Here is a 66,908-nt window from a genome sequence, read left to right as displayed (position 1 = left end):
CCTCTTACTTTTAATGACAAAGTATATATAAAAACCCAACACAGTTAACATAAAATTAAGGTTATACTGTTAGTCACTGAAAGGAGAAAAAGTAAGTATTAAGTCAAAAATACAAGTCTAATGCTATTCCTTTCAGTTTGTATATTGTAAACTGTTCAAAACACTCTTTGACATTAAAAAAAAATTTAAACATTTTAAGGTATTAATAAACAAATTGGTCTAGTGGAAGGTACCCATGCCTATGGCAGGGGGGTTGGAACTAGATGATCTTTAAGTTCCCTTCCAACCCAAACCATTCTATGATTCTGTGAAACCTGCAGTGCTTCTTAGAAGTGGCATCATCATCAAAGGAGTGACAAATGCATTCAGTTTCTCCCAGCATACATTATCTCTAAATTACAGCTGTGCTTCTTAATGTTGTCTGACATTTTTTGTATTATTATGCAAATGTTTATTGTGACTTGGTGGCTGCTGTTGCCATTTTTTATCTATTAATTTGTAGCATATAAGAGCATGGACAAGGAACCCACTACACCAGGCAATTGCTCCTGGCCTGAGGGGGAGGTTGTGCACACAGTCATGAGATGTCAGTGAGACAGCAATACCTGCACAGAAGGAGACCTAACCCTGGTCACCAGCTGATGGGTGATGTCAGAGCTGACTCTGTTACACACGAGGGGCTGTGCATGAGACAGACAGATTTAGGTTGGACTACGGAAGGTCTTGAAAGTGAGGACAAGCATCTCTCATCTGATGTGACAGGGAGCTAAGGGAGAAATGCAAATATAGGCATGGCAGCACAGGAGGACCAGCTAGACCCATATCCTTTGCCAAGATACTTAAAGTGATTATGTGCAGGACAGGGCTGCATTTATTAAGGGCAGGACAAATGCTTTGGCAGTAAGCACAGTTCAAAGTGGCAATTCAGTGTGGATGAGATCCTTAGCTCCATGGATGGAGACAGAAAGGCTTTGTATCAGGAATTATTTATAGAACAATCCTTGGAAGGCTCAGGCTTGACCTGAATAAGGACATAGGAAAAGGTTTGGACCAAAGATGTCCCCCAAATTGTAGGCATACGTGATCACTGGCATAAAGAGCAGCTGAGGAGCAGCAGGATGAAGTGGGCTGGTTTAGCCGAGCTTGAGCTTGAACTGACAGCAAGGCTTGTCCGAACAGGCATCAGAGAGGTGGGCAAGGATGTGTTTCAAAAGAAGGTCTGCAACTCATCCTGCTCAGTTTTAAGTGTTTATGATGTCAGTCATGAGCAGCAGAGCTGCTCAGATAGACTTCCTTTTTAAGTGGGAAAGGAAACAGGTTTTTCCTGGGTGCCATTCATCTGGCTGGCTTTAGATACCTCCTATAGGATTAGCTGTAAAGGGAGCTTAGATGGTATTGTAGGTAGAGACACCTACACCGTACCCTTTTATTTTTGGTTAAGTTGATCTCACTTTTACATGTTGATTTGAATAAAGCACTGGATCTTTAAGTTGTTCAGCAGGTGAATTTATATTTGTGGTTGGGATTATGCAGAGATAAGGTATAGAAGAGAAAGAGGTGTCGTGCAGAGCTTTATACCACCCGTGCTCGAGTCTCATGAGTGAGATAAAGAGGAATCTCCAAAAGCTGTAGTGGTCAAGTGAGGGAAGGGCAAGGAAAGGGTAGAACTTCAAAAGACAGAGGAAATAACCACTCAGTGAGAGAAGCTCAAATTGACTTGTGGCAAGTGCCTGACAGGTGAACAGAGACGTAGGGGAGAGCTGGAGCTGCCTCAGAGTAGGTCATCCAAGGCTCTCACAAAAGCAATGCTGACTGAATGGCGGGGTAGAGGCCAGGCAAGGGAGAAGGAGTTGCATGAGAAAGATTTCACTGAGCTTACAAAGCAAAGAAAATTGAGGTGTGTGTTTGTATTGGACTTGTGTGGCCAGGTTTTGGTAATGGTGGAGGTACAGGTATGGCTTCTATGACAAGCTGTTAGAATCTTCCCCTGGGTCCAACAGAGCCAATGCCAGGAAGCTTCAAGATGGACCTGCTGCTGGCCAAGGCCAGGCCCATCAGCAATGATGGTAGTGCCTCTGGGGTAACAGAGTTAAGAAGGTAAAAAAAGCCTGCACAATTCCAACCAGAGAGAACACTGAGAATATGTGAGAGAAACAGCCTGACAGACGCCAAGACCAGCGCAGAAAGAGGGGAAGGAGGTACTTCTGGCACCGGAGCAGAGACTCCCCTGCATCTTGTGGTGAAGATCATGATGAATCAGGCTATCCCCCTGCTGCCCATGGAGCTCCATGGGGGTGCATAAGGATGCTGGAAAGAGGGCTATGACCCTCTGGAAGCCCACACTGGAGCAGGCTACTGGCAGGACCTGTGGATCCATGGAGAGAGGAGCCCACGCTAGAGCAGTTTTGCTGGCAGGACCTGGGACCCACAGTGGAGAAACCTGTACCTGAAGGACTGCACCCCATGGAAAGACACCTATGCTGGAGCAGTTTGTGAAGAACTGCAGCCCCTGGAAAGGATTCACATTGTTCATGGAGGACTGTCTCCTGTGGGAGGGACTCCATTCCGGAGCAGGGGAACAGTGTGAGGAGTACTGCCCTTGAGGAAAAAGGAACAGCAGAGACCATAGGTGATGAACTGGCCACAAGCCCCTTCCCATCTCTCTATGCTGCAGGAAGGGGAGGAGGTAGAGAAGATCAGCAGTGAAGTTGAACCCAGGAAGAAGAGAGGGATGGAGGTAAGGTGTTTTAAGATTAACTTTTATTTCTCATTATCCTACTCCGATGTAATTTTAAATAAATTAAATTCCTTTTTCCCAAATCAAGTCTGTTTTGCCCATGACAGGAATTGCTGAATGATGTCTCCTTGTCCTTATCTCGACCCGTGGAGTTTTCATTATGTTTTTTCTCCCCTGTTCAGTTGAGGAAAGGAGTGGTGGAACCCTTGGTAGTTTGTAAACAATAGAGATGTTAATAGCTGCATTTATTGAAATGATAAAGAGCCAAAGAAGGGTGGGCAATTAAAGAGGTGAAATGAGAGTGAGGCAATTCAGAAGATGAGAGAAAGTGGAACCAAGAGCAAGCAAAGGAACAGGAGGACAAAACCAAAGAAGAGAGCTCTGTGCCTGTAGCACCAGCAAAGACTTAGAGAGAGATTAAGTGGAAGTGGATGTGAGTACAAAGTTCAAACACTGGAAGAAAGCAGGTACTCATGGTCTGACATTTTCGGTAAGCTGTACCAAAAGCAAGCAAATCATCAGATGAAGAAACCCCTGTGTTAAAATGAAGTTCATACTGTCAGCATGTATCAGGGATGTAAAGGTGAAACAAAGAAAATGCTGCAGTGGTGTAATGATTATTTTCAAGCACAGGATTGTTTATAGAGACAGGATGCTCACTGATGTGATTATACTTATCCAAATATGTAATTACAAGGGCACAATTTTAAAAACAAGAAGTAAATACTGCCTTTCGGTAATTACATAGGAGGAACCTATTTGAACAATGTATGTGGTGCCTTTAAAACCAAATATTAAAAAAAGCCTCAGACACAGCAGACAGGAGTTTGCACTCTTTGAGAGGTTTTATTGTGAATTGTTTCAGCTGAGAATTTTGTGGGGTTTAAAACTTTACTCTTAATTTAATTTTCTAAATTCAGAATGCCTGGTTATGAGATACTAGCAATTAGTTCTATACGGTTTTCACTCTTAAGTAGTTTATAAGTATTCTCAGACTTTAATTCTACTATATATTTCATTGGGAATTATTTTTTTTCCTTTAAAATTGATTAATTGATTTATTTTTCTTTTAAATTTTTCCTTTAAAATTGTAGGGCATTAATAATATTATACATTAAAAGCATTAATTAGTGCTTTTCAATATCAAACCCAAAGTATTTAGAAACTTAATGAACCAAAAATAATATAACGGGATCTCTTCTATTCTCCACTTGAGCGGCAATAATTTAATATAAAGAGAGGCACTCTAGAATTCCCCAGAGAAAGAGAAAATAAAATGGTGGTTGAAACTGCAGTTGTTGAAGTCATGCAGCCATAAGAAAAGAGAGGGAGAGAAGTGTCCACATTTCAGTTTAAACAGAAAAAGAGAGACTTTAGGAGACCTTGAAAACTGCATTCTCAAGCAGCTCACTGTATTATCTCATCTTTGTTTCATCTGTAGAAAATGTTGCAGCTTGATGGTCAGAGCTACTCCCAGCTGCATTTTATGCATTACAGCTTATATATTACTAAGTCTGGGATATTTTTTTATTTCTGGGCGGTTTTTTCCTCTGGATTTTTTGTTTTGTTTTGTTGTTGTTGTTTTTGTGGTTTTTTTCATTGTGGTAATCTGAAGCCTAGACATCTTCCTCCTGCAGGTTGAAAACATGACTTTTCTTCCCTTAAATCAAGTTGAGACAGGAAGGTGCTTTCTGGGTCCGAGCCTCTGTCACTCCTCTGCTGTGTGTAGCAATGGGGGAAGTACTGTGGCTAGCAGGTTTGGTATGAGCTGTGACACTAAGAAGACCTATCCTTGCTCAAACACTTACATGTTTTCCTAACTGAGCAGCAGAGAGAAGACAAAGACTGTAAGGTCTGGCTTCAGGGAGGTGGGAACCTCTGTGTAATATTTGTAGCTTGACTAATGCCATCCATGCTTTTAATTTTGTAATTTATGGATACCATGTAATTTATTAAAATCTGCAAAAAGCAGTCACTTAGAAAGGAGGAAATGAGGGATTTCAAATATTTTACATTGCCCACATAAGCAGGTTTTCTTTCCTCAAATCGATGCATTTCTTCACAGTGCAAACACTTTCATGTTAACCCAAAATTAATATGATTCTGTCAATAGCAAGGCTGAGAAAGAATGCAGATGTACCTCCATGGGAGGCAATTGCTTCTAGGAACAAATTGGTCATTATTGACAGGATTTATCTCATCTAACTTCAACTGTATGAAACTTGAGTATCTAGTAAGTGTACCCAACAGACAATTTTTCTTCTGCTGTGCTGACTGATTCGTAAGTCAGATTTTCCTCGCTTACGGCCCTGCAGTGCACTGGACCTTACCCTGTCCCACCTACAGCACCACTGCCGATAAATCAAAGTCTTCTTGGCTCCATTCATAGCTGAAGGAAAGCATACACACTTTGGGAGTGTTTACCCCATTGCAAGAGAGACAACTGAGTAGGTCAGATCCTTTGAGGTGTGTGGTTCTCCTTCTAACATTAGAGGGAATCTAGAGAAATTGCAAGAAAGATTGATTCACTTTTAGATACCTACCTATGGCTGGGAGGAATCACTCTGTTCATCCAGAGTTGGGAAGTGGCTGCTGGTACGCCTTGTTTAGTGCATAGCCAATTATATTCCCTTAAAATTAGCTTCTCCCATATGTTGTGCAGGTTAGACTACTCTGAAACCTTCCAATTATCCATACTGATCATGAAATGAAAGACAAAATAACTCCCCAGATGCGGGAGCCTCTAATTATATAATGCAGTTCTTTATAGGGAAGTCCACGGCCTGCATTTATTTGCCCTTCCTTTTATGTTTATTTTTAGGTTTGTACAGGTAAAGGTAGGTGGTAGCTTCAATGTGTCTAAAATAACCCACACATCAAAACAAACCAAGGGTAAATGAAGCTGATGTGGATATGCCTTACACCAGTCAATTCAGAGCTGGAAGTTTCTTTCTTCTCAGTTGTTTTGTTAACTGACCACACAAAAAATTCCTGAGTCCACCAGTAGTGTTTCGCTTGCCCAGCCTTCTTGATAACTGATATTCCTCTCAACAAAGCAGAACTTTCACATTCTGGTAGTAGCACTTGTCCTGCATTGCACATTTTGAGAAAACTGGGGTTTACACTAGGTGGTGTAAACAACCAATACCCCTTTACACAGGAAAGGAATAGAATTTCCTGCATAGCCCTTGTGCAGTGTAGCTGAATTAATTGTACTGTTCAAGCACAATGGTTTTTATGCCTATGGTTTTGCTGATAAATCCCAATGGTTAGTAGTCCAAATTCAAGTCTTTCCCATGAAATTAAAAGGAGAATTTATTCAGACCTGAGGTTGCATTTCTGGCCTCTCTTACACCTCTGACAAATCCCTGTCAGTCTTCATATTGAAGCAATGGAATAATGAGCTTGCACATTTAGAAACTAAGAAATTAATCCTAAAGAACAAAGTCTTAAAATCTAACGTGGAAATACAGTTTCCCCATGTTTTCTGGTGCAGAGGGATTTTTGAACTCAGTTGATGCAGTGCAATAGCAAGAGACAGTGCAATGAGCTGAGAAGTGGGTTGCTATGCTGAGGTGCTGCAAACTAGCCTGCAGATGCTTTCTGAGGTCTAGAATAAAAACACTTCATTTCCGTTGGCACCAAAATCACTCTGCTGACTACAGTTCATTATCACTGAGCAAATACTGCATATGTAAGGTGGCTTATATCATGTTCAAATTTGGAGTGCCATAATTCAACGCAAACTGAGCTGGGAAGGGATCAATTTGAGATTGTTGGTATTAGGCATTTTCTTGGGTGCTTATAGTCTGCATGTGCGACCTTAGGGCAAAGTACCAAAAGGTGTTATCTGGAGGCAATCAAATCCAAACATATGTAGCAAAACGCCAGATGCTGGAAAATGCAATGTGGGAAAAAAAAAAATTCAGACTGGCTTCTTTTCATGAGGAAAGTGGTCATATATGTTGAAATTACTATCAAGGACAGATTTTTGAAAAGCACACAGTACCCAGCTGTTCCCTTATAAGCATAGAAAGCAAATTACAGAAGTTGCTCATGACCTTGTGCAGGGGAGCTCAGGATATCTGTGTTTCCTCAAACCATCTGCAACAGACTGACTCTTGAAAATATTTAAGAGAAAGAGTAATTTTCCTGTGCAGGTGAGGTTTAATGTCAGTGTGCCCAGCTGTGTGAGAAGCACTGCTGAGTGTGAGTGACTAATACATTTGCCATCACAGCAACTTCAATGTGTAATTTTTTGTGTAGGCTGTCTGGATAGCTCATCCCTGCAGCCTTTTATTCTACCAGATGCTGATCACCTTCTGAGAGGTGCTAAGACATCTCATTTGTCAATGAGGTGCCTTGTAGAAAGTGATCACAGCCTTGTTGGGTTTGACCCACGGTACTGAAAAATTAAGCTGATCTGTCCTCTATGTAGAGATGTAATGACATCTAAATCTACATGATGTAGAGACAGCTAACACAAAGCCAGTGCCCTTGAAAGAGCCACTGTGACCTTCGGTGTGAGCAATTTAAAGGAGACAGCACTCTACTGAATCTGCTCATTAACTGCTGGAACAAAGAATCACTGTGAATAAATAGTCTTTTTAGCTTCTCCTACTTCACCATTTCACAGCTAGAAAGTATTTTTCTGGAAGAGACATATGGAAATTAACTGAACGGCACCAGCCTGAGGTTCTCTGTGGCAGGCTCAGGCATGGGGCAATGCCCAGCCAGGCTCCCAGGGAGCCTGGGGAGAGTAGCCCACATACTTCGTCCTCCTGCCTGACTGCCCCTGCCTGCATGCCTGAGTTGGCTTGTGTTGGGATCATGTCCCTGGCACACCTGGGGCAGCTCCTAGTGCTGGTACTACTTGACCTGCAACAGACTTTGCTTCTTTGCCTGGGACCCCAAGGTGCTTTCTAGGGAGGTGTCTTTTTCCTGCCAGAGGGACTCAGCTTGTGTGTAGCGCCAGCTCTGTTGAAACACATCACCTGAGGCAAGGATCACCAGGACTGTCCCCTCATCACCATTGGAAACTACATGATCAGCCTCTACCATATTAATTAAACAATACCATGCAGCTTTCAGGAAATAAAGGGATGGTGATGTCCTATAACAAGCATTTAAGATGGGTATGTTTGCCAGCTTTTGTTGCTTGCTGATGGTAAGAATATATTTCTTTTAAGTGGGGGAGGTATATTTACTATTTTTTCCCTTCCACTAGCAAATATTTCTGCTGTAGGTTGTGTGACTTTCAACATCAGCCAGTGGGAAAATCACGGGGTTCCCTGAAAAATTGCTGACAAAGAAGCAGTGCATTTTCTTGATGCTGAGCCTCAAACAGTGGATAAATCTAGAAATTCTTTCAATAGCTCAATAAGGATGCAGAGCAAGGTGCTGCCTCCCTGCCAACAGTGCCTCCCACAGAGCCAGCTGCTCCTCCTGAGTGCCACCATTGCATGCTGCAGCACCAAGGCTGGCACACCAGTTCCACAACTACATTGTGTCTGGCTTCTTACTGTGAAGGGTTATTTTCATCCAGAATTCCATAGAATTTGGAAAAGGACCGAACATTTAAAAGCTGCCAGGCATCTCTGGAAGAAAGAAGTCAGTCCATGTGTCCTGTCAGAGACATCATTAGTTGTGTGATCCAAAACTGGTTGTGAGCAAGTTGTGTGATTTCACTTACTCTCATTTGTATTGCAGCATCTCAGTGAGAGGACTCTGGATGGGGAATCTCACTGACACCAAGTTTTGCCTGTTTTTGCTATGTGACTTGTCCTGCAGTCCTAGAGGAGATTTCAGATTTCTTTGCAGTCTCACTGTGGCCCCTCGCTCTGCTGCTGCTGGTAAAAAGGCTTATGAGCCTTTTTTTTTTTTCCAGATGTACCTAACAAAAAAATCTAAGTTCAACAAGTTTGCTCTAGGTGCACTGGCTGAGGTCAGAGCCCCATTTCATTATGCTTCTATATATGATTACATTCATCCTGCCACACAAAGTGCTTGCACCTTGACAAACTGGAAGGGAAATGGCTACAGTAAGAAATACCTTGCCAAAATTCAAGGAACGGATCAAATATTGAGCCAGAAATGTTAGCCAACTATCCCAGTTCCTGCCATCCAAGTAGATCTGCTCCAAACTGGGTAGCAGGTGGATCTGTGTACTTATTCATACCATACCAGTGGCTTCCACCTATTAAGAAATGTGCTTGAAAACTTACAATGCAAAGTTAAATAGACTTTGGAGGAATTGCTGGCCTCTGGCTGAGCAGCACTTCAGCCAAAGAACAGCTCCAGGAGCGGCTGCTCATGCTGGATGATGAACAACAACTTCCTTGAATTTTGCAAAGCTTTATAACAGCATACTGAAGGACCAAATGGCACCATTGACTTCTAGTCCACATTTGCCCCTGATTGCATCAGATCATTTTACCCAAAAATAATTGCTGCAACTTGGCCCTGGCTTTGGAAAATAAAGATATGCAGATTTTTCAAGCTGTAAGAAGCTAATTCAGTGTTCTAATCCCTCTCTGTGTGAGAACAAATCAATGGATTTTAGCTAGTCATTTCCACATCCAGATCATGACAAATTATGCTGCCACAGTATGCATGCTAACTGAGCACCTCTCACTTCAGCTGGAATTAAACTGTAGGAGTGGGGATCCTCCTCCCCAGCCCACTGCCCTTCTGAATGAGTGCAGTTTGTTCCAAAGTATCACAAATTATTTTAGCTCCTGACATATGTAATAGATTTTAGCTACTCTGCACATTTCACTTTATTAATCGAAAGCAGCTCCCTATGAAGCAGGATAAGGTCTAGGATTTGCTTTTGACCATGTTGCCCATTAGATCTGCCAGAAAAAAATGTACTGCTGTAACTGAAGAAACATAACCCTGGAGATTGATACACTGGATCCCTGAGCATGGACCTAGAATTATGTACATAATAGTTCTGTTGCAGTTAACCTGCTGGATTTTAAGAAGGGGATTCAAATCCGTGATACTAGTCCATCTCTTATAAGACTTTTTTGCAGTGAGCTGATCCAAGTTATTTCACCTTAGCCTGAAGCTTTTTTGGACAGTACCAGAACACAGTGCAATGTACCAGTGAGACAGACAGAGGGACAAAGGTGAGGTCCTCAGAATGAAAAGGAGAGAAACAAGGAACTGAACTGTGAAGGTTACATACAATGTTAAAACCCCACAGCCAACTGAGAGAAATCAAGGGTGATGCTGATGAGAGTAAGTGAGCAGCTTGGCTACAAAAAAAATAAATAAAAAGAAAATAATAAAATTCAGAACTCGAGGATTGCCTGTACTGAGAGGGTGATTTTTTTCTTTCTGTGATACATAGTAATAGGGATTGGGTTTGCCCAGCAAAGGTTTAGCTGCCCTGCAGAGCTAGTGCTATATGGGTTGCTAGTTGCTGTGGTACCCAGGCTGCCTTGAGAGAGCTTCCCTGGGGAAAACTGTTCTTGTGGTCATGACACTGAGCAATCATAAGAAAAGGCTGAGTGCACCACCAAAACAATGTGTTTCCATCTACTTCGTCAGCTCAGGTAAGGAGATGTGGTATTACTGAACCAGACATAGCTTGCAAGTGTATGCTAGCAGCAGAGAGGGAGAGCAGCCACATGCCAGGGAGCCCTGCTGCACTCTTTAATTGTCACAAGGCAGGCACTTTCTCATGGCTCAATGTGGAACAAATAAAGTTTTATCAAGAAAGTGACTTGCTCTCCAGAGGGAGAAGGAGTGCCATTGCTGATACAGCAGCAAAGGACTTGTAGGAAATCTGAGGCAGTGCCCCACCAGGTGACAGAGGGTGATAATTTCTGCTGCTGTTGCCTTTCTTCCTAGGTTAGTCAAGGGGGCAAGTCTAGTTTCAGGGTTATTATGTCTTCATGTGTTCAGATTACTCTTTTTTCTTATTTGGGTGCCAACCATAGAAAACAAGTTTGATTCATTGCACAGCTTCTACCATTTTGGGGAATTATTTTCCTTTTGTCTGTTATAAAATTCTGTACGGGGTCAGCATCAACACGGCAAACAGTACACTTGCCAGAGGCAACAGCTGTTATACTTGTGCTTGAAGAGGAAGAACGAAAATCTTTTTGTGATGACTGCCAGCAACTTATTCATGTTTTTTGGATAACAGTGAAACAACAGCTGGTACAGACACGTGTTCCTCTCCCTCCCCATCTTGCATTGTTAGCAACTGTTAGTGCAAGTCAAAATAATAGTCATTTGGTGGCAATAAGTAATTTTGTCTGAAAATAGTTAATTCCCTACATGTGTGAACACATTCTGAAATGAAAAGATACAAATTATTCACAATAGTTTTATTGAAGTTAAGGGGATTTTAGGCTGTTTGGACTAAAACTTGCACAGCATCTGATGTTTACGGTTGTAGCAATAAAATTATCATGGTGTTTTCATCAAATCTTTTGAATGAGAGGTTAGGAACTTGCAATGCTATGTCTGAGAAACTAGTAATGTGACAAAACTCTACATTAAGCAATTGCAGCATTGCAGTTGGTAGGAAGTGAGCCTGTTGACATCTCCTCAGATCGAAAGACAAAAGCATCATCAAAACACACTTTGGTGTGACTGAGAAATCCTTCCAGTGAAGAATTAAATATTGCGTAAAATACAATAAACCGAAAGGTTTCAGATCCAGCATCAAGTGCAGGTGACGTGCAGCACTTGGCCCAACTCAGGCAGTGTACTATGGATGAGCTGCTCCTCCAGCCACCTGTCTTCTTCACTCCTTGCTCCTCAGAGAGGAGCAGGCCCCAAACACCTTTGCTTTCACCATTTCCGCATGATAATGTATCATTGCTTCTGTTACCTTCCTCAGCTCAAGGAAGTGTTGGAATAAATGTGTGTCCTATTTTGGGTACATACTTTTTTTTTTTTTTCCAGGAGGAGTCTGCTTTACTCTTTGAGCTCTTCCGGATATGTTTCTTAGCCCTTCCTGCCACTTCCCATGATAGTAGCTGAGCAACATGTATTCATACTGAAGGACAGTCTCATACAGCAGAATGGGGAGATCATAGCATCCATCTCAGGAGAGTGAGCATGCGCCTGCCTCTAGCAGCGGCTCCCCCACGACAGCTCTGGCTGGGGGCGGTGCTAACAAGCTTCTTGCAAGGATCAGCTGCTAAAGCTGAGTAGTTGTCCAGGCTGGATAAAGCCTCCGTAGGAGGTCCTTCCGGTTGGCACAGAGATCCCTTAAGCAGGTGTCATGGGTAGTCACTGTGGTGCATTAATCAACCACAGGACTATGATGAGTCCCCAGCATGACATAGACATAAAACAAGGTAAATACAGTTGTCAGATGTGTCAGATCAGGCATTTGCAGTAGGCTTTGGTGCTATCACATAAAGGCAGAGGTTGAGGCCTTGCCTGCAATCCTGTGACTAAGCCTGGTCACTTGTGTTCAGAGAAGATTAGGTCGGACGAAAGCATGTGAACATTTGGGGCATTTTTTGCCAGAGAATGTGCTAAATGGTGCCAAGAAGAAGTCACTGCATCTTTTGGCGGGGTTGCTGGTAAGGAGAGTATGCTGGGAGCCTCTCCAGCCCCACCACTGCCCCACCTTCAAGCCAGCTCCACCTCTGCATCATTCTCCCTCCAGCATGGCCATGAGTCATGCCTCCTTGGCTGTTCCTCCTCTCAGAGTTTAAGCACAGCAGAAACACCCAAATAAAAGTGTATTGGTTGGAAGAATGGTGTCAAAAGCATCACACACTCACTGACATCCTGGGCAATGCCCAAGCAGACCGACTGCTGCAGTTAAGATCTATTTCTCTCTCTAGCTCTCTAATTGCCCAGGGCACCTGGCAAAATCAAACCCATTCTTTTGATTTTCTCAAATTCCAGTTCACTCAGTTCCCAGTCACTGCTCCATGTCCTCTGAGCAGCAGCAGCAACGCAGTGTCAGTAGAACTCAAATGAGATGTGCTCACAACTAGAAAAACTGAGGAGATATAGTGCTATGGCACCAGCTGCTCTGCAAAGCCAGGGCTTGACCAAAAGCTGTGGATCAGTTTCACTGAATATTGGTTGCAAAGTAATGATAACGATTAGTTGGATATAACCAGATGATGTCTGGACTAGAAGAACATCCGGACATCATGGAAACAACATTGCACAAATGGGTACATTTGAGGCAGCATCAGAGCCCACCTCATTTTATAAAGGAAGCCCATTAGTAAACTTTTTCATGGTAGCTTTTCTAGCCAGGACCCGTTCATGTAGTCTGGAATATGTCAGAGGTAGACTAGGTCTAAACAGAACCGTGGTCAATCAACAGAGAGTCCCAGGAGACTCACATCCCAGCATCAACTGCTAGCCTGTGAAAAAATACCTCGGTCAGAAATGAGGGAAAACAGCAATATTGTTTATGAAAAGAAGCTTGCCTGAATTGCCAGAGTTAACAAATGCTGGGTAGGAACAGTGCTGAAAATCACTGGCTACAGGCCACTAGTACATCTGAACAGAGAAAACACATGTGGAACCAAAGCCTTGCTGAAGTCAGGGATAATTTCACCGTTTGACGTTCTGCAAAGTGCCGGTTGCCAAGCTCAAGTTCAGCCCAATGTTATTATGCAGCTCTACAGTGCTCATCTCAGTGTTGTTGATGACTTTATCTACAGATATGCTTGTAACCCCTTGGGCTCAGTCTCTGGCTTGCTGGCTGTGAAGCCAAAGTTGTATCAAACGTAAGAGGACTGCCTGGCATAGCTCAGTTAGCACCCCCAGAAACATTTCTCAGTGTGCAACACTGCCAGGATGCATGAGGGTAAAGTTTCACCCTATTGTGTAGAAGACAGGATTAGTACATTCAGTGCTGAAATACACATTTTCCTATTTACTACCACAGTGCCAGATATAGATTACCAGCAGAGGGAAGAGAGGATTTAGATCAGGGGACTCCATTGATGCAAATGCACTTTAATTCCAGCTTTTTATGACAAGAGTGATGTTTGCTGGTATTTTAAAATTGCCCATAGGCCTGCCAGGGCCAGCTTCCCACATCTTTAGAAATCCACCACGAACATAATTTTATTGGTTTTCTCTACTTGAATGTCTTCCAAGTTTGTAACTGGTGAAAGGACAGAGTTTCTGTTCCTGCAGAGATCTGAAACACAGATTTTCTGGTCAAATGGCAGAGATACTATTTTGGCAGAGGCAGATTTTCAAATCATCTGCAAGCTGCTCTCTTGCCAGGGAGATGAGAGTCAGTTCAGGAGTTTCCATCACAGAAAACAAATTCTCTCAGGACTGCACTGTATGAGGAGGGCTTTACTGTGGTGTAATATCCCAAGGTGTGACAGCCCCCTACTATGAGGCTGAGGATGAAAAAGATGAGGATGAGGGGCAGAAGAGGACTCTCCCAGGGTTGCCAGAAAGCTGAGTTCCCCTTCACAGTTGTGATATCCAGTGCCCTATGGGCATGGGGAGCTCATGACCAGCTCTTGAGGTCTGGTGGGAACAGAATGGGGGCAGTACAGGCTCATGGAGCTGCTCCCCCTCTTACCACTTGGTCAGGCAGGGCAAACCAATCCCACCTAAACTTGGTTCAGGCCCAGGCAAGGCTGCTGTGAATTCATTGTAATGTACCTCTTGGTAGTCTCCTCATCTTTTACCACACAGCATAAAAATGCAACATATCTCCATACAAGGAAAGACCTTTCCTTCTGGCAGCAACACTGCCAGGTGGGGGCAAATTCAGCCTGAACAGATATAGTGTATTTGGTATAGTAGGGAAGTGTGGCTGTGACAGTATTATGTGTAATCTCACATGGCAAACTTGGGAAAGGTAGGCAAGTAGACTGGAAAGCAACCTGACAAGTGCCTGTGATACCAGAGCTGATATGAGAAGTGTTCAGGTAGGATAACTCAGGTTCTGGGAATGACACTGCTGGTCAGGGGACCCAAACACAGAGAAGGAGATGGGGAACGGGAGGGGAGGGGAAGGCCCCAAAAGTGGTGAGTAACTTGATGGAGTTTGTCAGTCAATCAGTCAAGAACACAAAATAGATATTCTTGAGCATAAGCCAATGGAGCACTCTGCCTACTTATGGAGAGTTCCTCAGTATTTGTGGTTTCAGGACACACCATGGTTTGATATTTCTGCAGAAACATTCAGAGCTTCTGTACAAGCTTCTGTACTCTGAATTCCGGGAGAGTAATGGGAGCAGGAGTGCTTGTCCTGAAGACAGTCACTCAAGGGCCAAAATGGGGGGAGGGGGGAGCAGGTGGGTGTTGCCCTTTGTGTAAATATATTATGTAAAATATGTACTTTAAAACAACAACTACAAATGGCCTACATTTTCTGGAGCTGGTTTCTATTGTCTTGAGTGACATATCATCTGAAGCATGGACTAAAGCCAGGCGAAGGCTGAAGTGTGTGTGGCACGCTAAGATGTGAATGAGGGCTGGCAAGTGCCATTGTTCTCCTCTTTGCCTCCCAGTGAACAGCACTTAATTCTGGGTTTGGTTGTCAGAAGAGATTAGATGTCTAAATTCTGGTATCCGTAAGTGGTCTATCTGATCACTTAGGTGCAGAAAGCACGTTCTACAGAATAAACTGTCAGATGCATGATTAAGCCATTTGGGTATTACCACAGCAGTATAGTGCATGTTTGTAGAAAGTCAGCTTTTGAAAAAAACACTCAAACAATACAAAATTAATTAAATTAACAAGAGTCCTGGGCATAAAGGATGCATTTTCCCAGCAGACTGCCTGCAGGGATGAAGGCTGGGTAATCAGCTTTGTGTAAGAGAGGTCTTTCTAGCAGAGCAGCGACACTCAGAGCTGTTCTGAGGAAGACTCTCTCCAGGCGAACAGGACCCAAACATAGATGTTCCTCAAAGATACATGAAAACTAAAATGTGAGTGGTGGGAGGAAACCACTCAGAAAAACAGTGTTGCAAAAGGGAGAGAAAAGGAATGATCTATTATTTTAAATGCTTACCAGCAGAGGACACATTTGTTTGGTTTTGACAGACAAAAGGACATTGCAAAGAAAGTCAGAGAAGTGCAAAGAAAGTCAGAGAAGTGCTGCTTTACAAAACAATTTACAGTCATCTCTGAAATCATATGTGTACATAGCCTCCAGAGACTTGAGCAGACGGATATGAAAATGTCTGCTGCTTTTTTTCTCCCACAGACAAGGGGAATGTATTTTTCCTTATAGAAGTAAGGGGTAATGAAAGAAATTTCTCAGGAGCATTGTGGTCCCAGGTGTGCTACATTCCTGTGCACAGTGGGACAGGCTGGTGTCCCTGCAGGGAGGGCAGCTGCCACCAGCCCTACCAGGGAACTTGACGTGGGGAGAACCTATGTCTCCTCTCCATCATGATTAACCACAGTCAGTGCCTGTAGGGGGTTTAAAGCACATGTGTGTGCTGTCCAAAAATGCCACAGGAATGGGCAGTAGGAAGTTGTGTTCCTTTCCTACCTGCAACCCTTTTCCATGTTACATGTCTAAGACCCATGATAGAGAGGATGGAGTTGTTCCTGCAAGGCATTCACCACCTCAAGGCACTCTGTGCTCATCCAGTGTAGGGGTGCCAGGCTGTGGGCCCCCTCAGACTGCAGGCAGACTATCTCCCACCTTGGGTCAGCACCAGTTCTCCCATCCTGATCTCCAACTCCTTGCAGCGGATATCTGGGACTTACAGTGGCAATAATGTTCCATCTGTTGCACATATTAAGCAAGCCAAAATAAATGCAGAGAATAGTCCTGTTCTGATGTGAGAAGCAGTTAGAAAGGACAGAAAAGTTTGCACAAGTCCTGTTCTGGTCCAAAGAGCGAGACAGAGCTCGGTCCCTGCTCTCCCCCCTGGCTTAGAAATAGATGGAGGAGAGAGCAGCTAGGAACACTGGCACTCATTAACTACTTGCTCTCTCATAATTTGCAAGGCTTTGGAGGTAAAAACTGTGAGGAGGAACCATCAAGGCAGGGAGCTCTGGGGAGCACGGCTGCTGCTCGCACCTAATGTCCGTTCCCTAGGGAAGAGGCCATTCCCTCCAAACCGGTATCTTTGTTGCCTCCAGCCTTGCTTTAAATAAGGAAACCAAAGGAAAATATAGTTGTGGTGCTAATGTGGAACTCTCATCCCATGCAACAACAATTCTGCTTGTCTTATTTTGTCCCTCCATTCCCTTTGCCTACACAGGACAAAGGGTTCAGTTCTCTGGTGGGCTGTAGAGGGACTGTGCAATGGCTCTCACCCTCAGCTGGCTACTCTGCTCTGTGGAGATGAAGACAATTAATAATATGAGCAAAGAAGGGAGGGTTTGCCCAGTAGGAGGAAGCCAGTGTGAGCAGGCTTGGTAAGCAATATTGCAGAGACTTGTTTCTGCAAACAGTAAGTTATAGGCTAACACAGCTCTGTGTTTTACATAAATTTTATTTTGTTTTGGAGGAAATTGCATACAATCAATCAGGTTACTCCAGCAGCAGGTAGTATGTTTCATGTGTGCAGTCTGGTCTTTTTTATTTTCAGCTGCTCACCATAATTCTTAGCAGGATTTTATGCTCTGAAGGATAACTAAAATCATCCATGAGGACATCTCTTCCTAAAAGGGGTTAATGTTTTTTTTTTTTTAATATTCTTTACTGTATTCTGAAATTAAGAAGAGACATTTTGTGCTTTTGTGAAAATTCAGTAATATGTCTGCATCATTTCCTAATAAGTGTATCTGAAAATGTTTTCCATAGACAAAATGTACTGCCAGTGTCAGAGAACATTTTCTTTAACACAGAACTTCTTATTTGTTTTCATGTTTGTCATACACCACCATCTCAAGTCTCAAGTCACCATCTCAAGTCACTCAACACAACAACTGAGTGTTTTTGAGTGGAAAAATTTTTATTCTGAAAAGAGATCTGTATTTGCAAGAGAAAAAAAAATCCTAATGGAGCTGCAATTGCTATAATGAAGTACATTTAAAAAACAAACCCTGGTGGCTGAAGATTAATCATCTGACAGTGAGGAGAGTATTGCTTAAGGAAGGAACACAGACATTGTGCTTGTGAGTGCCAGTTTCCATCTCTGTGTACTTAACATCACCTCTGTGCCATGGCACACTGCTCCCAGCCTGGTGCCAGCACAAGTACTCTCTTGTAACATTATGTTTCTGGGAGCTAAGCTGGCTTTTAGATGAAAAATAATGGGCTGAGTAATTTTTCGGGCAAATGAGATCCCTACTCTGGTTTTAAGTGTGACAACATGAAGGGCACTGTCAGCAGAGCGAGGGCACGTGTACTACAGCACGGAGGCAGGAAGAAGCAGTTGCAGAAGTGCTATAAGCTGGAGTGGCTGCTGAAGACTTTCTCCAAAGTGGTGGGTTTACGTTCTACTTTTCTTCATCAGTATTTAGCCAGTGTTTTTTCTGTGATGTCAGTGTAGTTATATATTCATTTTCCATAGGTAGAACTCCATCGACAAGCAAATATGTTGTTTGGGAAGTCCCTGTGCCCACAACTATCTGCAATTTACCCCGGAGTTAAACACAAGAATTTCCATTCCAAATTACCTTCTTTTCTGTTGCAACCTCAGATTATCATTTGTACAACTGTAGTCAGACCTAACATTAAAACCAGGAATTGAAAAAAAAATTCCTACAAAAACCAAAAAAAGAGTCCATAATTCAATCATTAAAAAACAAAAGGAATCAAGGCTTTCCTTGATTTTGGATAGTCCGTAAATGTCTTGAGATAGTACCTGAAAGAAAACAAGCAAGAGAATGAACCCGCATACATACAGGGAAATTGCACAGTTTTAATCCATCTGAGCTGAGGAAACTTAAAACTCCTCCAAACTGACTTGCTTTGTTATTTTGGTGTGTTACTCTGCAAAAGAGTGTTCCAAGACTATTTACACCAGTTTATTTAACTAAGTGAAAGCTGATAATACTGCTAAGGTTCTAACAGACCTAAAGTAGAAACTTCAGGAATTCAGAGCAGGGGACCATATCTACTCCAAAGGATTGCAGAGATTGCAAGAGAACCCTTAGAAAAGGCTCATATTTACGAGGCTCAGTAAAAAGAGGCTTTAACATGGCAGAAGCAGTGCTGCAACTCGTGTTGGATTAAATGACTGTCTGGCCCATATGACAGGGGCTCCACCCAGTCACAAATAGGCCAACACATTTCTTGTACATAGTACTAAATTTCAGTTTTATCCTGAATCCTGGCTGTGCTTCCTCTCTGACATTTTGCAAACTGCACTGTAAGTGTAAACAGCAGCATACAGCAAGGAACACTTTGATACCTGTGATGGTGATAAGCCCGTGGCCCGATACAGCAAAGAGTGAAAAAGGCAAAGGCGAAGGCTGGTAGGGACCAGGTTGCTATGGCAAAACCAAACCATTCCACAATTTCTCCAAAGTAGTTGGCTCCAGAAACATAGGTGAACAGTCCCCCTGCATCAACAGACAAAATATTTAATTCTTTTAGTCATCTCCTGCACATGGAAAATTATTTCCCATAAAGTCAGCAGCAAAACACACTCCCTTTCTTATTCAAGGTCCATAATAGCAACCCAAACCCACTTCCCTGAAGCCAGTGGAACCATGCCAAAGGGGGATTTTGTACTGGACTCTTGTATAAATACAAGAATCAAAGGTCATTCTGACCCAGAGGCTTCCAGCACTTTCACAATCATTTATTTTCATTTAGCAAATAACTTAACAAAGCCCATTATTAGATTTAAATTAAAATTATTAACATTAGTCAATTCTTTTCATGCCCTAAAAATATTTTGCAAATTCACTGCCATTGGGGAATGCAAAATCTGGATCTCGGTTTTTCACAACATTTACAAGAGGCAGGTAAGTGTTGGAGGTGAGAAACTCCAAGGGAGAGATATTACCATCTATAACAAGGCAGCAGAAGGAGTCAACACCAAAACGAAGAAAGTCTTGGGTTCCCATCCATATTGCTCTACATTTCTTAGGAAAGGTAATTCAGCAACTTGCATCCTTGGTGTTATTTTTTCCCGCTAAAATTTACACTTCGAATCTCCTTTTTGCAGTGTAAGAAGTCTGCTACTTCTTCTTCTTCTTGGGCATGGAAAAGACCTATTTACATCTTTACAGCTGCCTTTTACAAAGCTAAAATCCTCTTCCTATTTTCCACTTCAATCTTCTTTAAATTACCCAGCCCATTTCCAAAAACCTGTCCTCACAGTTCATATTTTCCAGATAGTCTTGCTGCTTCTCTTGGACTGCCTGCAGCCAGCTCATGCTGGTCCCTGCAGCTTAGAGGGACACCTGAACCGAGTACTTGTGTGATACCAGCACTTCTGACACTACCGTCGCTTTCCAGTGAATTCAGTCAGAAAACATTATCCTGCTGCCCTACTTTCTTCAAGGACGTAGGGGACAAGAATATACCTTGAGGAATCTTGTAAGTGACTTCTCCAGGTTTCCTCAGCTGGCGCAGCAGGAGATCACTGTGAATGTTGATTCCCATTCCCAGCAGAAATAAGAGGAGGCCTAAGGAACCAACAAGAAATGGATTAGAAAGACAGCTCTGTCTAGTCATTCCTACTCAAGCACAAACGTGGGGTTTAACTTTGCAGCAGGCAGATAGGGGTCCCAACATGATGTGGGTGGATTCTTTCTCAAGTCAAAAGATGTGCTGCTACCAAGAAGGCTGCTGAACAGGAGAAGCATAGATGACTGGTGACACCAGAGCACTTACAGCTAATATGAGAAAAAGCTGAACTTCCCAGGTGGCCATTGTCACCATTTATTGAACATTCAAGGGGAGACACAAAGTACCCAGCTGACGCTAACTGACTGATGACAGCCAGACAGGGCTGTGGACATAGCTGTAGAGTAACCACTGAGCTGTAGACAAGTACCTAGACTTTCATTTTACTTCTGGGGAAGAGGAACACAGAGATACAAACTTATCCAGCACATCCCTGAATCCAGGAAGGGAACCTATGTCTCAGCACCACTCAGTCTGCTGCCAGTGAGGCTGCTTGGACAGAGCAGGGCATGCACAGAAAGCAGGTACTCCCTGAAGGATATTGACAATTTCTGGCCAGAGTGATCCATTAATCATATTCCATTTAGCTGAAAAACTAGAGGCATTTGGTTGAGAAACTCTGCAGATGACCCGCCCTACATTTCGTGCTACATTAGATACTGAGAAAAACACCTCTGACAATGACTGGAAAGTGAGGAAAGTAATAGAAGTGGTGTGTGTGCTATGAAGTATAGGAAAAAGGCTAAATGCTGATAAAACCTCAACACTTCCAGTAGCAACAGTCTGTAGAGGAGAATATACTGTTTGTTTTCTATTTAATATTTCAAGTACTACTGATGCTGATTTTCTCCCCCCCCCATTAAATATGTATTTTATTTATCATAAAAATTAAGTGATGTGGTGTTTTCTTTATTGGATATGGGAGCTCTTACTAAACAATGTCCAGAATTTTTAATATATGATGCTGTCTGAAAAGACTGAATTTGCATCCAGTCTGAAACGGGGTACAGGAAGTACCTTGGTTAGTTTGTATTTACCATATCCAAAGTGTTTCCTCAGACCTCCACATTAATCTTCATTTCTATGTTTACATTGAAAAAACACTGCTCTGTGCAGCACCAAATCTGTAATGCCACCTAGCTACTCTTGTTCAGTTACTCTCTGAAGGATTTTACAAGGGGAAATTCAGCTAAGCTATTAAGTTACAAAATATAGAGGAATTGTATTAACATACAACCAGACTGTGCGGGATTTCTAATCTTCTCCTGTGCCTCACATGAGAAAAAAGAGCCCTTTGTCCTTAAAGCCTCATTCATGCTGGGGTTTTGCCCTTCTTTTCTCTCTCAGTCAGAATAGCTGCATCAAGTGCAAAGCTCCCCGGCAGGGAAGAGAAAGTCACAGCTTGCTCTCACGCACAATCACTGCTGGGTGGACACTTCTGGCTGAGCAAGGGTACATCCCTGTGCACCTGGGGCCTGAGATTGCATCTCCACAGCCCATAGCAGCAGAAGGCTCTGGAGTGGTGCCAGTAAAAGAAGGCTTGTGATTTGAGACTAATGCACAACATCGTACATCTTCTAATGTGGCTGGCTAGTAGCAAAAAAAAGTCACATTTATTTGTTTTATCTGGGCCAGCAGGCAGGTCTTAGGCTGATTTCCATCACAACAGATTTGACTCACATGTTCAGTGAAGATTAGAACATAATTCAAAATGCTTACAAATTGCTTGGAGATTAGATCTTTGTAATCCTGCAGCTGTAATTACCTGATGTAAATCTGATGTCGGTGCACCAGTCATTTGGATATTCAGCGCAGTAAATCAGGTAGTACCCCTGGAGGAAGCCATTATAGATACAGAATAACATGCCAAAGAAAAGCAATTGCAGTGGGAAAGGTCTGCCTCTAGTGAAGAAAGGGTAAATAAATGTCCTAAGGTAGATAAGAAAACAAAGTCACATATTGCTCATGATAACATTGTATTTGCAATTTCTCTGTAATAGGGAAAAAAACTTGAACAAAACACAGAACAGAATATCGGTTAATAAAGATTAAAAAAATGAAAACAACTGCAAAAATATAAGATCAGCAATTAATTGGAACATGAAATGATACAGTACCCATCTTTTTCCTGTCCTTCAGGACTACACACAAACTGGGAGGTTAGAAAGCTCATCCATATTCACTGAAGCTTTGAGAATGTTTCTGTACCTTTCTCCTCCCTTGTTGATGAAAATGAGAATTTGTGCCCCCTAACAGCATTTTCATTTTAAGGTCTTGATGTAAAGCTCTGGTGGGCCAGGTGAAGGATGCTGTGGAGGCTCATGGGCACAATGATGTTCAAACATCATCGGTGTTTGTGAGGGGCAGTACCAATTGCGATATTGATTCTCTAAATGAGCATTACTATGCCACAAGCATCGTGGAGGAGCTTTGTTATGGAGAAGACATTTCTGATCCATCTACAGGGACCAATCCCTGAAGGCTTTAGCACATGGTGGCAGATGGAGTTGAAGACAGTGTTGAGACCCCTCTGGCACTCTCATCCCCTGCAGTGTATAGTCTAAGATGTAATCCCCTTTCTCAGCCTCTCCCACTTCACTCAGAGACTTCCACTCATCTCCAACACACAGCAACTTTGTCCTGCTCTGCTCAGACACTTTGATGCAGAGGTAAAGCAATATTTTTGGCTGCTTGGGGAGCTGTTTTTCCTCCAGTCCCCGTCTCCCCTCCATGCTTTCAAGTGTTTCTTTAAAATAAGAAAAGCTAAATCCCTAAGTTTAATATGCTGAACACAAAGATTCCTATGCAGCTTCAGCACCTAGGTCTTCCTTAGACAAACACTATGCTAACATTAGCATTAACATGTGTGTGAGCAAATAATTGGTACTTGTATAGTTTTAACTTTCATATATGTTTGTTTCAGGTGGGATTATCCCTCTTGACACTTTGAACAATTCATATCATCCTTGGAAGAATGAAACAGAGAAGTTATATTCAGTAGGTATTTTCTTAACTGGCCAATTAAGTTCTGTAAGTGGTAAAATCTACACTCTTAATTTCTTTCTTTTGCCTTCTTGGGCTTTGGATGGTGCTCATCATACTAGTATATAAGCATTGTTGATAAGTGATTCACATCCCATGTTGCCAACATCAACTTAAGCAAGCTGAGGCATAAAATGTCATAACATTGTAAATCTAGATTAAGTCATACTAAGCATGTCTGAAAGGGAGTAAGCAGAGTACAAGCAGCAACATGTTTCATTCACTGTTTTCCAAAGCAAGGTAAAATAGATTTCCAGCAATTAAGGCAGTTGTGATGCAGAAGTGATAAATATTTCTAAATACCGTAAAACCTAAGAAGTCATAAAATATTTCTCAGATAGTGATATCACATTTGTCATATTTATTACAGTATAGAAAGGAATGCTCTTTGGAGCTGTGTTACTAATAATCATTGGTTTTGCCCCTTCAGAATGTGATGCTGGAGTTACGAGTAGGCAAGGCCAGATTTAGCAACCCAACCTGCCTGTTGAAGTCATATTGACAAATTGGACTGAAAAGTTATGAGAAAAAGTGTGAAACTTGCAAAGACAGGTTTGGAAAAAGCAAATTGTATAGAAGAGGGAATGATGCCAAACCACGCAAAATAAGTTTAGGAGGGGAATTTATGTAGCAGATTTGAGAGGGACTGGCATTGCTTTATCTTTTGTCAAAACATTACATTTAAGTAACATTTAAGTTACATGTAAGTTACGTATAAGAGTCTCTGAATTTTTACAGCTGATGCAAACAGAAGTTTTTGTCAGCTCCCAGCAAAGCTGATTGTTTCCATGATGCTTCCTAATGCTACTATTGCAAGACAGAGGTTATAGGCCCTTGAGAGGCCAAAGACCTACCTAATATGGATGTGGTAGACACAGGACAGAAAGAACGTACGTGCAAGGTATAAGTACAATGGCAGGGTAGCCAGGAGGCACCAGCTCTTTTCTGTTGTTGTCGGGGAATTGAAATCCTGGCATCACTGTAATCCTGCCTCAGAGCAGTTTGGACAATCCAAGTCAGGATTTCATCCAAGAATCTTTGTTGTGGAACAAGTTCTCCAAAGAAATCTCTGTGGGTCTGTAAATCCAGAGGCCAGATTCAGTTCCCTGTATCAGAACAATGCCCTAAGTAGTTATTTTAATACAGATTGTTGGGTGGTACTACATGGCTACTTGAGGGTACACAAACTGTTCCTTATGGGGTTGAAAAAGCAACAGAGATAAAACAGGGACATTTAATAGGTTTAAATGTTCCATGGAAGAGTCTGCATCTCTGCTGGAACTATTTTGCAGTGTGAAAATCTAATGGGGACTGAAGGCCACCATTTTAAAATAACGTAACAAATCTGGCCTTTTGGATTTAGTCCAATGACAAATTCAACCTTTTTCTTTCAGTGCAGTATTGATGACTAATTCATTATTCCTTTATCGTCTTTATTGGCCAAAGGCACTGCATCTGACTAAACCATTGCCAACAGCTTCTTTTTAAATGAGTGAATACTGAATTATTCATTTTCTTCTCCATCATTTATTTTCTAGAACAACAGGTTTTATAGAGAAAATAACTTGATATTGCATGAAATTTCTTGCTCAAGTCCTGCTTCTGGAAAATTCCAGAGACTCTCACTTAAACCAAGGGAAACTATAGGTTTACTCTTCTTTCCACAGAAGGTGAAAATTTTCGCACAAATGTTATCACACTCCATTAAGAGTGGGCTCTCAGTCCTCCAACAGCTTGTCATTTGGAGATGCTTATACTCCTGCTGTGTCTTCTCTACAGGGCCTAGATGCAATAGGTCAGACAGTAGCAGCTCATGTTTTCTGGTCTGGAAACTTGTGGTGTTTTACACCTGGGGCAACTGGGTCAAGGGCTCAGGACTGGTGCTAAGAATGAGGGGCACCTGGCTGCCTCCAAGCCTGGGGGTCACCAGTCTCCTGCTGTGTCTGCCCAGCTAGCCCTCTGCCAACAGGGCCTCTTCTGGGTCTATCTGGGATGAACAAGGGGCTAGGAATTGGAAAGGTTGCAATGGCAGGCAGGGATGATGTGGTGCCCTTCCCGTCAAAGACAAGTGCTGGCCATAAACCAACTGTGTCCTTCCCATGCTGGGGCACTATCTGAATGCCCTGGCTCATCCCCTGTAACCCTGGCCAGCCTCCAGAAGAGAGTTGCAAACTTCTCCTGACCAGGAATGCTCTGAATCCCTGCAGGGATTTTTCAGGTCTCCTTGGACAATGTGGAGGAGGGTCTGCCCTGAATCCCTAGTGAGGATGAACCAATGTACTGAATGGTGCCTGAGAACCATTTCTACATGGTCTGAGCTCCTCTGGTTCCTCGCTTGTCCCACCCAGATGCACAAAAGCCGAGGAGGGTTGATGGCACAAGTGAGGGCAGGCAGCCAAGCCCTGGCGAGGGTGATGCCTTCAGGGCCCTCACAGCTCGCCTGAAAAACATGCCTCCGAGGGGTGTGTATGGGAGCAATTGCTGCAGGGATCATGCAGGTAGATGAGACACCCTGTTACATTGAGGGCGCAGGTTGCAATCCCTTTTCTCACTCACGAAAAACTCTTTGCTGAGGTGTTGTCTGCTGTTCTCACCACTTTATTGGTACATTCTCAACTGAAGACCTCTCTAAGTCAGAGTTCTCTAGACTCTTTACTGCAACTCCTTCCTAAGGGGGTGCTTTCATTTTCTTATTTGTACAGTTATCTGTACCTCAGGTGATAAGCAAAACAATGTGATTTGTGTTACACAAACTTACCATCAGACCTGAAAAGAAAGGACTTGTCTTCTATCAAACAGTGGAGTTAATTTGATCTATTTTGTGCACAGGTTGAAAAGGTTGGTGTTCAAATCTGGGGAGATTACATCAACCTCAAACCAGTTCTATTTGCAACAATTATCATCATAGGAGTCTTTGCCATAGATTGTCCCTGGAATCACAGTACCAGAGAGCTGTGGACACCCTCAGCATACCTGACCACTTGGACAAAGGCTCAAGTTGTTCACAAACATGATGGACTTTTACCTAGGGTATCTGTGATGCCTGGCACAAAGCCTCTAATTATTCTGGAGAGTTATAGATATCAAATGACATGTCCCAAAGGCATCTGCTGAAGAGTCTGCACATACTTTCTCTTTTTGAGCCCAATCCTGGAGGTTATTTGTGAATTGCACTCTGAGGTAATTTTTAACTTTTACTATTTTTGAGTTGCATTGCACTGGTTCTTATGGAATAGTTATAGGAGTAGACTGTGAAGTCTATTCTCCATGTATAGTAAACGCCACAACAAAATCTGGCACTTAAGTTTCCTGTGGTCAATTAAAAATTTTCAGTTATCACAGACTGGGTTTAAACAAATGTACTGGTTCAACTGTCAGTTCCAAGCAGCAGGCAGTCTTGTATCCATTCAAAGGGAAAGTAAAACAAAATACTGTAAAATACTTTCAAAAGTAAAATGAACCATTTTAACCCTCCTTCATCATGATGTCTACAGATGCCCCAGCATCACGTACCAGGTAAAACCTCTTCACTTGTTGTATTCCTCTCCTCAAACATCCTCCCCTGAGATGCTTTGCCTTTTTGTTCCCCACTTACTTTTATGGATTTGTAAGCTCATTTTAAATCACATTGAACAGTGACATTGATGGGAGTAAGAGAACTCCCTTTTTATTTTAATCATGCTGATTTTTGTATCTAGTGATGATTAACACAAGGTTGCAATGAGCTCTCCTTCCCAAGCCATGTACAAAACATCCTACTTCCATGTTCCTCTAAAGAAAGACAGACAGACATATTACTGAAAAGCTTACATTTCAGCTGTATAAAACAATAGTGAACCTGTCATGTCAGGATCATATCTGAGTATTCTAAAAAAATTCACTCAATCTACAATCCCTGCAGCCCCTCTGAGATGTTTGTGGTTCACTTGTGAAATTTATCCAACCTGAAGTCTGTTGGTAGAGACAGTCTTTCTTTGTGGTCTCAGTAGCAGGTTCAGAGCTAGATAAAGACTTCTGTCAGGAACAGATTCCTTTTTATTGGGCAAGACATACAGGCATACATCTGATCAAGGGATGGGAGAAGGATTGAGGAAACCCTGAGACAGATGGTACCGTGCTTGGGTTTGAGGAGTTCTTGAGAAGAGGAACAATGGAGAGGAGGAAGACTGGACAGCATTGATTTAATGCGAAGATAGAAGAAATGCAGTGGGATTCAGTAGCACAATGAGAAGAGGCACAGAAGAGATTACCATACTGAACTTGTAGTGGACATTAATAAGAACAGACTTACTCAAGATAAAAAATAACACACAATACTAGAAAGTAATTTATTTAGGAGAGCTGAATAGCTGTGACCAAGAGTATTTGTGACACTGAAAGGAAGTAAGTTTGAATACAATGAAAAGAAATTTATGCTAAATGTAATACAGGAATAACATCGAATTAAAGAGCTTGTAGGACTGAGAGAAGAAGGAGAATAACTGCAGGTTACAGACAAAGGCAGGTCCTTTATTAAAGAGAAGAAAAAGTCTAAAGGTTTGAAATCAATATTAATATTTGTATTTCAAGGGATAAATTGTGTTCCACTTAAGGGAGGCAGAAGGTAGCGGCTGCCCCGGACAACTGACCACCATCTACTACACTTTGCTTTGAATGATCTGATATGGGCTTCTGTTAAGGGAATGCTGACTATGAAAGATATCTGCTCTAATCCAGTGTGATGTCTTCAGGCTTTCCTAATGTCTCATGGCTCATCTAACATTTTACACAACTGAACATTTTAAAGATTATAGAGTAAAATCCCTAGAATAGATTATCAAGTGCTTAACACCAGCATTTATGGGTGAAGCTCCAGAGTGGTACGTGCTACACCAGGAAGGCTGACACCATGAACGACAACACCTGCAAAACAGTCAAAGGGAATCAGCAACTATGCTTGACTTGTGGCCACACTGTTAAATACAGACTTCAGGTTGAAACCATGGCAAAGGGTCAGAAAAGCTCAGTTGCTTACCACTACATTTGAATAAAGTAGGATCAGAGGAAAAAAGACAATAATATTTTCAAAAGCATGTGTATCTGATGGGAAAGGCTAAAAATAAAATGCTACATCTATTTTACTATCAATCATAGCTGAAAAAAACCATGATGCATTTGGCTTGGAATAAATTTAAGGAATCTGAACTATGTAATGCTCAGTTCCAACACTATAAACACCTGAACTCAGTCAATTCTCTCTATCTAGTACTAGTCAGTAATGTCTCATTGACTGCTATAAATTTTAAGCATGCTATGCAGTTAACAAAGTCAGAAGGATAGGGATACAGCTTAGTCCTCGTCATGTTGCATACAGATATTATTAGCTGTGCTATATTTAATAAAATATAAATAGTTGAAAAAAAGGAAGAAAAAGGAAAGGTATAGAATCTAAAAATGGATATTTGGTTTTACTTAGTAAAGAAGAATTGTGTAGGCTTAATTCCAAGGCATAAATTTTTGTTCTTCTAAATTCACTACAACAGCAGACGGGTTTCAAAAGTGTTTTGCAAGTTTGTTTATAAATTACTTTGCTAGTCCTCTTGATTTTCTTCAATTATTTCTAAAAATGTCACTAGAAAATCTGGTATCTCCCAGTGATTACCAGTGTCCAGTTAGAACCAGCAAAGGAGAATTCTTCCTTGTCACTGGTAAAAAGTTATTGAATCATGAAGAGCATTGATCTTTTCTACTGGTTTTGCAGGTATAGAAACAAAACCCTATACTTCAATTATTATGCATTTTCTAAAGGTTCACCAAGGATAGAATCGTTTGGTTTGGTGCATTAACAAGCTGAGTCAGCAAGTCACAATCCATCAGCAAGTTACACTCAATATACATTTATACTGGTATATTTGTTTCTCAAATTCTTCCATTTTGGTGTATAAACACCAAAAAGGTTTTATATACCCTTAATTAAAAATATTGTTTTCTTTTTGTTTGCTATTTGCTAGCCCCTTTTTTCTCCCTTTTTGTTTGTAATGTGGAAAGGAGATCAGAATGAGGGATGAACTAAACAATGGGAAAAATTGATTGAATGCCCATAACCAAAAGCAACTGAAGCAAGAGCCAGATGAACCAGATGTTAATATCTTTCTCACCATCACCTGTAAAACTGGGCATATTTTTTGGAAAAATGGGGATTTGTTTTTAAAATGCTTTTTTCTCATAGCCAAATAAGGTAAGGCGAAGCTAATAGAGCAAAGGAAATATGTATCTTGTACAGATTCTTGTCAGAATCAGTGCCATCCCATACAAACTCACAACTTCTCCTCAGGCACTGCACAGCCAAGATACTGGAGTCCAGAATGTACAGCGTGATGGACTTTTTGTCTAAAAAGCCAAACACTTCTACTTGGAACAACTCTTTGTCTCGGAATCCTAATATCTACAACAGCAGCAGACAGGACTCATTTCTATACTTGACTTATGTAATCCTATCCTCTTAAAGTAGGTTTGCTGAGAGAAGGAATTGACATAAATTAGATATATTTTAGGAGAGGGATAGTAGGAGCAGAAGGTGTTCTTGACCTTAGTAAGATTTTTTACACTGTCTCACATGTCAATCTTATAAGTAACTTGGGATTTCCTGGTTTAGAGGATGTTAGGTGGCTGCAAACCTGCTGAAAAATTATATCGAGGAATAGTTAAAAATTGTTTACTATCAAAACAGAAGGATCTTGTGAGAGATGTTCTGCAAAAGACTTTTCTTATACTACTCAGGGGCTTTTTTCATTAATATTATTCCTCTGGGGGAAAAAAATGTTTGCAATGTTTGTGGCTGACACAGGTCTGGGAGATGCTGAGCACACCAAGAGTGAAGGCTAGAGTTTTCACTGATCTTGAAATACTGGTTCAATAGTTTTAAAACAATAGATTGATTCAATAAAGACAATGGCAAGATACTATACTTAGCTAAGACCAAATGTAAAAGACAAGCTGGAAAATAGGCTGCATGTAGGGAGAGTGCTGGTAGCTGGCAAACTAAGCATAAGCCAATGTCAGGCTGTTGTGAAAAAGGCAAATAGTAAAATGTAATGTGGAAATGGGAATGGTGTTGGAGACACCTGAAGTAATCTTTCTCCTTCGGATGGTGTTACTAGGAACTTAAATTATACTATGTCCAGCTGAGCTCCTCATTATATAAAAGACAAAGCGGAAGCAGCCCAGAGAAAAACAACTTTGGTCTAGGAAATACAATGAGTAGAAAGACTGAAGGTCTCAAGGCTTTTGAAAATAGCTAAGACAAAACCAGTGGAAGATATTATAATGATCTACAACTGTACAAAAAGTTGCTGCAAAGAAGAAAGTAGTAAAATGTTCTCCTTATCTACTGGGAACACAATAAGAAGCAATAGGCCTAAACAGCTGTATAGAAAATGCAGCTTAGACATTAGGGAGAGACAGAGAAGCACTGGAACATATTAGGAATCTCAATCAGGCCAGACAAACATCCGTCAGGAATGAGAAGGAAATCTGAGGACTCTGTATGTCCGGGAACCACCTGGGAATGGGAACTTGGAGCTATCTTGGTGTGAGAGGGGCTCTGATGAACTCGGCGCCAGGCCAGCTGTCACAGTTGAAACCTTAATTAAACTTGTTCCAGATTTATATTTGTATGAGAATTAGAGGACAAGACAAGGCTCAACATGACTAGATGGATTAGGGTGATGACAAATGTGCAGATCTAGCAGTGCTTCATGATTACCTCTGCTATTTGACATTGTCTAAAGGGCAGCAGTACTTAAATATTAGGAGAATGTTTGTTGTTTTGCCTAAACAATAGTGTGTCAAAGGCTTAGCCAGCCAAAGCATATATTTCAGCAAGGTATCTTACTCTTTTCTTCTTCAGAAATAACCACTTGATATTTATGAAAACAGATCACTTTGCTCCTGTTGCTAAACTGTGGGTGTCTGCCAAAAGTGTGAAGTGTGTGCCAGAGTAACTTAACCAGACACTATGTTATGCACTTTGAAAAGCTCCCTGCTTTACTGGAGCAGAGTGTGCAAAGAGTTCACAGAGGCTGAGAGTATGAGCAGAACACAAGGACACATCTACCTGAGAAGTGGTACAAAATCCAAGGATGCACAAATCTGTGCTCTTATAGCTGCATTTAGCTGATTAAGTGTCATTATTTTCCAGAAATTGTCCGCATGGGCATGAGAAATTACTATTTGGTAAGCTATCCCTCTTCAAAGTTAAAGCTTGGTCAAAGTTAAAGCTTGGTCAAACTGTATCCAACCAACATACACTAGACTCTAGAGTTGCAACTAGATTTGTAAGACACAAAGAGTTTTTAAAATACTCTTAACTGACTTCTCCCACTCTAGTAGTTCCTTCTTTTCCACTTTTATGCCTGAATTCCTGCTCTGCCTGCATTTTGCTTTTCCATTCTTCCTGACATTGTTCCTTCTTTGTCGTTCCTTCTTCAGATTCTCACCTCTTTATGGCTCTCAGTGTGCTCACAAAACTGAGAAATCTGAGGCTATAAACTAAAGCTGTTTCTCTTTAGCTCCATTTTACAGATGCTCTCATCAAAACCAGTTTGAAGTCCTGCCTCTGTTGAGAGTGCTTTTTTCACCATGCAGCAGAATACTGATAAAGGGATTTTTGATCATTTCACCACAGTCCACAGAGTTCATAAGTGCCTCATTGGGTCATCTCCTTCCTTATTTGTTACGATACAATGAAATTTGTTATGAAGCTATGAAACTGAAAGATTCAGTAATAAACCTCTGCAGCGGTTTAAGCCTGCTTTGTTTTGGGAAAGTCTTCTTCATAACTAAAATGGCCAGAAACACTGAATACTTTTTTCTTTCTTTCTCTTTTTTTTTTTTTAAACTGTAAGGAAGTTAAAGCTGAAAACTGTAATTTCTAAATCCTTAGGGTCACATTTTGAAGAACTTTGGTTGAAATAGCTTACATTTGGAAGGTTAGTATTCCAAATTTCTTCTGAACCTGAATGGCCTCATGGTACTCATGTCGGTGCATATACACAGAGAAGAACAAAATTTGAAATGACCAGGTCAGGTCCTGAGTTTGTACTTACTAAGTCCTCTGATCATTCTAATGTATCCTCTCTTTTTTTTCTAAGGAAAAACACTACCATGGGCTGACTCTGAATCACAGTCATCTTTCTTTCCTCACAAAATATATCCAAAGATTTCCTAACACTGAAAGTTGCTAAGTGAATCACTCAACACAGTGGACAGTGTCGGTATTAAAGTGTCACTTCATACCTGGAAGCTGGCCTCTCACATTGCCTCCTTTTCCCTTCCATTTCTTCTCATTTGTGCCCCACTACTGCCCTAGCTGTTTTAACAACTCTCCTACTTGGCCCTTCCATGCTGTTCTCTTCCCACCTTCTAGCCCTCACTGTAAGCCTCACAGTATTTTTTGTTTCACGGCATTCAAGACAAGTTGTATTTTCCCAATCCATGCTGGCAGGACTCCAGCTAGGAGACCACTTTTTCTCTGTTGCATAAAAGTCTTGCTCTGCCCCACAGTGCCAGCCTGGACCATACTTAGCTGGTTTGCAGGCTCACACACTGTGGTTCTACTTACAGCCTCAGATGAACCAGAAGAACAGACTCTAAAAATGTTATCTTTATGTTTGAACAAATACAAATGCATTTCTCAAACAACTCCACCACGTTTAAGTTGCTTTCCCTGGGAACACCCAGAGAAACGTTTCAATTCAGTAACCTTAACCTGGGTCAGGTTTGAAAACGTGAACGCTTTAATAATTGTCTTTTTTTAAAAAAGTTTCTAAAGAGAAGAAAACAGACAGAAAAAATTCAGCAGCATAATGTAAATACAACTTTTCTTCCTCTCTGTCATTGTTCTCAGGAGTGACAAAAGCTTTGTAGAGGCACATGCACCCTGATAAGGTGACATTTTCCAAAGACATTTCTGGGAAGCAGTCTCCCAGCATGGTAAATGTTGGATTAAGTTGGTGAACTCTGGCACTGTAATACATAAATTGGTATCTTATATATGGCAAAAGTTGACTTTGGGTGTTGCTACTCTATTGCATGTTTATAGAGAGTAATTAGGAAGGAGTAGGTCAAACCCAGCTTACTTCAGATGGGACCTTTTTGCACTGTTATTGCAGGTCACATTTTGACTCACTTTCTGCCCATCCTTAGGTATTAACATGGTAGCAACTGGTGTTTCAAAGGTTCACAGCTGGGCTCTTTATTTATTAATAATTAATATTAATATATTTATATTTAATATATAATAATAGGTAAGAATTAATTATATAATAAATAATAATAATTAATATATTAAATATTAATATAGCTGGCTCTTAAATAAATTTGGACCTGTAGAAAAATGTGCTATTTTTTCTTCTTGTCCATTGACTTTTTCCATTTCCTACAGTGAGTATTTTAACACAGTTTTAGTTGGTTGGTTGGTTGGTTTGTTGGTTTTTTTACAAAATAATTTCATTGCCATTGTTGTATCTATGAGATGCTGCAAAAATAATTAGAACGTCAGATCTGTGGCCAGCAAAGAGTAATGCAGCTGTTACACTCAAATGGGTGTAGATTTACATGAATTTAATTATTTGATGAAATTCAGTAGGGACCACCCTACTGATCAATTCACCTGCCACATATAAATCAATTTCTAGTGAGAGAAGGACACTCCAAAGTGTGTAATTTAAGAATAGTCTCATAATTCTTCTTGAATAAAATTATTTTAGTTTTGAAGGAGATAACAAGAATACAACTTATACCAAGGAAAATAGATGTAGTGTCTGAGATGGACACTGATTTATAATCATGCTACTAAGAGGTTATTTCATAGGGTTTTTTTCCTTAACTGAGCTCCACAAAACTGGGAAATTACCTAATTGTATAAGTTTTGAGTACATAAAGGAGCCGATTAAAATGTTTCCTTTTGTCAAAAAATATTTATTGTCTTAGTAAAAAGACCTCCCCCCACAGTGGCTGCCTCTCTTATGATAAGAAATCAAAAAGACAGACTTGTGGATCTTGAAAGAGCAAAGTCCATTAACAAATTTCCCACTGCACATATAGAATGAACCTTACACTTTTCTCTTGCTTTTCACTTCCTACTTAAAAGAGCAGCCCCAATAAGGGACTACTACAGACATCCCATGATTAAAACAAGTAATTTCCTTCTTTGGTAAAAACATCATTATTTTCAAGTAAAAACATTTACTGAAACTTCTGTATATAATTTAGGTTTTTCTCTCTCTCTGTCTTAGCATAGCCCTTTATAACCCCACTTTTCGGATATCAACAGCAGGAATCTGATAATGCAAATACAGATTTTTACATCCTTGTCGGTCTTACCAAAGCTCAACGAAGTTTGGAGCTCAGAATGTATCTTCCGAAAAAAGATTTAAACTCATCGGATATCAAGTGTTTTAATTTCCTCAGTGGTCTCAAACTTTACTTAGGTGAGATCAGAGGCGCCTACCTGAGCCTGGGACTGGAGTCTCTGCCCTGGGTCTGCAATTTGAACAGCTCCCTGAAGAGCAGCTGAGACTGAGCACCCACCAAGTCCTTTTGTATTTAACAGTGACAGTGAAGTTTCAGAGCAAACATGAATACTCCTTGAGTGCATTTGATGGCCCTGCTCCAGGTAGCAGAGATGAAACTAAGAAAAAACTTCTGTGACCTGTTCTGTGTGTATGGTGCTTCCCTTTACTTCTGGAGGACAGAACAGACTTTCCGTATACGGACCTCAGGCCAATGATCTGACTGCAAAACAACAAATGTTTCTGGAATGGTAGACTGTAATATCCTGGAGAACACAAGCATACAAAACCTTCTTGAACAACTGGATTAGGGAATTACAGCCTTAGTTGCACAGTAGGAGTAGTGGATATGATGGAGAAAGGAGAGTGGGAGCATGGCACAAGGTAATGTCTACCTGGGAAAAAAAAATCTGGAGCACAAATAAAAAAACCATAAAGGATTGTAAAGTTGCCCAGTAATGACAAAACAGCACAGACAAACTGGAGTCAGACAGAAATATACTGTTAATAGGCTTGTTGTCTTGAAAAGAAATGAAGAAACACAAAACTCATAAGTTTAGTTCTCTCTTAGTTTCATCTCTGCATAAAATCTTCCAGACCAAGAGACAAAAGGAAAAATCACATGAGTACAATTTGGGCTGGGCAAACCCGATAAGTTTCCGTAATGTTATCCCACTTTCCGATGGGAAATGAATGTATAGATAGAATTATTTGTACTAATAGTTAGGAAAGCAATCAGCTAGTATTCTATTTTGAGAGTAGAATTTGGAAGGTATTTCATAATGCTAGAGAAAACTGCAAAGAAACAAACTCCATAAAGCACTGGGTATGTGAGCATCTTACAAGTCTGAGGCAAAGCATATAAAGACATATTTTTATTGACTATTAGTACGTTAATTTGAAGAACCTGAATAAAAATAACAATGAATCTAATATTTTCACTTAAGAGAAGAAATCATATATTAGCATTACTGATACACACTGGGATAAATCACAAACAGTTACACTCATTGAGTGGGGAACAAGGAGTGCATAAAAGAGGTAGAGCAAATGGCCAGCTGCTGCCAGATCTAGAATTACTGCCAAGTTCAAACAGCAGGAGAGAGGATGCAAACGTATTACTGAGTAGCTGGTGAAGGCCAAAAGGAATCTGGTTAGGGTTTACTCCAAAGCATCAAGGTGAAGGAAAAGAGAATAAGATTTGTTACCTGTTAAATACCTGCCTGTTGTATACTGGGAGATTAATGATAAAGGTTTCATGAAGCCCACAATGAAAATGTCTTTAGTTATTGACACTTAATGATGGCGACATTTTAAGACAAAAGGATAAAATAACTATTTCTATGGGTAAAAAAAATAATCTCTAGATTGGATCTGGTGGTTATTATATAGGCTGCTAATATTCACTAGCATATTCCTATAACAGAGTACCACTTAGAAATATATAGATACACTTCAAACTTAATCTAATTTCCATTTATCTACTTAATGTTTTAAAAAAAACATAACTAAAACTCTGTATGAACTAATACAGAATACCTCTAAAAATTATGAGCAAATGACTTACTCATTTGGAGCCTCCATCCATCTGCATCTGTCTGGAGGCTTGAGCTGCTTTTCTTACTGATCATAAGTAGGCACACCTACATGAAAAAAGGACCAGCATACCCAGGTAAACATGGCACCTGCCTGACCAACCAGGCAGTACAGGCAGGCTTAAAAAGGGACTTCATGTGTTGCATTGTACAGAGCAAAGGAAGAGGAGAGTCTGTCTTTCTCCCCCCAACTTAGTTTCAGAGAGAGGGTAACTGGCCAAAAGAAGTGCTAAAAACTGTTTTAACATTTTAAAAATGCTGTTTTCAGATGCTGCTCATTTTCCATTCTCTTGCCATGAAAGCCTGCTTTCCCTGATCATTTTAGAAAGATGACAATTCGTAGAAAACCCAGTACAGGCGCACTAAATAGATCACCTTCAATCAAAGGAATTTGGGGATCCAGCTGCATCTCAAAGAGCAGCCTACTTAACATCCTCCAGATTCACCTCAGTGCACTTCAGAAATGAAAACAGCAGTTTGGTTTGTTTATATACTAACACAGTAAAGAATTATGGCTTTGATTGAAAACAAAGTCGCAAGAGAAGAAAATAAATAAATAAATGTGATTCTAGGTAGACTTTGAAACTGAAATGCCTCTTTTAATTGCTAGTGCTTCAGCTATCATGGGCAGCACAGCAGGGGTAAATCCAGCACCCTGTCTTTTACACCAGTATCTTCAGGATTAACTTTGTAAATCAGTGAAACAAGGCCTTTCCTGCTGCCACTGCACATGGTGACGTCTCCTCTGCTTCCTCACCACTGTCTTGCTCACTGCATGAAGGAATGTAGCATTAAGGTTTAAATGGAATTGGATTCCAAAGGCTTCCTCTCATCGCCTTATGTTTTGTTTCCCACCTTTGGTTTTTGAAGCTGGACTGCAAAATGGAAATGCAGCAAAGGGGCTTCTTCCCACCACCTGAGGGCTTCAGCTGGTATCTTCTTAGCACAACCCCTCTAGCAAGAAAGGTTGTATCACAAAGTACATTTCAAAGCAAAATACTTTGTAAGTCATTTATCACGAGAAGTATTCCTGTATGACCATTTTATGCCATTCATCCTTTTAAGCTCATGGCCAGCTTTCCACTGAGATTGCATGTACAGATGGCAGACTTGGTGTTTGTTGCTTTTCTCCCTTTCTTTTTGCTTTTCTCTGCCCTCCCACCCCATCACTTTGGGAGGTCCTACCATCACAGACTCTACCTTCTCAGAGCAAAGAAGCTGTGAGTTTAACTAGAACAGATGTGATAAATTCAGATTTATATTTTTTTTCAGATTTTGTCTAATTCAGATTTTAAGGATGTTATCTTTAGCACCAGAAAGTGTTTCAATTTGATTAAATTGACACCATGCTGTGGCAATAAAGTGCACATTGAGACACGAAGAACTGGCTGGCTAAGGATAGCAGCCAAACAAGTAGGGGGTGGGATTGGAGATTTCTCCCTTCCATCTCCTCCCCTCAGCAGCAGCAGCAACAGCAGCAGCAGCAGCAGCAGCAGCAGCAGCAGCAGCAGCAGCAGCAGGCGCCACCTGCTTTCAGTCCTTCATGAAAGCCACAAAGAGAGAGGCTGCAGCCTAGTGGTGGCAGAGAAAGGCAGAAACGTACTGCTGTCACAGTTCATCACAGGACACTGGACAAGGCAGGATGGAGGCAAGGTCTCCTGGCTTCATCCACCTCCCTCTTGCATCCTCTTGGGCAGCAAATCTTTGTGTGAACAGCACTAAGTGAGGGCTGGCCCTTTGTCCAGCAGTCAGTACTCAGATGACCCTCTCCTTTCTCTGTCAGCAGTGGGCTGGGTGGGGGCACAGCACCTGCCAGACCTGGCTCATGGGGCTCCTTTGGGCAAGCAGAGAGGTCCTCTAAAGTCCTTGTCAGTGAGGAGCCATCAGCATTAACCCAGGGATTTTCCAGGAGAGGGTTAGAATGATCATTACAACACTCCAGCATCCTCCTCTACGACCTGACAATAAACACAAAATTACCACTGATTAAGCTGGCATATGGCACAAATTCTAGACAACCTGTGTGAGACAGAATTATTGAGCAGTATGCCCAGATAGAAAAGTTACTTTAAAATCAAAGAAAGACAGTGATACAAACAGAAGCAACTCCTAAGGAGCGATAGATTGTAACCTTGGTTACAGTCCTGATTACACCAGCTCCAGAGCGTTGTAAGTAGCCTGGAAACACAGGGCATCCTACCATGACTCCAACTCAAAAAGCACTCTCCCAGTCTGTAAACATGGGAATAAGCATGGGGGAACATGAAAGCAATGTTGTCTTTAGACATGCTACTACAACTCCAGTTCTATATTATACATCACATTGATATCTTAATTTTAAAATAGCTATAGAAACAGAGGAGAGCTAAAAATGATACAGAAATTATCTGAGGACTGGGGGGGGGGAGAATATCTTGCACTGTAGGCCTTCTGCTGTGGTTCAGTGTCATTATAAATCTAGATTTCAATACCTCGGATCAAATAAAAAATGTTGTAGCGACTTGACACCACGTCCAAAAGCAGGACAAATTAATTTTACTGGTTTAAACCTGTTCCTAAATTTATGAAAAGGTAATTTTATCCTGACCAACTTCGTGTTGGATGAAGTATCATGTGTCTGCACCACTCTAACTCTGTGTCAGATCAGGTAATGTCTGTTCCCCTGTAGCTGGCATAAATCCACCACAAACCCACAAATTCAGTATAAACACCATAGCACATCCAGTAACTAATGCATGAGAAATATGATCATGTTCTCCTACATTATGTGGATCAAACTGGTGCTGATAAAGGACCTGACAGCTCTGTAACAAGTAAATTGGAACATGATCCAGTTACCGTGTAAGTGATATCATGGTAAGAAAATACTGAAGGATACTAAGGAGTGCTTTAAATTAGCACAGGGTGAAAAAGGGCAGGCACCACTGAGAGAAAATCAAGGCTAGTCACATTTAAGCAAGACATTTTAAACACGTTTAAATAAGAGTAAAATAGTTCAGAAGATAACACTACCAAAGAAAACAATGAAAACTGATGGATTTTTTTATTTTCTGGGATCTTCAGGTCAAGACTTGAAGTTACTCTGAAATATGTGCTTTAGTCAAACAGAAGCTACCGACAACAACAACATAGCAAAGGAAGGCAGAATAGCTGGGCACAGTGGTCCTTGAAAAATTTGTTTCTCCATTATGGACTATATTGTCCTTCTGAGCATATCTCTACTAAAAACTACCCTTCCTCTTGCATGTTTGGTATAGCAGATGAGACAAAATTAGGAACTATAAAAGCTTCCCTACAGAGAGAAAGAAGTCACAAAAATATGCAAAAATATACAAGGAAACTTTTCTATATTTCATACAAACATAAAGGAATGCTTAAGTACAGATGTCAGATGATCAGTAGTTAAAGTAGGAGTGGATTAATAAAATATGTTTATAACTAAAAATTTATTCACTTCAAAAATTTAAAGTCAGAAAATGCAAAATGTTACATCCATTGAGTAAATGTAATTTTATTATCAATTGATTGAATGTTTTACTCATTACCCTTGCGGTCAAATTTCATCACAAAAGCGTTTTAAACTGTTATTAGCTTATTTGTAGTAAAGATAATAAATTGAAAAGGAAAATCTAGATAAAGCCTGTCTGTTATATCAAACTACTGAACTTCTTTTCAAACACTGTACGACAAAGAGCCATCCTAATCCACTGTGACCAGTGCCCTCTGGCAATATGGTTAGCATAGCAAACATCATTTTGTAAGGCAAACAGCCATTATACATAAATGGACTGCACATATACACACACACACACTTTCTTTCTACCAGTTTTTCAACATTGCAATAAGACCGCTTGCCCACCAGCATTGTCACCAGGATGTGGTGGCACTCGGTACAGAATAGGGAAGCCTAAGAGCCCATGTGGACTAACAGCCCTAACAGCTGCAAGTGGACTTAGACTGGAGCTGATGCTGGATGTCAAAACCTGTGAATTCCTGATGGTCAGGGATGTCTCCACCATTGTCATCTTCTTCCTCCAAGGACTGAGTAACTCATGGTTTTTTTAGTTAAAGGTTGAGTCTAGGTTACAGCTATTGTGTCACATGCTGATTGCTAAGAATTTGACCCAATCTGCAGAGGGTTGAAGTAACTAAAATGTCTAGGTAAATAAAAAAATTCTAGAAAATAAGAAAGCTACCCATTAATTGCTGAAAAATTCTGTGTAACAATAAACTATCCTACCTGCTAGAAATTGTAGATAACAATCTTATGCTGATTGTTAAAGATTTTATTTTATAATAAAGCTCTAATTATAATCACAATCATGTGGAAATTGGTCATTCTACCAAGGATTCCTCAAAGAACCTGTCTGTTCCCATAGTGTCAGGCGAAACCCAGAAAAACTCCTAATTTGTGATTTTGCTGCTCTTTTACATAACAGTAGAGTACTAATATTTAAAATAACATTTCACATATTACTTGATTTAGTAGAATCTTAGAATGGCTTGTGTGAGAAGGGGTTGCACACTGTAAGAACAATATTGGAGTAGCATGCAGTATTAGAAAGAAAATTGTTATACAGACTTCGTTGAAGTGAGGACTTTTACAAGAGAAAAAGTATACTCCAGAGACAGATGAGAAGACCTTTGAATTATTTGAGAAAGAGAATGTATGAAAACACAGTACTTCTGCCTAAGTCCAGCAGCAATGCTGGAAAAGAAGCCACGGGCTCAATAGATGTATGCATACCGGTAGGGTAACATTTCTTTTGATTGGCTAGTGGTGTTCATTGATAGCTGTGTTTCTCAAACTATCAGAAATTCTTGATAATAACAGAATACATTAAATCAAATTTTGTGTAATTACACATAATTAATACATCTAGCTTTCTGGAACCCAAATGTGTTCTAGATGGGTCCTCCAGCTGATTCCTTCAGCAAAGACAATGTTAGTGATAATAAATATATCTCTAACATAGCGTTATGGCACTGTAAACCATTCTTTGTTTTATATTTATCTACAACAGCCTGGAGTTTCTACCCCTAAGCTATTGGTAGAGATACTGCAACTGGATTTTCAATATATTGATTTTGGTTGAGTTGCAAATAATAATTTCTGATTAAATATTACAAGAATGTTTTCTATTTCTATGAAGCAAACTAAAAAAACAAAAAGAATTATGATAAAAAATGGCAAACAAAGTCAGAAAAATATTTGCCTCAGAAGTTACATAGCTCTTTACTATGTAATGCCATAATGTTGTTCACATGCACTTGCCCTTCATTAATAAAACCATTTTTTTCCCCATAAACAGATAACCAAAAATCAAATTCCTCATGAAAGAACTCCACAGAAAATCGAAGTGGAGCAGAAGATATATTCTGGTGATATACTCCAGAACCAAGTCCCACTGGCTGCAGAACCAGGTGGCAATTATAGAGCTATGTTTCTTAAAAGTTATGAGTAACAGTGGCTCAAAACTCTACTTTTTCTTTGAGCTCCTGATTAGTAAATACAGAATTAAGTAGAGTTACAGCATTCGTTGACTCTGAGGTGACAAGGCTTCTAAAAAGAAAAGAAATCAGAAAAAAAAAAAAAAAAGATAAATTCACTTCACTTACTTCATTTTGGTAGTGAAGTAAGAATGACGAATTGACCATAAAGAACCAACTTTCCTGCTGTGTCACAGAAAGCCCGCAGTATCTCTGTCTCCCCTGCCCTGACGGCTCAGCCATGCGCTCCCCTGCTCCCCGCGATTTTGAGGGTTTGCCCTTGGCCATCCTCGAGCGTGTTCCCACGGCTGGATTTGGCGCCTGGCGCTGCTCCTGGCGCTGCACATGCGACGCTTCTGCTGCCCGAAATAAGCACTTCGCATGTGCCTTTACATAATATTTGGATTAGTTTCGTCCAAACCTTTGCTCCAGCTTAGTGAAACCTCTTTTTTCTTTATTTTTTTTTTTTTTAAGAGAACAATCGAAACCATACACCATCCATCCTCTCCCCTGCTTCAAACACTCGAGCACCGCCTGTTCCTTCCCCCGGCTGCCGGGCCGGGGCAGAGATGCCCACCCGGCCGGCCCCTACACTTGGAGCGGAGTCCAGGGACGCGGACCAGCGATCGCCAGCCGGACAGAGGAGGCAGCGATGCTGCAGAGCCAGGACCTGCCCCGACCCCACTGCCCGTCCGGCTCCGGCTGCGCGCGTTCCCGCAGCTTCCCTTGGTTTTATCGCTTCCCGCGGGGAGGCCGCAGCGGAGCCGTGCCCGGCGGCGGTACCTGTAGAAGTAATGCCAGCAGAAGAGGCAGCAGAGGAGGCGGCAGCCGAGCGGCTCGAGGCGGGGCGGGCTGCGCAGCGCCAGCAGCAGCGCAGGCACCAGAAAGGAGGGAAGCTCCTGCAGGAACCAGGCGCAGCGCGCGGGCAGCCGGCCCCGCGGCCGGCACAGCCGCTCCTCGTGCTTCCCGTAGCGGGACGGCACCCGCAGGTACAGCGAGAGCTGCAGCAGCGCCAGGGCGCCCAGCAGCGAGCTCAGGGCCAGCACCAGCCCGGGGAAGCACTGCATGCTCGGGGGCGGGCGGGGGCAAACAGCCCTCGGCCAGCGCCAGCCCCGGCCTTATTAGAGCCGCGGCCGTCACCCCGCCCCGCCGCGCTGCCTCCCATCGCCCAGGCTCGTCAGAGAGCGCAGCCCCTCTGGCCGGCGCGGCGAGGCGCCCCGGCCCGCCCGGAGGGGAGCTGGCCCCCTCCATCCATCCATCCATCCATCCATCCATCCATCCATCCATCCATCCATCCATCCATCCATCCATCTCACCCGTCCGGTCCGGAGGGGAGCTGCCCCCCTCCATCCATCCATCCATCCATCCATCCCATCCGTCTGGTCCGGAGGGGAGCTGTTCCCCTCCATCCATCCATCCCACCCGTCCCACCTGGAGCGAAGCTGCCCCACTCCATCCATCCCACCCGTTTCTCCCAGAGGGTAGATGCTCCCCTCCATTAATCCCACCCGTCTCTCCCAGACGTAAGCTGTTCCCCTCCATCTCTTTTCCCGTTTCGCCCGGAGAAGAGCTGTCCCCTGTCGCCCCTTCCTTCCTCCCTCCCGTCCCCCACCACCGGCGGGGCCCTCACCGACCTCTCCCTTCGCCGGCCCGGTTCGGCCCGGGAGTGGCGGCGGTGGAGGGAGGAGGGAGGGTCGGATGCGACACGGTCGGCACTGGGCAGGGGTGAGCCGGCAGCAGGGCGGAGGTGTGCGGGGGTGACTCCCCCGGGCGGCAATCGCTCCTGGCGAGGTGGGAGCGAGTGGCGGAGTTTTCATCCCGCTGCCCCGGTGTGTCCCCCTGCCCCGCGACTTGCCTGGCGATCTGTGCTGCAAGGGCTGGGCAGCCGCCTAGTACCAGGGAGTGCCGCTCCACTGAGGGCACGTAGAGAGTAAAGGAGACGTGCCAAAGGTCAGGTGAAAATAAACAAATGTAGATATGCCCGTGGTAGAATTAGAGAAACCCAGTGAGCGCAAAACCTACAAGTCTGACAAGTCCAGCTCACGTTTAGCAAAACCAGAGCGTGCTTAAACTCTTTAAGTGCCCTAAGTTTTAGAGGATGGTCCTAATGTAAGTGCTAGCTTTGGGGTATGCTCAGAAACCCTTTGGTCTCAGCCACATGAAGTAGTTGTGACAACAGTTTGCCTAAAACTACTGGTCAGGAATTAGGCTTTTCCTTACCTGTTTCCCCACAGATCTTCATTCGGTAAGGATTATCAGGGTGCTGAATTACTGCAGAAGGGCTAACAGGACATTAAACTTTGTATTGTTACCGGTGTCAGCATATCACCCCAAGGCCATAAATTCCAGTTGCATCCGTTCATTTTGCAGCTCTGCAAAGGATTGGATGCCACACAATATGCTCTTCTGGAGCATAGGTGGTAATTGATGTTTATCCAAGGTCTGAGTGGTGAATGCACTGATTTAGGATGTGGGAGACTTGGGTTCAATTGCCTCTTCTGTTTACAGGGATTCTCTTCCTGCAGAGGGAGACCAAACCATCACCTGTAGTCTATCCTGTAGTCCAGGAGGCACTTGTTCTGTTATGTTGGCTATTCCATGGGGCAGCTACTTAGAGGAGCAGAGCTCTTTCAGTTGGAGACAATTTCTCCCTTATCCTTGCAGAGTGCTGTAGTCACTGAGGTCATGTTTGTTGCAGTAAGTAAAACAGGTCAAGATTTTTTTGGCCTCAGAGATATGCGACATACTATGGCTGTCAGCCACATGCCAGAGCACTCTTCCCCCTCAGAAGATATATGTTGGCCTGCAAGCTGCCTGCTGGGTGCAGTCTCTGGTTCATGCCATCTCCCACCTGTGAAGGAAAGAGGGCTGGACCAGAACTGTGCCAGGTATACCAGCCATAAAATATATAGATGATCATAGGCTAGTGGCATTGGCACCTGTGTTCAAGCAGTAGTTCCTGGCTGTGCACCATCAGTGGAGGAAGGTGCCTGTAAGGCAGATTTTAGAAATCTACATCTGTATCTGAATTAGGAAGAAGTGCAGTCCAAAACAAATGTCTCTGTACCAAAACAGATGAATATGAGAACCTGTCAACCATAATATGCATGTTTCATAGGGATTACTTCAAGCTCTCTCTGATCCCATGAGTTAGACAGCAACAGGGGCATTTATGGAGTGCATCTTCTGGCATAGTTTCATCTGAAGGAGACCAAGTGATGAACTCAGACTGTTTCACAAAGCATATCAAAGCTCAGTAGTTAGTTGGGAATGACTGTGGGAATGACTTCAAAAGAACGGTTTGGATTCAAATTAAAACCCTGAAGGAGGCACAGCATAAGAACCAGAGAGGGGTGTGATCTCAAACACAGCACTGGTAGCTTCAGACAGTCCCCTGCTCATTATCCTGGTTGGCTGGATTCAAGCTAAAGGGGTCTAGTTCTACATGTCTCTAGGGATGGAGTGGAAATGCTTCTAATGGTGAAAAAATGAGCTGGTCACAAAAAAAAACATTTCCAGTCCATGGAGTAAAGGAGACACTTTTAAGGTGAAATTGATCTCATCCAAAGAGGTAATAAAACAGATCAGTGAATCATAATGTAGAAGAGCTTGATCCTCTCCGTTGGCTCTAAAAGATGTCTAGACAAATGTGTCAGAAGAACTGAATCCCGATCTTGCTCTGTAAATTAAAGTTCTGAGGAAATTTCTGTGGACAGGCACTCCTCCAAGTTAAGACCCCCAGCATTTATGTTCACTGTTAGAAACAGCATAGTTATTCATCATATTCAACCACTGCACAAATCTTCCCCTGAGAATTCCTTCTTCTTGCCTAAGCACCACACCAGGGATTGTGATGAGAAAGGTGAAAGCTGTGCTGCAAAAGCATTCTTTATATTCATCACTGGGTTTTGAGAAGGTGGCAAGGTGCAGCATTGAAAGTGTGGTTTGTATGGGATCACCAAAACCTTTATTTTAAACCAAGCTTTATTTTTTCCATGGGATTGTATATGGATATTAGTTTCACCAGCCCAAAGAAGCACTAGGTAGTAATGAATCATGTCCTGAGACTATCTCAGGCCAGCAATGATCAAGCTACAAGACACAGACCATTTAATTCAGACTTTTCCCCCTCCAATAAATTACAAATATTCTGAAGGCTTTTTATGTCTCAACAGTGAATAATTCAGTGGGAGTGTTTGTCAAAAAAAAATATTTCAACAACAAAGCATTTGCAGGCCTGCTGAATTTGAAGGGAGAGGGAAAAAATGTACAGGCTAAGCCCTGTTTGCACATCTGATAAGACTTCAGAACTCTTGGTTTATTTTATTTTGAAGAGAAAAATCCAACTCTTCTGAAGAATTGAATTGTACAAAATGTAGGAGAGGTACAAAATGACATACGTCATAAGTATAAATTTATAAATAGGAATCATCTGGAGGAAAACCGTGGGTCATTTATAAATCTAGAGGTCTATGAAGACTTCTCAGAAGAAAATTATAGATGGAAATCAAGGTGGTTTTTTACTACTGTGGGTCTCTTTCCCTGAGTTCAGGAAGCAGTCAAGAATCAGCAGGGCCCACTGCAGAATCCCAGAATAGCTGGAGTGTAGTGTTCTCCGAGCTCAGCCTGTGGCCTTTGGATATGCCTGTGCCTCTTTGGATCCCATGGTGTGTGTCTCTGCTCTGGTAGTTCTGGGTAAGAATAGGATAGTTCTGTTTGATCGCCTTCCTGTGGCCCAGAGGAATTTCCCATCTGAGAGAAGTCCTGTAAACTAGGATCAGAGCACAGTGGAAGTAAGAAGGGATCTGTCACTTTTACGAAAAGGTCCTGGAGCTTGAGTATAGAGAGTACAATTTAGTGTTCCACTCCATGAGTGAGCAGCTACATGGTACTTAGTTGCTGGCTGGGGTTAAACCACAGTGCAGTTGCACACGTATAATCTTTAGGAAGGGCTTAGGATTAAGTTTTGAATGAGAACACTCAATAAAATGAGCAGTTGCATAAGGTGGTTCCTTAGATATCCCAGAAGTTATATCTGCACTGCTGCAATTTTGAACAAATCTCTTTCCAGTGCTGACAGGAATGTAGCTAGACTGAAGTTAGGAAACATTGGGAACCAGCAATTTACTGTTTGTTTTGCATTATATGCATCCTGTGCTGAATAAGGAACTGTCTATTTTCTCATGGTTCATTTGCTATTGTGCTATTCTCATAAAATTTTTAATTCTGCAAGAGCACAGAGTTAATAATCCAATATAATAATAATCCAATATTTTCTTCTCAGTCAGAAGTAGTCTTTTACTACTTATCAGGAATTGTTGTCCACTGACATTAGAAGCTGCATGACTGTCACTTTGCATCACATGTTAGATCCAACAGGTGAAATTTAAAACATTTTTTAAGAGAAAATTATTTTCATTTTCCTTCAGTCAAAGATGTTGGTGCATAGGAAGAGCAGGAACAGAACAACATGTGGTTAATAACACTATCTTTGTAAGGGCCTCTCCTCTGAGTTGTGAAAGCAACTGTAGAAAAGCAATTAAAACAGCAGAAGTGGGCATTAACTTGGCTTGTGAAATTTAATAAGCCGCTGCCATTTGTACTCCTAACACTGACGGAAGTGTGAGAATAGGATTTGAGGAAGACAGGGCAGATTACTTCAGGGTGTGTGAAGAAGGAGGAATAAATCACTTACAGGATTAACTTTAACCTAGTGCACATGGTTTTACAACAAGTTATTTTTAATAGTGTGTTCACATCATTACTGGGACGAATATAAAAATATAAAACCTATGACAAACAAAAGCCCACAAACAATAGGTAGAGGCTGAATATTTTAAAGCTGGCTTTCCTTTTACTTCAGATTTTCTTGAATAGTATCTATATAAATCAGACACAAGAACAGAATCTGACCCTCAATTATCTCCTTTAATTAATCTTTTATCTGGTGACACTCTTTCTGTGTTGTCTGATTTTCACATTCTGGTTTGTGAGAACACAGTTCTTTCAGCAGAGAAGGATAATACCTTTACACTCACATTGCCCCACCTTTTACAATTTGTTAGCACTAAAATATCCTAGCCACTCAGTATTTAAAGAAGATGAGGAAACACACTCAGGTTAACTGTCTGAGCTCATTGAAGATGAGCCAGAGAATCGCAGAGTGAAAAGCAGGGGGAGCTTGAGGAGCACAAGAGAATCTTCCTCATCTGGTGTCTGGTGTAAAGCGCTGAGCCCACACAGCACAGAACTGCAGTTTCTGTGCTCACCAGAAGCTGGGACATTGTCCTTGCAGGCAATTTCTCCAGGGAAATTAGCTATAAACTCTAAGATATTTCTCCTGATCATTGTAAACTACATATTTTCAAAGATTTCTTTCTTAGCATGTCCCAGATGGGAAGGCCACCTCCCGACAAATTTCATTAATTGCATGCTCCAAAGCTTGGGGGTGCTAGAGCAGCTCAAAGAAAATGTCACTATTTTTTTTAATATGATTTAGTTATTTTCTTTTCAGAAACAGTTGAATTGTTGGCTGACCTTTTCCAAAAACTTTGAGCAGGCACCAAGCTTGGAAAATGGCAGGTTAGAGCTGGCAAAGTTATAAACAATGTAAGATGGGGCCTAACTATGGGAAACTCATCCTCAATGATTTTTGGTGTTTTTCTCCTTATGTACCATGTATGGAAATAAATGAGGTAGAGCAGCCCCTATGCTGCCATGTTTCCCTGCCTGAATCGAGCGGGTTGCCACTGTACCACTGTTGTTGTCGGCCCAGCCTGTGATTGGATGGCATGTGTGGTCCGAGGCAGCGGTGCATGCACCCTGAGAAAGCTCTGGCTATGCTGGACTGCAGGGCAGATGCCTTCCCTGGAGGTCCTCAGCCCTTTCCAGTTAAAATCAGGGACCTGCCTGGAGCTGTGCCACAGCTTCCAGTTGATGCAACTGGATTTCTCCTCCATGGAAATGAGAAGTCCAGGAAGGGGACAGAACCTGGAAGGAATAGGTCTGTTGTCCATATATAGGGTTGGCTGGGTAGTAACTTCTGAGTATCCAGGTCACAGGATCACAGAATCACCGAATCAACCAGGAAAAGACCTCTGAGATCATCGAGTTCAACCCATGACCCACCACCACCCTGTCAACTAGACCATGGCACTAAGTGCCACATCCAGTCTCTTCTTAAATACCTCCAGGTCAGTGACTCCATCACCTCCCTGGGCAGCCCATTCCAATGTCTGATCACTCTCTCTGTAAAGAATTCTTTCTAATGTGTAACCTAAACCTCCCCTGGCACAGCTTAAGACCATGCCCTCTTGTCCTACTGCTGGTTGCCTGGGAGAAGAGACCAACCCCCACCTGGCTACAACCTCCTTTCAGGGAGTTGTCGAGAGTGATGAGGTCTCCCCTGAGCCTCCTCTTCTCCAGGCTAAACAACCCCAGCTCCCTCAGCCTCTCCTCATAGGACTTGTGCTCGAGTCCCTTCACCAGCCTCATTGCCCTTCTTTAGACCTCTCCAGCACCTCAGTGTGCTTCCTAAACTGAGGGGCCAGGAACTCAACACAGTATAGCCTAACTTGTGCCAAGTATGGGGACAGAATCACTGATCTGGTCCTGCTGGCCACACTAGTCCCAGTACAGGCCAGGATGCCATTGGCCTCCTTGGCCACCTGGGCACACTGCTGGCTCATGTTCAGCTTCCTGTTGATTAGAACCCCCAGCTCTCTCTCTGTCTGGCTGCTCTCCAGCCACTCTGTGTCCAGCCTGTAGCGTTGCATTGGGGTTGTTGTGGCCGAAGTGCAGCACCCGGCACTTAGTCTTGTTAAACATCATATCATTGGATTCAGCCCAACTCTCCAGCCTGTCCAGGTCCCTCTGCAGAGCCCTCCTACCCTCCAACAGATTGACACTCCTCCCCAGCTTGGTGTCATCTGCAAATTTGCTATTGATAGACTCGATCCCCTCATCCAGATCATCAATAAAGATATTAAACAGAACTGGGCCCAACACTGATCCCTGGAGGACACCACTAGTGACCGGCTGCCAATTGGATGCAGCACCGTTCACCACCACTCTCTGGGCCTGGCCCTCCAGACAGTTCCTAACCCAGCACAGAGTGCCCCTGTCCAAGCCACAGCTTTTTCAGGAGAATGCCATGGGAGACGGTGTCAAAGGCTTTGCTGAAGTCCAGGTAGACACATCCACAGCCTTCCCCTCATCCACCAGGCGGGTCACCTGATCATAAAAGGAGATCAGGTTGGTCATACCTACCCTTCCTAAACCCATGCTGGCGGGGTCTGATCCCTTGTCCGTCCTGTAAGTGCTGTGTGATTGCACTTAGAATGATCTGGTCCATAACCTTGCCAGGTACTGAGGTCAGGCTGATGGGCCTGTAGTTTTCCCGGGTCTTCCTTCATTGTGAGGGTTACTGAGCACAGGCACAAGTTGCCCAGAAAAGTAGTGAAGATACCTATCCTTGTAGATAGATATTCGAAAGCTGTCTGGACTTGATCCTGCGCTGCCTGCTGCAGGTGATATTGCTGGAGCTGAACCAGATGACCTCCACAGGTCCCTTCCTGTGGAATCACAGAACCTCAGCTGTTCTGTGATTCTGTTAAATTCTCTGTCAGCTTCTTTTAAACTGAGGTAGGGAAGTTACCGAGTGAACTGTTTACCATTTGAACGTTGGTAACGCATTTCTTTCAGTAACTGGATGCATTTGTGCTTTCAGTGCATTTTCATTTTAACACAGATTTTGTGGTTATGATCACAGTATATATAATCACATTCATATTTAAGATTGATAGTCCTTAGTGCTATTTGTTTTCCATTTCCAATTGTTTATTCTACCAGAATTACAAGACTTGAGTGAAGTTAACTCTTCATGTAATTTCTTGGTCCTCATATTTAGGGCTTTACAACAAAACTCAATTGATGTAGAAGTTGCAATAACGCTAAGATGATAATGCTGTGTCACTGATACAAGTTGTTGAGCTTGGACAAGTGCATAAGCCTCATCCAGACCAGGACTGAAATGTCCATTTGTGAAGCAGCTGAGAATACTGGCACGTGAACTGCAATCTCAAAGTATATCTTGGAGTATGACCTATCCCAGTGAGAGGAATGGAATAGGTCATATTTTTCAGAGATGATACTCCAGGCAATCTGCAGATTCATGGACCTATCTTTCATGTAAGCTGTTTATGGGGAACAGACCCTTGTAAACAGTAACTGCCAAAGCATGCGTTATAATCCCAACAGAGAGTTATTTAGTTGAGGCCAAAATTGTTCCAAGGATCGTTCTAGTAATTTAACAGCTGCCCTCTAGTGCCATTCATGGCATCATCCAAGTAAGCAAAGTAGACGTGGCTGAAGTTTGGCAGAATGTATTTATTTTTAATGAAAGACTAGATTCTTCTCAATCTGTCTGAAGCCATTAGCAGCTTCTAAAACAAATTTCATAATCACAAATCAACATATTTTTGTTTGTTATGTTTTCAAAGAGGCAGGGCAATTGACAATTTCATAAGTCAAATCAGCAGAATGCAAACAGTGAAAGAGAAATTTTTCCTTGAATGATATATCTGAACAAGAAGAGTAATTACGGGTGTCTACCATCCCACTCTCAATTTCTGCAGAGCCGCTGAGGCCTCATCTGTTAAACTGACTCCTGGAACCTGGATATCCTCCCTCCTATCTGGCAGGATAACTCCTTGTTGATTTTTGGCCTCTTATCATCTTGTGCAAGTTTGGTTTTCAGAAGATGTGCGAGATCAGCACTTCATTTATTTCTCTAAAGCAAATGTAAACAACTGTCTCAAATAAATGTTCCTTCTCCCGGTGAGACCTGATGGAATGCCTTGTAAGATGAGGACCTTCGTTTCCTGACCTCGCATGAAACAGAGCACAGTTCTGTTTTCACCTTCTCAACTATTTCAACTTTCCTCTTAGTTACTTTGGGTACTTTTAAATCCATATGGTATTTACAAGTGATGGTGCCAGATACAAGGGGAATTCTGTTCCTGTATTTTGCCCTTAACATTACTATGAAGAATGCTTCCTAAGTGCTGAAATGAGTATAAAATTAGTCTAGGACTGAAAAAAGATCATACATCAATATTTTAAGATTACTTGCTTTTGAAGATTGAGAGGTAACTCTATGCATGTGAAGGTACCTTCACAGAGGTAAAATACTTGGTGCTAACTGACTCTCTAGCCTACCACAAAAATGTGTTAACAAAAACCAGTATCTGGAACTAAAAAACATACAATGTCAATTAAAAAATCACAATTTTTAAACCTGCAGATGACTATCACAGAATAAACTTTCAAAGAGAAGTAGTCAATTCTTTATGGCTTAATGCTTTCCAAGTAAGACTGGTTGCATTTCCAGGGGTTATAGCTTCAGGTGACTATAATTACCAAGTGCAATACATGAGTAGCCAGGTAAAATGAAGTGGTTTCTTTTAGGCACTCAGATAAGATGAATGAGGTTCTTTCTGAACCTGAAGTGAGTGTGTCTGTGAGAAGTAAGACAAAACCATATTAAATCCATTTCTCTTCTGGTTATAAGCATGAGATTATGAAGCTGTACTGCTCATACCAGAAATATTGTTCACTTCTTTCGCCATTCAAGAAATTAGGAAAGAGCCTAGAAACACAGAGCTCTCCAGAACAGTGTGACATGGTAACAATACCCAGCCACTTCCACCTGTCACATGGAGTGTAGATGAGTTTCTTCAGCAAAAGCCAGAGAAAGTTAATAGAGGCACAAAACCACCAACACCACTACCAACACACAGGCTTACCAGCCCAGCCTCTTAGAGTTCAGCTTTTCATATATTGCATTGAATGGTTCAATTAGGTTTGCAGGACCAGTAAAAATAATACAATACTAGATTAATTAAGAAAGTTTATATGATCAAGTAACCAGGTACACTGTTGCACGCTTATGTTTATATACCTACTTGTAAATTATTGAAAGTGTTTAGTTTAAATAGGGAATTGGTGACAGTAAAGATCCTGTGATGTAGAAGCTGGAAAATCAGTCTCCTTTCACTGTTTCTGCTAGAAGCTGATATCCTTGATTATATCTCTAATTGTTTCTTAGTGTATTTTGTTATCCTCACAGTTTGTATTAATTTTTGGCTCAGTTACTACTTGGCATGATCTAGTAAGAGAACACCACATGCTGCTGTGTCGTAACTTCTGAAAGCCTGGCTGCAGAATCACTATTTGCTAAGTTCTACTAACTTTCACTTCTGTCAATATAACAGGCAGTGGATAGACCCTTATGATAGTATAATGCAGAATGAGAATCAGTTGTGTCTGGCAGTTACAGTAAGAATCAGGGTAACGCACCATCTGGATAATGAAAGGCACCCAGCATTTAGAGTTCTGTCATTACAACTGAAGATCTGCAGTACAGTGTCTGAAACGCCAGCAGGAACTGGAGGGGAGACACAGGGAAGGTCGGTCATGGATTGAGCAGAGGGCAGTGGCTGCTAAATCTGCAAGGGATGAATGTGAGGAAGGACAGGTGTGTGATGTGGGGCAGAGCATCTGTGTACTGAACACTTGATTAAATATATTTGTGGATTCAAGTAGGATGTTTGAAGTACCTCAAGTATGAAATGCTCAGTGAAGAGTTACCAGGTGACAAGACGTAGCAAAAATGACTGCTCTCTGAATTGTAAGCTAACACCAAATGCTATGGTGTTGTTTTTTTTTAATGTACACATCTGTGGTTTTCATATTTTAATCAGCATAGCCTCTCTCTACCATGTACTTATTCTCTGTTTGCTACATGTCTCCTCCCCACCCCTGCAATTCACTGAGATTACTTGAAAAGACTCCTCTTGACTTCAGACAGGTTGGATGTGGCCCTTTCTTAGATTTCAAGAGATCATTCTAGTAGTAATTGGCTACCATTTTGTGTCAGATTTCATCAGTACCATTCGAGAGGGGAGCCTGGGGATCTGTATTTTCTCATATTGTTTCTTCATAATTTGTTGCTGTCTTGAGTATATGCCTAAGGAGAAAATAGAAGTTTAGCAAGAGAAAGAATGGTTCAGTATTTTACTTGCCACTTGGGAGATCTATGTTCACTTCTCAGATCTGCCAGAAATGCCCCACGTAGTTTTGAGCAAGTTATTCAGTCACTTTTTCCCTCAGTGCCTGGCTTGTGAAATGGCAATTATGGCACTCCATTACGTCCTGATTCCCTGGCTTGTGAGAAAGCTAATGTGTTCGGGACTATCACTTTCTTGAACACTACAGTACTATGAGCTGCTTGCTTAAAACCAACAGCAAGGAACTGAAACCCTGCAAGACCTTGTCATTAGCAACAGTGCTTTGTGGCAGAACCTGTACATGTGCCTTGGTGCACAAAGCAAGCTGTACCTGTGACGGAGCATTTCTGACTTACAGTCTGTGAGGCTGACACATTCCCGGCATTCCTGACCTCAAGCAACATGGGCCATGGTTTTATGACAGCTATTGAAACATAATTATTCTACTTCACTCACAGTAGTATTCTTTTAGGAATAGTTTGTAATTTTTCTTATTTATGTTATAAGCATCTTTGGTTGTTCTGATATTTCCCTTTTGTGTGCTTGCAAGCGCGGTATACAAGTAGGGATAATGGAGGGTCCATAATACTCTTTATCTCTGTTTTGACAGGCTGCCCTGACTATTGTACAGGAAGTAGAAATCTCTATGTTCAGTACTTCAAGCGTTTGATTGCTTCCTTTCTGGAGCTGCTGAGTGTGCCTACCTAAAGGATTGGCTGTAGCTAAGGGATGTGTCAAGCTTACGTGAGTTGTTTGGGTTGCTATTTTGTTCACTAAGCTCCTGCTGTGTCTCATGAGGGTGTCTAGTGACATCATCCACCCTGCTGTCCATTTGGGAACTACAAATTGCCCCAGCTCTCACAGAGGTTCTTCTACCCAATACTGGTATTCTATGCTCCCTGCAACCATGCTGCAGAGCCCTGTGTAAGGTTCACTGCCCAATTTCTTTCACTAGCCACTGAGACTTGTAGCAAAGGTGGAGCGAGTGGAAAGGAACAGGAGTGAGTAAGCATGTGAACCAAAAATGGCATTTCTGGAGTAGTAGCTCTAAAGTCATATCGACCTTGTAAGCAGATTTTTCACCTATGTAAAACAGGGTTGCCAACAGCCAGCTCCTGAGGCTTGGGTCAGCTTGGACGCTTGAGCAGAACAGAGTGCTCCTTCCTGCCAAAACTCCTCTTGGGTCACAGTGGTGGAATCTGTGGCTTTCCTCCATCATCTCCCTATCAGCTATGCTCTCCCTTCACAGTGAGCTTATAAGCCTACTCCAAAGCCAACACAGCTCAACAGCACACTGAGACTTGGCATGGGCTGGGGGAAGAGAAGGAGACATAACCTCTTTTTGCAGGTATTCTGACATTTTCTTTGAGTTGTACCTCCTCCATGGCTGGAGACAGGGACTTGCTGGTTGGGAGTACTGGAATCTAGCTTGTTTCAGAAAGGTGGCATTTGCCATTCCCCTGAAGATCCACATATATTTGTTCAAGTTAGAAGTATTGTTATTATTAGCTAGAGCTAAACTGAAAATTAATGGCTCTTATTAAGAGAATATAAGATCAACATGATTTTGGCAGCATTAGAGGACAACTCTAGCTAAAGTGCTGACCTACATACAGAACAAACTGAGAACATTTTCACTTGGCATCAGCGACAGGAGAGAAACAACTTTGCCTACATTAAGCCATATGCCAAGTACCATAACTTAAGAAGTTCTACATATTGGCAAGCATACAGAACTCATACACTTTTAAAACTAGCAAATGTCTACTCTCAGCTTTATAGAAATTCTAGAAATGTCTAATTGTGATAACAAGTGGAATATGAATTCAAATGGGCTAACATTAAATTTCTAAAACTAGAATGAGTACTTAAACTAGTACATAGCTAGGAACAACTTAAAATAAATTTTAGTCACTCTTAGAAAAACATTCAGAATTCATTTATTATGCATAAAAGTAGCATGTATTTTTACAAATACTCAGGCAATTCAGCATATGAGAAATAGTAAATATGTGTTCCTACATAATGCTCTTAGTATAAATTCCATCAGCCCCATCGAATTTATCTAATTGTTTGCTGTTATCAAGTGAGTGGCTGAGGTGACCTGTGGACTTGTTGTATTGGTTCAGCACGAAGCCATGCACTTTCCTTGCTATAAGACAGACCTGCATACAGAAATATTTACTTTCCTTGGACAGGCAGAGTCTGGCTGTGCTGTCACCAGTCAGCTGTCTGACCACCTATGTCAGCTATAGTTTAGTTATTGCACATAGCTAATAGATAACTTCTGATTGTATTAAGAACTGAATGAGAACTGATCTGCATACAAGACAGAATATGAACTGGAACCAGCTCATTACTCTGGAATTCAAAGACTATGATAGGAAGCTTATGGGGAAAAAAAATCTGATTTAACCATCACATTCAAATTGAGCACTAAAAAAGACAAACATTTTCCTCTGAAACTAACCGAGCTGCCTCAAAGACAATCTGCACAATTAGGATCTGAAGAGCCACAGTAACTGAACCTTTGATGGCTGAGTTGATGGAACCAGTTTCACCAGTAGCAGTTTGCTTTGGGTGTTGACCTGCTGACCTCTGAGGAGGGATGGAGGCACCCACACTCCTGTCACACACCATATGTGTTTTGGAAACTCAATGAGAAGGGTGAAAAAGATCTTAATTAATTTTCAGATATGGGATGGACGCTATTCAGCCGTTTGATGGAGATCAAGTGTATTCAGTCTGCTGGGAGGGACTAGTGTCCAAACCCAGACAACTGTTTCACTGTATTTCAGTGGTGACTGGCACCAGATTAAATCACTGCCACGGAGGGATTTTTTATAATTTACAAACAATTTTTGAGATTTTTTCTTTTACGAGGGAAAGGACATTAATTTTCTTTTCATCTCATCCTCAGAAGGCTGGCATCTTTCTCAGAATTATTTTTTGAAGGATTTTACTATAAATTACCATATTTTAACTAAAATACTTTGTTTTTCTTAAAACTGGAGGGAAAGGTATTGTTTTCCCCACACAAGCAATGTCCCCAAAAGTGCTGAACATTTCACCTATTCTTTTAATCAGACTTAGGCAGATACCAAACAAGAAAAAATAGCAAGGAAGAAAATAGGCAAGTGTCAGCAACACTAAGCAGAGGCATTATTATTGTCAGTGCTTGTAATGGCTTCTGGAATAGTAGAAACAAGCCGGATCTATTTATCCCCTTATCTACTCTACTTATTTTATTTTACTTAGGCAAATTAATTTTCTATATCTATATTATAATATAATAATTTGAATGGAGAAGATATACTGCTGAAATGTTAGAGACAACTACAAAGGAGTATAGTAGTGACTGAGGATTTTTTTCCCCATAGGAAAATTAAAAAAAGTTTTTATTGATATTGTCCCTTTTCTTTTTTCAAGTTTAATGCATATTTTTCTCAAAATAATTGGAAATAATTTTGCTGCTTCGTTAAGAGTTGAAAGCAAAATATATAAAAATGTCATGCTAATGTACATACATTGTTCTGGCATAGCCTGGGCTGAATGTCCCACTTTTCTCTGAACATGATTAGCATATGCCAAAAAGCTCATGGATGACCTTATGCAGGATCAGACTGTATAACAACCTTGAGGAGTCTTGCCATGGAGAGATGTTTCCCCATCGGCTTCTTCCCAGCAATAACAAAATGTTAAAATATATCAAGAGTGGTAAACCAAATGTGGGAGAGCAGCCACTTCTGAAATGCCCCCGGTGTTGCGGAAAAAACAGGCAACTGCATTAGATCTGTACCAAAAAATAAGGATAATATCATCTATTCATCATCATCATAACATCTCCAGTAGAGCTCATCTGAAAAAGGAGTGTTACATTAGGACACACAACAATGGTACAAGAAGTTTGCCAGGAGATTTAACTGGAAAAATGCCTTTCCATTTTCAGGCACTGCCCGCAATGGCAAGAGCAAAAAGAAATTAAATTCAAAAAACTGAAAAAAAAAAAGGGGGGGGGAAAAGCCATTTTATCTGGCAGTTCTGCTAGCAGTTGGCTAACATTTTTATGCCATGTAGCTATGTGGTTTCTCTGTTCTGGTAACCCCTGCCTGAGCATGGCCTATATAGAAATGCTTGTTGATCTCATGAGTCATTCCCAGGAGATGGCAAACATGACTAAAAGACTGGAATACAAGACACATGCTACAGCACGAGAACCAAAAGACCTGGAGGGTGACTGAAAAGCTGTCAAGAGATTAACTGTGCAGTGACTGTGCAAGGAAAAGGACATGAAGGAAAGATGCAGAACATGATCACAGTATCCTTTTGCTTCTGTTCCCCTCCAAAGCTGCTGCTTGAGTGTGAGGAGTCCATTGCAATCCCACAGAGAGCTGAAAGAAGAGGCAGTTTTCTCACTGGTCCCAAGCCCAAGTCAAGAAGACCACTAATAGTCCCTCTGGCATATAACTACCATTATCCACTACACACATAATAGTTTGCTTGGCACAGGGTTGACATTGTCTTGCTATTTATGAAATCAATAAAAGCTTTTTTGTTTATTGAACATATGTTCTTGGTTAAAAGGTTTATTGAAGCACACTTGTCCTTCCTAAAACATGTGGATGTCTTTTGGGACGAACAGGCAAATTTTCACTGTCACAGAAGGTCATGTTCAACTAGAAATACCATAGCATATTAACAACACATGTACAGCAGCTTCAACATTGATAATATGCCATAATAGCTATTAAAGTTCATTAAAAGGGTCGTAGGCTTTTTGTGAATTGGTGCATGAAGAGGTACTGTGTCACATTTAATGTCCCTGTACCCTGCTTTTGAAGATATAAATGTCTCCACATGCCCAATAGATGGAGGTACTGACCACTCACCTCTCCTTCTCTACTCTGCTACAAAGAGCTTTCTTTGCCATTCTGCCACCCAACGAGTAGGCATTTGCCTTTAGAAATGTCTAACCCAAAATATGCATTGGTAACACAAGGCAGAAATTTCTCACATGTTTCAAGCCATGCCCTGACATGTTTCCGTTTTTCTTTCCCTCTTCCAGAATTCATGGTTATTATTATATATTGGTCTGTAGCTCAGAAGATATTTTTCTCAGATTTCCACTTACTGAGAAGCCTACCACCATGAGAGCAGATAAAATGAAAATAACAGTAGTAGTAACAGACTGTGTAATGTCTACAATATGGGACTGTGGAAAGTGGGGGAGATGCAATACATATGCAACCAAATGAGTTTTGAAACATCTTGCTATCAGAGACTACCCCAGTACTTTGTAAACCATATAGCTTAAAGCATTCAGGGAGAGAAATATGGAAATGTGTTTTCAGGTTCTGTTCAATATTTCAACAGAAGAGAAGCAAATAAAGAGAAAAACTTAGTCAATGTAGGTCAATTATGCTTTTAAAAGGGGATGCTTTCATTTAAAACATAAAAAAACCCTAAAGCTGCTTAAATCTAAAAGGCATAAGCTAATATGTCATTCAAAATTTTTAAAATATTCTATTTTACCTAGTTTTTGTTTTATTGAAAAAGAAAAGCCACAAAACTGATCAATTATTAGTATATGTCTAACGGAGGCTGGCTGCTGTATGACATGTCCTATTCTCTTTCTTTCAGTTTTAACACATTTTTGTACTTGCACTCCATCTTATTATCTCCCTCTGATTCTGCACCTTTCCTTTTAGATAAAAAAAAAAAATTGAATTTTTTTACTTACCCTGAATCTAGCAGTGAAGGATGATAAGAAGACATTTTATATAGATGTGCTTGTTTGTTTGCTTGGAGATCAGAGATAACATTCTCAGCTGTGTTCTTTAAACAGCGTTCCCAACCCAGAATTGTGTAAAAAGCAGCATACAGGTTGGTATTGAAAATTAATTCTACATTACCAAAACCAAGTTTTACAAGCACAGCAACCTATTCTATAGCAAGTTATTGTAGTGAATAACTTCAGTAAGGGTGGGCTGTTTGACTTTATGTTATAAGCTTTTGAAGCTAAAAAAGTACGCTAAACATATTAGCGATAAATATATTACCGTGGATTTATTAATTTTGTAATGTGGATAAGATGTCCAATTATCATTTCTTCTTTCTCTATGCAAAACTTAGTAAGAACAAATTGTAGTGGACCTAAGCAGTTGCTTAGCACTTATTTATTAGCACAATTACATTCAAAGACTCGTCTTCATTTCCTAAAGGCCAAGTTATACGTGTTCAGCCACGGCATCACTGAATTTCCATTTCTGTCAGTAGTACAATCAGTGGAAACTTCACCATATTCTTGCATTTTTCTGTGTGGAAGAAAGAAAAGTAGATTTGGCAGTAAAGGAATGTTGCAGCAGAAAGGTTTACAAGATAAGAGCTGGATAGAAACCAAGACTGTCATTGTACCAAAAAAGTAATCTAAATGGGTTTTATTTTAAATTTAAAATGTGTTTTAAATTTAACTGCAGTTTCAGGGAAGAATTTCTTTGCTTTATGTAACAGTGGCTAGTAATAGTGAGTTTTACTTTGGAGAATTCAACTTGAATTTACTTTAGGTTTGTGAAGACTTTTTCCTTGCCTTAGCACTCTCAGTATGGACAGAAGAGGGTTTCTTTTTGAAAAGCATCAAAGAAATTGTTGTCTCTTGAGAGACTGGCATCTAGCAGTGACTATTACAAGCCAAATGTTAAGCAAACTTCTCCACTGCACAGAAATTTAATTTTTCTAGTTGCAGCAATTTCTGTGACGTGTATGGTAGGATGCTGAAGTAAGGTTTCAGATTTCCTAGTTATAGCAGATGTTAAACATACGACGACTTCATATTTTTAGGTTTTTTTTCCTGAAATTACAGTGCTTTTAAAAGTATTTCCTTCTGGATTCTTAGGAAAATCTGAGAAAGTCTGACCTGAGTCCAGCAGGGATACCTGTTTGGGAGAAGGCATCTGTGTACTTCAGCTTTGTATTCCTGTTGCCTGGAGCAGTGACTCATGAAATACATGTACCTACAACATGCTGGCTCTGGTGAAAACCCTGCTGACTCCCTCCCTGTAAGCTTCTCAGTGGATGCCCAGACCTGAGGTTCAGCGGGTTGATGTGTTGACCACAGCCACTCATGCTGACCAATGGACATTGGGTACTTATGGATCTGGGAAACCCTGGCAGCTGAGTTCTCCTAGACCCATGTAGATTTGCCCTCCTTTCATGAGAATATTTTTAAGTTGATATTCCTTCCCATGTCAGAAGCAAACAGGTTAACCTTCCAAAAATAAATTGCCTCTTTCCAGTCGTCACTATTAAAGAAGTTGGAAAGAGTGTAGGAAAGCAACATGCCATAGTCTCAATGGATGCTAGTGAGAAGTGGGTACCAAACCACTTGAGGTGCCTTGGAAAATCCCAGACACTTATGAAATAAAGCAACTCTCAGCTGTCATCACACGTTCCAGCAAAGGCTGTACGTTTCTCATTTGCAGGCTCCAGACTGTCTCTTGTTTTAGCATGGGAACAGTGCTGCTTCAAGGAACAACAGCACGTTCCTGGTGCATTACAATGTAAAACTCTTGCTGGTCTGAAAGTGCCTATGGCCTGAAATATGGGGACAACAGATCCCACTGAAGATAGGTTCATACTCTGGCTGTCAAAATGTTTCTCAGGGACTGGGCTTCCTGTTCAAGCTTTTGCTATATTCCCTGTTTTGCATTTTGCCACTCATTTTTTCCATTCTTCTGCTCCTAGCTATTTTTCATTAGTATCTCTGGTCAGCAGGAACCTACCCTGCTTCAACTTTACAAGAATTTTGACAATTGAAATTCACCCCATCATGTGTGTCAAAGAAAATCCCAACAATTCTTCATCTATTACTAGCTGTGAATTGCTGAGACATCTGACACAAATTATGGATTCAGCTGGCAAGAACAGGAATCTGCTCAATGAAAATCAGTTCCTCACAGAGTCTTTTTCATCCATGCAATATTTATAAATGCAAGTTTGAAGACTGGTAAGAACTCTTTGTTATCACTTATTATCAACAAAAGCTTGATTTCCTCCACTGTTTTCAAAACAGATGGAAAATTAATTTCCCTGAATTCTCATTTTTAATGGGATTGTACCAATTCTGATACAAAATTGCAAAATAATAATACTTGAATGACTTAGAATCAAAGATTACAGCCCAACTCTATCAGTTTATTTTAAGTCTTCCCATTTCCCTCTCATTTTTTTCATGTTAGAAATGCTGCTATTGGATGGTTTCTATGTCTACGAGATTCAAAATGCAAGAATTTGTCTTGGAATTGAATTTTTTTTTCACCAGCTCAAAATGTGATCACAGCTGAATCATCCCAGTAATTGGTCTTGTATCAGGTCTTGTATTAGGTTCCAAAGAACTGCAGTTCATCTCCATCTGCAGAGAGATCTATCTTCACTATCTTCATCCCAGGCTGTCTGAACCTGCATTAGTACCCATCTGCCATACTGAGGAACTTTTACTGGGGGCCCATATGCCTCTAGGTGGATGGAGTGCAATTACAAATCATCACTGATTTCAGCTCTAGGGTGCCTTCTGCCAACATTTCCTTAGGATGCAAACCCTCATATTTCAAGCTCTTCCAGGTACTGAAACTAGAGTCACAGGTCACTCAGTGTTCTTCCTGACTAGTCTCACTTCTTGGAGCTCCGCCCATGCATGGGAACTCACACTTCATTATTTATTTCCTCCAGGATAGCAGAGTTAAAAAGAATGCAAGGCCAGTTTAGTATCTTAGGAAATTTTACACAGAAATATGTCCCCACAGCAGTTCTCACCCGTCTGTGAGTCTGAGACAGCAGACACAGCAAGAGCTGTGATGGAGACCTTGCTGTACTGCAAATCCCCATTTACATGCCCTCTGGATATGCACAAGCTCACTGAAAAGTAAACACAGTTCTGCAATGCCTGCTTATAACCTCAGGATCCGACTGTGTCCCACATCTCTTTTTTACTGGCATCTCAGTGTCCCAGTAGTTTGCCCTGGGTTTCCACAGAAGAGTGTGCATCTTGTTCAAACACTGTGCTTCGTGACAGCAAACAACCCTTAACAACACCTTGTAAAGTCTTATGAAAGCAATACTGTCAGATGCACCTTGTTAGCTGTCCAAAAAACTGTAGCCTTAGGAAGAGACTTGATCCAGCTGCCATAAATATTAATGTAAATGCAGTAGAGGCTGCCACAGTGTACAGCCAGGGTTGATGAGAGGCCACCCATGCCCAGAGGTGGAGTAATATCAGCATCAACATTTCATAGGTCTGTGCCTTCTCTTCAAGTCAGGATATCATTGTGGTTAGAGGAAACCATGAAGTACAGGAAGGGTGGAACACAGGTCCAAAAGCATAGGTGTCTACTGCCATTTTACATGCAGTTTGTATGTCTCTCCCTCTCTACTGTGCCTGTCTACCCCATTTGTCTTTAATCCATCTGCACCAAACTCCACCCCTCATGCCATCCCTCATGCTTTCACAGCATGAGTTCCCCATCAGAACCAGACCAGGTGTTCATCAATACTCTCCCTGCCTGTGTGGGATAAAACCTTTCCACATCATGGCTTGTATGCCAGGGGTCATCATCCAAATGACAGAGGCTGTGGCTGGAACAAAGCATGGTATTTCGTGACACTACTTGCATTTCTCTCTTTCCAACCCACCTCAGTGGTTCTGAGTGCCTACCTTGCAGTATGTGGTTATTCTCAAGCCTCTTTCAGAAAAACAGTTGCATTAAGCACGGACTTAAGAGCTATAAATTTTCTTGTTGCTGAAATCATAAGGTTTAAAATTTATTTGCTCAAGCAAATTCTTGTACCAAAATGTCAGTATTATGTTTTAGCCAAAAGCTGGTGCCATGTCTTACCTCAATCTCCAAGACAATTTTCCAACATGTTACTTAGGAGTGAAGGAATTGCTACGTAGATGAAGGTTCAGAGTCCTTTGGCCCTGAACAGCATCTGCTTCTGGGTGCATCAAAGAAACCCTGAAATTGGCACTCCTACCACCCACACAGGGCTTCTTTTGACAAGTGAGATGTGAGAAGTCTGATTTTAAAGGCAAGGCCTAAGGATGCTGCTAACTTCTCCTGTGATTAATGTTAATGAAAGTGTTTTTCAGATGTGTCCACTCAGTGTCTAACTTGTGTATGAGTTGTGAGTTTTTGGTCTGAGTGAAACCATCTTGGCAGAGGGTTACAGTTCCAAGCTTGGGAGCAGGGAATCATGGATGCTTTTGCCCTCACCATGCCCTGAGGAGGATATGCTCAGTTGGTTTTTTGGATGAATCTGAAGATGGGATAGGGGTGATATTTGTTTCTGGATTTTGCCTTGTTTTACTTACCTGATCAATGTATTGGGGTGCATATCTCTATACCCAAAGTCTGGTAATTGGAAATTATACAGGTCAAAGAGAATGAGAGCTACTGTGTGTGTTGGAACCATGATGATGCTGGGGATTAGTGACTATCAGCCATTTTAGTTTCAGCAGTTTTTCTGAGGCTTGGCAGTTGATTTCTTTTCAGTCTCTGTAAAAAGTGTTTTGTGAAAAAAGAATGGGTCTCTTCGTAGTGCATTTTCCAAAAGCTGATGGATTTATGTTTTGTGCCAGAGGTGCACTTGGGTAGACACAGTTACACTGACTGGTTTACTGTGTAGGGAGGGGAAATTTTCCTTAGTTGTGGTGTAGAGCTTGCAGCTCTGGCTTCATTTTATTTCTGTTCAGGAAGTTATTCCAGGTTGTTTTATTGGTGTTTTGAGTTCCTCTTTTAATCAACATAATCTTTTCTTTAATTAATGTTTATCCTTCCATAAGGATAATCTATTCTTTGGGCAAACTATTTAATGACTTTTTATTCTGGGGGAGTGATTTGAAACACTCTTAACTAGATGCTACATGGAAAACATTTGGAACTGCATTCTCTCTGCTCAGTAATTTAGCCTTGGCTGATGTTTGGTAACATTTCCCCCCCACCCCAGAAAGACAGTGTAACTCACAGCATTTAATGTCATGCTCGTTGTGGCCCACTTGACAGGTTTTATTACAATGGTAGATAATTTATTTTCCATCTTTATTGTCTCTAACAGAGCTGTAGATAAGAGTTTGAACTGGTAGTTCATGGCTCATGTTTTATTTCAAATATTTTCCTCCCATGACTTTCTATGACTCACCCTATATAAAACATGTAAGTTTGGTACTGTTGCAATTTCTCCTAAAGAGATGAGTTTCTTGAGAGGGATAGTTTCTTCTCCATTTAAGCAGTACTGGGAATTAGAAAATGAATATTAATTTTCAGTAAGCAGCACATGGAAGTTCTGGGATCCACAGAACTAACAAAATCAGCCTTTTGATGTAACCTTAGGTACTACCAAGAGTACAAAATAGGAAAGAACAGTCATATAGGAGGTGTGGTATGACAAAATTTGGGGTAAGTGGTCTGGGCTTGGCTCCTGAGTTTCCAAATTTCTGCACCAGCTCCCTTCTGCTTTGCTCTGGGTTGAAGTGTGGGACACAGAGGGCAAGTGGCAGTGTCAAAGCCTTAGCAGATCAGCTCTTCTTTGACCTATATTTTGCAGAACATGTATCCAGTGGTGATTGTTCAGATCCCATCAAGACCCTCATAGAACGTCAGCTTTGGACCTGAATGGGTTGGACAGGAGTTGACTCTCTCCAAACTGACCCTTGACTGAAGCAGCTTTGCTCCTGGGATGGCACCCAGTTCTAGTGGTTTGCCACTTGAGTTTCACAAGATCTGTTAGTTTCTTTTTTCAGGCCCTATGAAAGAGACTTTGGGAAAAGTTTTGCCACTTAGTTATCACCAGGCCTTTACCCTGAGGCTTACGGAGAGATAGACAAACCTCTAGGGAATGGGGCAGTGCAGAGTTCTGTCCCATCTCTGGCTGTCATTTTTAGGCAAAGAATTTGGCAAATAGACTGAAAACTGTGTGGCTTGGCTGTGAACCCTCATCATTCCTCCTTTGTTCTCAGTTGGGTTTTCTCTCTGGAGCATTCAGCATTCAACTTTTGCCTAAAACATATGTGGTTCTTCCACCAGTTTGATTTCTGTTGATGGTAGATGTCTTTTTACTATGAGAACTAGGGGTTCTTGGTCTGTATTCCAGGTGCTTTTGGAGTAAAGGCTGCATTTGTCTCCTGTGTTCAGTTATTGTATAATGCCTGGGAAATGAGACAGGGTTTGGCCCTCACTGAGTCTCTTTTCAATTGAGTCTTTGTTAGGAATGTTGTGAAATTTCTGGCCTTTCCATTTTGCTTGTTCTCTGCATCTGAGCGAGCAAATGTATCTGAAGCAGGTATCTGAAAAACTTGGAATCAGACGCAAATGAGTTTTCACTCCAAAAGATGCAAAGCAAGACCTAAAAATTATTCAGATTATTTAGAAGTTTACAAGATAAATTTTAGCCTGACGCTGAAGATCTGGTGGAAGTAACTTCAGAATCATGCAACCTCTGCAAACCCACAGAGGGCAAACAAAGTGGCCTAAAGATGATACAATCAAAAATGTAAGGAATAATTTTAAAAAGTGTAGAATGGAGATGGGAAATTATCAACTGACAAAAGGGAAATTTTCACTGAAAAGATCTTGATGGAAAAAAATGAACCAACTGTATATGGAAGACAAAGATGATGCATATTGGCTAAGATATGTTCGTCAAGTATAAATAACGTTAAACCGGTTTGTTTTCCTTCTGCAATAGGGATAACATATCTTGTGGAAAGGGCAAAAACAAGAGTTTCCACATTCTTTTATTCTAGCCAGGCCTTCCCTAGCACTATTTCATATTAAAATTTAGGGAAGCATGGTTTAGATGACTGGTTTTTAGTTTTTTCAAATGTCATCATGGCTAGGCTTCGCGAACGAACATTT

At 41.5% G+C, this 66,908-nt stretch overlaps 1 protein-coding gene across 1 annotated transcript; it reads right to left on the bottom strand.

The window, feature by feature from the left end:
- Nucleotides 1-17,160: 17,160 nt before the first annotated feature.
- Nucleotides 17,161-43,009, bottom strand: SRD5A2 (steroid 5 alpha-reductase 2). The gene is made up of 5 exons (XM_032684498.1): nucleotides 42,719-43,009; nucleotides 22,022-22,185; nucleotides 20,154-20,255; nucleotides 19,031-19,181; nucleotides 17,161-18,481 (listed from the first exon to the last, which is right to left on the bottom strand). The coding sequence occupies exons 1-5, from the start codon at nucleotides 43,000-43,002 to the stop codon at nucleotides 18,415-18,417; spliced, it is 768 nt and encodes a 255-aa protein (XP_032540389.1). The 5' UTR covers nucleotides 43,003-43,009; the 3' UTR covers nucleotides 17,161-18,414.
- Between the last annotated feature and the right edge of the window lie 23,899 nt (nucleotides 43,010-66,908).

This window comes from Chiroxiphia lanceolata, chromosome 3, assembly GCF_009829145.1.
Source record: "Chiroxiphia lanceolata isolate bChiLan1 chromosome 3, bChiLan1.pri, whole genome shotgun sequence".
NCBI classification, from domain to species: Eukaryota; Metazoa; Chordata; class Aves; order Passeriformes; family Pipridae; genus Chiroxiphia; species Chiroxiphia lanceolata.
This window is presented reverse-complemented; position numbering and strand designations above follow the sequence as displayed.

What these genes read in the sequence shown, in the direction of transcription:
- SRD5A2 (XM_032684498.1), bottom strand. Translation starts at nt 43,002, where the DNA reads ATGCAGTGCTTCCCCGGGCTGGTGCTGGCCCTGAGCTCGCTGCTGGGC. An exon ending in TGCTGGCATTACTTCTACAG is followed by an intron (nt 22,186 to 42,718) that starts GTACCGCCGCCG and finishes TATCTACCTTAG; the next exon opens with GACATTTATTTACCCTTTCT. An exon ending in CGGGCTTATCACCATCACAG is followed by an intron (nt 18,482 to 19,030) that starts GTATCAAAGTGT and finishes GTTTTCTTTCAG; the next exon opens with GTACTATCTCAAGACATTTA.